The sequence below is a fragment of the Mastomys coucha genome, unplaced genomic scaffold (assembly GCF_008632895.1).
Source record: "Mastomys coucha isolate ucsf_1 unplaced genomic scaffold, UCSF_Mcou_1 pScaffold21, whole genome shotgun sequence".
NCBI classification, from domain to species: Eukaryota; Metazoa; Chordata; class Mammalia; order Rodentia; family Muridae; genus Mastomys; species Mastomys coucha.
The window spans coordinates 135,548,735-135,615,527 of record NW_022196904.1 but is presented as its reverse complement, the minus strand read 5'-3'; the positions used below and the strand labels follow the sequence as shown (position 1 = coordinate 135,615,527).

The 66,793-nt window shown below is 51.8% G+C and overlaps 5 protein-coding genes across 11 annotated transcripts in view; 3 read left to right on the top strand and 2 right to left on the bottom strand.

The window, feature by feature from the left end:
* Positions 1-8,091: 8,091 nt before the first annotated feature.
* Positions 8,092-17,328, bottom strand: Clcf1 (cardiotrophin like cytokine factor 1). 4 transcript variants are annotated; one of them, XM_031389162.1, is made up of 3 exons: positions 17,072-17,328; positions 11,275-11,441; positions 8,092-9,522 (listed from the first exon to the last, which is right to left on the bottom strand). In XM_031389162.1, exons 1-3 carry the CDS (start codon positions 17,085-17,087, stop codon positions 9,025-9,027), a joined length of 681 nt encoding a protein of 226 aa, XP_031245022.1. In that variant the 5' UTR covers positions 17,088-17,328; the 3' UTR covers positions 8,092-9,024. The 4 variants fall into 4 exon arrangements, with proteins under 4 accessions (XP_031245022.1, XP_031245025.1, XP_031245023.1 ...); XM_031389165.1 differs by having other exon boundaries at positions 16,935-17,220; XM_031389163.1 differs by lacking the exon at positions 17,072-17,328 and adding an exon at positions 15,745-17,047.
* A 12,411-nt stretch (positions 17,329-29,739) lies between these two features.
* Positions 29,740-36,415, top strand: Rad9a (RAD9 checkpoint clamp component A). Of its 2 annotated transcripts, XM_031389159.1 has the most exons (11): positions 29,740-29,932; positions 30,016-30,086; positions 30,516-30,644; positions 31,016-31,130; positions 31,226-31,325; positions 33,893-34,002; positions 34,092-34,201; positions 34,275-34,339; positions 34,426-34,563; positions 35,284-35,494; positions 35,581-36,415. In XM_031389159.1, the coding sequence occupies exons 1-11, from the start codon at positions 29,899-29,901 to the stop codon at positions 35,674-35,676; spliced, it is 1,179 nt and encodes a 392-aa protein (XP_031245019.1). In that variant the 5' UTR covers positions 29,740-29,898; the 3' UTR covers positions 35,677-36,415. The 2 variants fall into 2 exon arrangements, with proteins under 2 accessions (XP_031245019.1, XP_031245020.1); XM_031389160.1 differs by lacking the exons at positions 29,740-29,932; positions 30,016-30,086 and having other exon boundaries at positions 30,529-30,644; positions 30,924-31,130.
* Positions 36,191-39,662, bottom strand: Ppp1ca (protein phosphatase 1 catalytic subunit alpha). The gene is made up of 7 exons (XM_031389161.1): positions 39,500-39,662; positions 38,907-39,038; positions 38,531-38,761; positions 37,906-38,010; positions 36,924-37,147; positions 36,710-36,844; positions 36,191-36,636 (listed from the first exon to the last, which is right to left on the bottom strand). Exons 1-7 carry the CDS (start codon positions 39,552-39,554, stop codon positions 36,526-36,528), a joined length of 993 nt encoding a protein of 330 aa, XP_031245021.1. The 5' UTR covers positions 39,555-39,662; the 3' UTR covers positions 36,191-36,525.
* On the top strand, positions 38,990-48,186 carry Tbc1d10c (TBC1 domain family member 10C). 3 transcript variants are annotated; one of them, XM_031389157.1, is made up of 10 exons: positions 38,990-39,088; positions 41,122-41,299; positions 41,876-41,975; positions 42,658-42,765; positions 42,852-42,958; positions 43,120-43,234; positions 43,848-43,913; positions 44,028-44,217; positions 47,040-47,194; positions 47,466-48,186. In XM_031389157.1, the coding sequence occupies exons 2-10, from the start codon at positions 41,148-41,150 to the stop codon at positions 47,811-47,813; spliced, it is 1,341 nt and encodes a 446-aa protein (XP_031245017.1). In that variant the 5' UTR covers positions 38,990-39,088; positions 41,122-41,147; the 3' UTR covers positions 47,814-48,186. The 3 variants fall into 3 exon arrangements, with proteins under 3 accessions (XP_031245017.1, XP_031245015.1, XP_031245016.1); XM_031389155.1 differs by lacking the exon at positions 38,990-39,088 and adding an exon at positions 40,894-40,930; XM_031389156.1 differs by lacking the exon at positions 38,990-39,088 and adding an exon at positions 40,896-40,912.
* A 12,624-nt stretch (positions 48,187-60,810) lies between these two features.
* The window catches only part of Carns1 (carnosine synthase 1), a 6,367-nt gene continuing 384 nt past the window's right edge, over positions 60,811-66,793 (top strand). Inside the window, exons 1-6 of the mRNA XM_031389154.1 lie at positions 60,811-61,298; positions 61,549-61,723; positions 61,808-61,893; positions 62,720-62,951; positions 63,037-63,317; positions 65,734-66,793. The exon at positions 65,734-66,793 is cut by the window's right edge and continues 384 nt beyond it. Coding sequence (XP_031245014.1) covers positions 60,816-61,298; positions 61,549-61,723; positions 61,808-61,893; positions 62,720-62,951; positions 63,037-63,317; positions 65,734-66,793 — 2,317 coding nt within the window. The 5' untranslated portion in view covers positions 60,811-60,815. The remainder of the gene's footprint in view (positions 61,299-61,548; positions 61,724-61,807; positions 61,894-62,719; positions 62,952-63,036; positions 63,318-65,733) is intronic.

The following is a 66,793-nucleotide window of genomic DNA, read 5'->3' as shown; positions in this document are numbered from 1 at the left end:
ATAATTTCAATAAACCTAACCCTCATATTGGACTTACCATGTGCCAAATTCTAAGCATCTCCCACATGCTAACTCAAAATAGATATCAAAAGAGTTTTTTTGCAAGTGGGAAGTGTAGGCAAATTGTGATCGGTGCTCTTAGTAACAGACACTGTGTAACTAACTAGCCTTCCAGTGCTCTCAGTAACAGACGCTGTGTAACTAACTAGCCTTCCAGAGCTCTCAGTAACAGACACTGTGTAACTAACTAGCCTTCCAGTGCTCTCAGTAACAGACGCTGTGTAACTAACTAGCCTTCCAGTGCTCTCAGTAACAGACGCTGTGTAACTAACAGCCTTCCTTGAGCTCCAGAAGCTCCCAGGCTTGCAAGGTAGAGGGTCACACACAGTTGTTAGTCCTGGCCAGGAGAGCAGGAGTAAGAATGCCTTAGAGCTAGAGGAAGATGGTAGGCATTAGAAGACCTCCAGGAGGTAATTGCTGTAAACAGTGTCTCTCAATTCTCTACCCATGACCTTTGTTTTGGGGTTCCTGTCATCGCTGACTCACCCCTACTACCACCTCCCCCTCACCAACTTCCTGGCAGTGGGTGAAAGTGCTGGCCCGTGGGAGTCTGGGAACCAGCACTGGGACTGACCCAGCACTAATCACCCTCTGGAGAGCCCATCCGGTTCTTCCTTTCAGTGGTGCAAAGTCTAAGAATTGCTGATTGGAGGCCTTTGCCCTCCTTTTCGGAAGCTCTGAGATCTGGCTTAGGAAGCGCTGGGCTGACCTCCCGTGTGTGGAGGCAGAGAAGAGGATCACTCCGGAGAGGAACCCACTAGTGGTGGGCAGAAGCTTGTGTCTCCAGGGGCCTCCTCTTGCCTAGCCTTCCCCTACTAGCTTCTTGAAGAAGGAGGAGCTGTAGGCACACTGCAAAGACCTGGAAGGCCTTTCTCTGACCCATTTTTGGGGTGCTCAAGTCTGATCCCTCTATCTGCCTCCTGGACAGTGGATCCCACATCTGGGAGAAGAGATCCTACAGAGTTGGGAAGGGGGACAGGGAGGATTCTCTACTAGGAAGGGAAAGGCATAGGCATGATTAGTCAGGCCAAATGCTCTACAGTGGGATAGCTCCTAGGCTCATACGGGACTGACCACTCCTCCCTAAAAGGGCCTCAGATACTCTGGGGCTCTTCCCAAAGGTATGTGGCACCCACTTCCTGAGTCCACAAAGCCCTGAGGGAGCAGGGAAGCCTGGGTGGGGCAGACCCCTCCTCATTCCTGGTCCCTCCCACCCTTGAAAGCTGATAGCCGTGGGGCCTGCCACCGCCCAGGGAGCGTGAAATGGGGTGTGCCGCTGGGCGGCCACAGCAGCTCCCACCACTGCCTGGGCCTATTCCCTTGTCTCCTTTGGCAGCTCTTGACACCCTGACCTGCTCCGTGAATCTTGGCTGGGCCATCCCTACCTGCCCCGCCTCCAGCCCCCACCCCAGATCTGCCTGGCTCAGGTCCTACACTGTCCGTAAGATACCTCTCAGGGGCTTTATGTTCCCTCAGCCCCTAAGGGATCTGGAGTGTTCTGCTTCAGTGCAGGAACCCTAGCACTAGCCTTCTGGTGGGGGAGGGTTACCGGGGGGTGGAGCTCTCCGTAGGAAGCATGCAGTCTTCTCCAGGTGAGCATTGGGATCATCCTGGCCTGCTCAGTATCCGATGGTTCTCTAAAGTGTTTAGGGCACTGACTTGGTCACCTAGCTTCGGGTGTTTTCCTACTTTCTTCTCCAACCTCATGGTTTTCCTTCCTGCCTAGAACAGTTTGCTCAATGCAGAGTTCTCAGAGAGGAGACCAAACTGGTGCTCTAAGTTAGCAGCTCAATTCTGTCTTGTATGCAAAGTGTCTTTGGTCAGCACTGATTCCAGAAGCTGGTGATAGAAGTAGACAGAGTTAACTTACATCTTGGAGATACCCAAAGCCTTACCTGGTTCAAGGTCAAAGTCCTGTGGAGACCAGGAGAACAAAGAACCTGAACAGAAGCCCAGAACAGGGCCTCACTGTGCACGGCTCCAGTGGAAAGCAGATTAAGCTTGCCTTTCCTCAGTGGGGTCAGCACTATATACACATATGCATCCTGACAGTCCCTCTCCTTCAGTTTGAGATGGGTCATATGGACAGAGCCAGATAGAGCTGAGAAGACGGGGCACGTAGAAGAGAGGGAAGACAGCAGCTGCCTGGGGCTCAATGGGATGTAAGGTCTCTCCCATGTCTTCCCCTCTCCTCAGCAACTCCCTCTCAGGCCCTGCTACTCACTCAGAGCTGAAAATCATTCAGTATAGGGGATTCTGTGCACCCAGGTGAACACCCCATCCCACCTTCATCCTCTTTCCCAGGTGCCACATTCTCTTCGTCCCTCCCCACCTTCTCACACACAGCACCTTAGTCTAGTAGGTTATGAGTTTCCTGGATTTAAAGGGTGAGAAAATAGGAAGGTTTCTCTGGGTCCCTAGTGTCTATTCTGCCCTGCCCAGGAACTGTCCACACACAGCTCCGCTGGTCAGCTCCCCTATCACAGGGGCCAGCAGTTCAGAAGAAATTCTGGGGAATCTGCATTCCTCACTATGACCACCAGGTGGCAGACTTTGTCCAGCAGGAAAGAGGTCCTAGTTAGTCCATAGAGCCATATCCTGGAGGTCCAGGAAAGTTGGGGCAGTACCTCCAAGTTATCTTAGAACTGGCAGGCTAGGGACCCTGAAGGGTAAGATAGAAGGACTGGGGCTCAGACCCACAGCTCTCTCACAATTATTCCCTCTTTGTCGTTGGTACTAGTCTTCAGGAAAGGGGTCTTTTCCCTTCTAGGAAATTTGGATACCAGACTAAGTCAGGGAGCTCAAGAATAGAGAGAACAAAGCAGGGACAATTATGGCTCCCTAGAAGGGAGAACACAGAGTGAACTGCCATCAGATTATGCAGTCTCTCCTGAATTGCTAACCTTTGGGAAGCAAAGGACCAGCTCTTGGCCTTCCCATTTTGAGTGGCTGTGGCTGTGGTGATTTGTGAGTGTGCTGTGTAAGATGAGTGTTTGAATGGGTTCCCTTGCTTCCAGGGGTTCCCTGGGTCCCAGCTGTTTCGTCATTCTGTCATTCTCTGGTGAGGTATGGTGATATGCCTTTATCTACAGCCTCCTCAGTACTGGTTCTCAGCCTCCAGGACGCTGCCTTCTCTTCCTAGGTGCCAGTTTCCAATGTGAGGTTTCCAGTACACATGTGCTCTCTGGGGAGGACAAGGGGGAAGTCAGCCCCTCTCATCTCTACTCTCTGCTTTCTCCCTAAGGACACAGAACTCCTGGGGACCTAGGCAAGAGGCTGAGGCCCGGTGAAGAGAGGGCATTTTCCAATACTAAGGATCAGCAAGACAGGCATGGCAAAGTCCTAAGTCACTGGAATGGAATTGTTGAGCAGTTGGGAGCCATCGTGCCACGCGCTGCAAGCAGAACACTGAATTCATACACACAGAAAGTGAGGGTGGGGCCTTACAGGGCAACCACAAGGGAGAACAGGCTCAGGGAGTGAGCGCTTCGGGGCTGCTCTAGACTTTTTCTTTTTCTCTCTCTCTCTCTCTCTCTCTCTCTCTCTCTCTCTCTCTCTCTCTTTCTTTCTTTCTTGTTTTTTCTTTTCTTTTTTTCTTTCTTTTTTTTTTTTCTTTTTTTTTTGAGGCAGTCTCTTGACTATCTCAAGACTTTGAATTTACTATGTAAACCAAGACTGGCCTTGAACTCCTGATCTTCTTGCCTTCATCTCCCAAGTATTGGGATTCCAGATGTGCAGCCCCACTTGAGTTTTTGACATACCCATTAGTAATTCCTACCCACAGGACTGAGGGTTCTGCACTCTATCCTACAGAGCACCTTGTGGGAATGTCTGTTGCTGGGCTGGTTGCTCCCATCCCAGTAGAAGAGAAAGCTGTTTCAACTCTTTTTTGTTGGTTTGTTTTTTTGTTTTTTTGAGACAGGGTTTCTCTGTGTAGCCCTAGCTGTCCTGGAACACACTGTGTAGACCAGGCTAGCCTTGAACTCAGAAATCTACCCACCTCTGCCTCCCAAGTGCTGGTATTAAAGGCATATGTCACCACCACCGGGCCCCAAGTTACAATTTTTTTTTTTAGATTTATTTATTTTATGTGTATGAGTACACTGTAGCTGTACAGATGGTCGTGAGCTATCATGTGTGTGGCTGCTGGGAATTGAACTCAGGACCTCTGCCGGCTCCACTCGCTCCGGCCCCGCTCACTCCAGTGTAAATTCACTGTAGCTGTCTTCAGACAGCACCAGAAGGAGGAGTCAGATCTCACTATGGGTGGTTGTGAACCACCTTGTGGTTGCTGGGATCTGAACTCAGGACCTTTGGAAGAGCAATCAGTGCTCTTACCCGCTGAGCCATCTTGCCAGCCCCCAAGTTTCAATTCTTAAGTAAGGTCGTTGAGTCAGAAGCTCAGGTATTGAGAAAATAACATATAAATCAAGACTACCTGGATTTCTGCAGTGTCGTAGAGGCCAAACACTGTCCCCAAAGTTCTGTGTCCTTAAGGGGAAAGGAGTGAGAGTAGAGATGAGTGGGGTTGATTTCCCCCTTATCCTTCCCAGAGAGCACATGTGTATTGAAAACCTCACTGTCATCTTACATGCTTGGAAATGTACCTGTGTCTGAAAAGATGCGAGGGAGATGAAAACCCGCACCAAGGAGAGAAGGCAGCTTCCTGGAGGCTGAGAGCCAGTACTGAGGAGGCTCTGGGTAGAGGCAAGCTGATTCTGGGTTGCTAAGAAATGCCACAAATGGGACCCACAAGAAGGATGTGTCTGGCTGGGTAGTGGTGGCGCATGCCTTTAATCCCAGCACTTGGGAGGCAGAGGCAGGCAGATTTCTGAGTTCGAGGCCAGCCTGGTCTACAGAGTGAGTTTCAGGACAGCCAGGGCTACAGAGAGAAACCCTGTCTTGAAAAATCAAAAACACAAAACAAAACAAAATAAAAAAAAACAAAAGAAAGATGTGTCTGTGACCACCTGGTTCTTCCCTGTGTCTGCCCGGCAGCTTTTGCATTCTCTCTTCAGTACCTCCATTCTCCTTCCACCACCACACCTGGCAATAACATGTTTAGATTTCTTCTATTTAAAACAGACAAATGATAAGCCTTCCTTGATCCTGCCTTTGCCACAGGACACAGAACACATTCACTTCTGCTCTCCTCACACTGTATCTCTCTTGGACTCATAGTTCGGTGTCTGTCTCTCACCGGCTATTTCTTTTTTCTTTCTTTTTTTTTTTTAAAGATTTATTTATTTATTTAATGTATGTGAGTACACTGTAGCTGTCAGACACCCCAGAAGAGGGCATCAGATCTCATTACAGATGGTTGTGAGCCACCATGTGGTTGCTGGGATTTGAACTCAGGACCTTAGGAAGAGCAGTCAGTGCTCTTAGCCACTGAGCCATCTCTCCAGCCCCTCTCACCTGTTATTTCAAAGGCTCCTATATGGGGTCTGCATGTTAGTACATGCCTATAACGCCAGCACTTAGGACACTGAAGCAGGAGGATCACTATGAGTTTTAAGTGAGCCTGGTCTACATAGCTCCCTATATCCAAAAACAAACAAGTTGCCCATGGTTCCTAAGTGCCCAAGCTGCTGTGTTTCCTCTATTTTCTCCTCTCAGTTCTTCCAGGGATGGAGACTGCTGATCAGCTCTCAGCTTCTAAGCCCTTCAAAACTCCTGACTAGACAGTCTTTACGTCACTTTAAATCAAATTACCAAGGATTTTACTGTGTCTTGCATTATGCAAAACATTATCTGGGTGCGTGGCTGAGCAATCCTGGAGCCTGCCCCCCAAATACTGTCTGCCTGAAAAGGAGATTCACCTGTATCCTGACTCATCTCTGCCTATCCAAAATCTTCCTGTCCTCTGAGAACAGTACTGAATCTCACCCTGAGCCTTTATGCAAAAGATGCACTGAGCACTTGCTCCGCGCCAGGCACCACACACCCACATCAACAGGGAGACACACTGCTTCCTCCCTACACGCTCCCAGAAGGCCTTCACCCATTAGGTACTGCCATGTCTTACACTTTCATTTGATGGGTCCTTACCTTTCCTAATATTTATTGGCTTTCTTCTTCTACCATGTAAGTAACAGAGATCAAACTCATGTTTGGCTTCAAGCACCTTTACCCACTGAGCCGTCTCAGTGGCCCATTGCCTAGGTCTTTCTACGTTTAAGTAAATGTGCCACATCCTATCCTAACATTTATGAGTGGTCGTCCTACTCATCTCATCCTAGATTGCTTTGTTCCACACTTACAGAATACATCAGTGAAACACTTCAGGCTGGCTGGTGCCACACAGAGCAGAAAGAGCAGAGCATGGTGGTGTATGCCTTTTAAACCAGCACTGCAGAGGTGGTGGGGAGGAGGGGCGGGAGAACTGCAAGTTCAAAGGCAACTCAGGCTACAAAGTGAGAGAAAAAAGGCTGGGGTAGGGGAAGGAGAACAAAGAGGACCAGGAGAGGAAAGGGGAAAAAAGAGGAGAAAGGGAAGAGGGAGGGAGAGAAGGAAAGAAGGAGCAAAGGGAGAGATGGAGAAAATACTACAGAGGAAGACTGGTGTTGGCCTCTTTTTTTTTTTTTTCTTTTTTTTTTTTTGTCCATTTTTTTCAAGACAGGGTTTCTCTGTGTAGCCTTGGCTGTCCTGGAAGTCACTCTGTAGACCAGGCTGGGCTTGAACTCAGAAATCCACCTGCCTCTGCCTCCCAAGTGCTGGGATTAAAGGTGTGCACCACCACTGTCCGGCTGGTGTTGGCCTCTTAAGAAACTCACCAGCTAACACTGTGAGATTACCATGAAGACAGGACCCTTGCTCCCCCTCTGCCTTCCTCATACATCCTTGCTTAATGTTTTTCATATCACAAGCCAAGATATATTTTGCCTATGTGTAGAGAAAGCCTGATCTCCTTTCTAGTGTGTCTCATTAGGCAAAGGGGCAGAGTTTTGTTGAGTGTCTGCACAGTTGTCTCAGCCCACAGAATCAGGACATGTTCCACTTGGGACAGGTGACTCTAGGACATGATGCTGAGGTTGGTCAGCCCATGCATCGGCAGCCAGAAACTCGTCACCCTACACCTTCTCTAGGGCTCCTGTACTTGCCCTGTCCACTCAATCATGTAAATGGGCTTCTATACCTTATTATTTCAGGGAAGCTGAACTTTCTTCCACAAGAGAAGTCAACTTAGGTTTGAGTCTTCTTTTGGTTTCAATATACCCAGCAGTGTGTGAAAAGAAGGTAATTAAGTCTTTAAAGCAGCTGTCAACAGCTGGGCAGTGGTGGTGCATGCCTCTAATCCCAGCGCTTGGGAGGCAGAGGCAGGCAGATTTCTGAGGTCAAGGCCAGCCTGGTCTACAGAGTGAATTCCAGGACAGCCAGGGCTACACAGAAAAACCCTGTCTCCAAAAAACAAAACAAACAAACAAACAAAAAAAAACAAAAAACAGATAGGGAAACCAAAGACCAGAAAACTAGTCTAAGGCTATCCAAGTAACAGGCTATAAAATGAGATTGGAGCTTCCATTATCCCTCCCATCTATCCCATTCTCTTCCTCCAAATAGGCGTTTACACTGGAGGAAAAGGAACAGATCCACAGGAAAGGACTTTGACTTGGCTGCTGTCCATCAACCTTCCTAGAAGAGTAAGGTGAGGGCCCCTTATGGGGCTAATGAAGACATGGGGAAGCTTGGGACTGAATGTCAGGGGTTTGTGATTAGAAAGTCAGAAAGGAGCATAACAGCTCTTCCCACCAAGTGCAGGCTGAGGTAGAGTGGGGAAATTCAAAGCCAGACAGACCTGGGAGACCAGACAAGCAGTCCAGAGGGAAGGAAGACTGGCAGACAACATGAAACACACACAGCTATCTGGGAGGACCAAGGCACTGTAGGCGTGGCAAGGGAGTGGATAGGTTGCTCCAGGGCCAGAAGGAGCCTGTACCCCAAGGCCTGTGTACCTCTATGGTATAAAGAGGCAGGGCCAGGGTCACCAGCAATGTACTCCAGGAAGATTACCAAGCTAGGCAAGGAGTCCAAGTTCTGGGGAAAGCATTTTATTTGTTAATACAAGAATAGAAATTCTGCAATAAATATCATCTAATAAATAACATCTCCAAATAAATAAATATTAATACAACAAACTTAGAGTCATGAGTGGGTGGGGCTGGGGATAGAGCCTGGGGGAGCCATCCCCTCACCCCACAATGCTACTGCAATGTAAACTTTCAGGAAACCCTGTGGCTATGGCTATGGCTGCCCTCCCCAGCCCAGGCAACCACAGATACCCTGGGAAAGGGGGCAGAGAGGAGGCACCAAGATGCTGGCAAGAAAATTCAAGGCAAGGTGCTAATGTTCCACATGGCTTTTGTTTCCCGCCCTGTGCTACCAACTGTCTTGGTAACTGCTGGGTCTGGTCTGTCCCTGCCCCTTTCTTCTAGGATTACATCTTCTGGTTTCTAGGCCACCTCCAGTATAGACCCTATCCCCTCCACTTACTATAACACTTTTCTTTAGACTGGTTGCTTTGTTTCCTGAACTGGATATGTAGTTACTGGGGTAGGGGAGCAATACCCATCCAAGGAGAGGGAGGGAAGCCAAGGGGCCTTATCCCAGAAAGGCACATGCTACAGTGGCCCCCACCCATACCCTCCAGGTGTGCTTCTGCAAATGCCACGTGAGGAACTGAGTGGATACTGGCAAGTGGCAAGCAGAAAGCAGGAGGCAGGGAGAACCTTTATACCCACTGAGCCATTTGGCTCCGTCAGGCATTACCTCTTGATGCCCATTGTTTTCCCCAGACCTAGGACCCTAGGAGCTAGAGGGCTTATTGAGTTACACTCCCCAACCAAGGCTGAGCTTCCATGGTCTGGCTCCTGGCTCAACAAATGTTGGTATACAGGATTTTTCACCCCACAATGGAAGCACAGCTGACTGGGGCTGGAGGTGCCAGGGGTTAAGGGTCAGAGGTCAGAAACCATGGGCCTCCAAGTGCAGAGTGACTGAAGCTGCCGGAGGAGGTTGCATCTTCTTCTTAAGCCGGTTGAAGTCCTTGGCTGAACGCCATAGCCAGGTCTGCAGCTCCTTCAGCAGCCAGAAGTCATCCATCTTCTGGAGGAAGTCACTGTGGGCAGGACCAGGGGCCCAGGCTGGCTCAGTCCCTGGCAGAGGCTGGGGCAATGGGTAGCCAAGAGTTGCCATGACTCCTGCAATGCTGCCCAGCAGGCCCTGGAGGCTGGTACAGAAATGGGCCAGACTATGTCGTAGTTCAGCTGTGGCAGCTTGACGGTTGAGGCCCCGCAAGTAACACAGGAGGTGACTGTAGGCCTCATAGTTCTGGGTCAGCCGCAGCCTGTCATTGAGGCTTCGCCATACTTCCAAGTTGACCGTGGCCCTGGGCAGAGTTTCTGCCCCCAGCCGAGGAGGATTGAAGTCAGGCTCGTTGAAAGGGGGCCCCAGGTAGTTCAGCTGTGAAAAGGAGAGGGCAATGGGAAGGAGCAGAGCAGAGCTGCCAGCTTGCCACCAGAGAGATACCTCCTCCCAAAGCTTCTATTGCTCTTGACCCCTGACATGGGAGGCCTCTGGTCATAGACCTCCCGAGTTTTTCCAGCAAGTGTGCCATTTGCATGGAGGACAGGTGAAGCAGCGGGGTGATGAGTTCTCCTATGGGGAGGTGTAGAAAGAGAAAACCACGAAGGAGCCACTCAGGAGGGACGTGTTGATTGTCTGGGTGGAGAATGCCCACCATAGGGCAGGGCAGAGGAGAAGAGGAGCCGGAGGAGCCAGGAGACCAGGCTGGAGAGGTAGAAGGTGGCCTCTGAGAGTGCAGGCCAGGGAAGAGCTCAGGACGGCAGCAGAGCTCCGCAGGGCAGTTGCAGAACATGAGAGTGAGCCGCAGAAAATGCTGTCGGGTTTGGTGAGAAGGAGATGCCTGATGACCTGGGAGAGATGGTTGCCGTGGCCTGGAAGCCAGATTGCAGGGGGTTAACAAGTGAGTGGGTGGAGAGGAAGTGGAGGCAGAGGGTGTAGACGACTCCTTCAAGAAATTTGGCAGAGGAAGTTAGGAGAGAAAGGGTCGGGAATTAGAGAGGGTAGCAGACTTAAGCAGAGGTTTTCTGTGCAGGGAAACTAGCCAGAGGAGAGTCCGTATCAAAGGCAAAGGGATCTGGTGACACCAAAAACTCCTCTTCAACAGGCCAAAGGGTCAAGAGATAGCAACATACTTACCCCAAAGAAGAGGATTCAGTTGCTAGAAGCAGAGCTGTAAAGGAAGAAACTGAGGAAATCTAAAGAGAGGACAGGAGGAAGAGCATGGGAGGCAGAGTAGCAAAGGAAGAGGGCAAAGACCTTGCCAATGTCTCAGGGGAACAGCCTGAGGCCCAGGGAAGGGGATGTGGGAGATGTGCAACTGGAAGGGAGAGAGAAGAGGGGCGAGGCCTGGGATAGGCACGGGCCCAGGGGGAGGTTCACACGCTGACAAGCACAGAGACAAACTAATTTCCTCGGTATATCCTGGGGCTGGAGCCAGCTCCCCCGCAACCTCCTCCCTTTTTCTTCCCTGGCTCAGGAGTAGGGTCTGGGATGTGGAAGAGGAACACGGGAAGAGGGGCCTGTTCCCCATGGTCCTCACTGCCTCCACTCCTCTCTCCATCTCTCCTGGGCTCTGTGAACACCTCTAGACTACCCTCAAATTCTAATGGTACAACCACCCACCATACCCTGAACCCCTTGCCTTGACTGCCCTCGATTCTTTGTAGACCCCTCCTCTGACCCCCTAAGAGGTCTGTGAAGGATGGGAGAGGCAGACAGAGGGAGGCCCATGGGTCCAGAACAACAGGGCCCCAGGTCTGGGGGTAGAGGCGAGCTGGAACACAAGCATATAAGGTGGGGCCCCTCCATCCCCACCCAGCCCCACCCTTGCAAGAGACACCACAACACGGTGTAAACAGAGGAGACTTCCCCAGCCCCCAGGGGGAGGCAGGCAGCTGGGCTGCCAGCCAATGGGGCAATGAGCCAAGGCGGGTTCGAGGCCTGCCCACATGCCTACTCCTGAGGCCAGGATGGGGGGGCACCTGAGAGGGAAGGGCAAAAGATAGGCCAGAAGGAGAAACTGTGTGGACCCAAAGGTCCTCTCATCACCCCATTATTCACTAGGACCCCTGTCCCATGCTCTCTCTTCCCAAAAGCCTCTGCTTCCTCTTCGCCAAAGGGAATACTCACGTAGGTCCCAGCTAAGCTGCGGAGTTGATGCTCCAGGTAGCGGGTGAGGTCATAGGTTTTCTGGATGGAGGGGCCAGGGCCTGGATCTCCTGTGCGATTAAGAGCTGGCACTGCAGGGAGGTGCCACAGCACCGTGCATAGGCAAGCTAACATCCCCCACGAGTCCCCTGTGAATAGGATGGGCAAGAAGTATGAGGGTGGGCCCAGGCCCAAGTGGGGAAACAGCTGGCAGCCCCTCAGGTGTCTGTCCCCACCTTGGGCTAGGAAGGGGGGTGAGGGAGAGAGACCAGATGGGAGGTAGAGGGGAAGGAGGAGGGGAAAGACTTCTGGTCCAAGAGTGTATGTGGAGGTATGTATGCAAGGACGAAGTCCTGGCATTTGTGTCTATCAGTAGATACTTGACTGCTATTAGCTGGAAGTCTTTGGCATGTTTGTCCCTATATGTGCCAAATATGTGTGCATGTGTCTATTCAGAGGGGCAGGCCAGGCTTTAGGGATTTTGTGTCAATATGCCAGAGTTCCAGTTGTGTCCCAGTCTCTTCTCCAAGCCTTCCAGTCCCATGCAGCAGGGATTAAAGGGTGGGAATATGGCATATGTCAGCTCTGCCAAGTTGTGAGCAATGAACTCTGTGGAAGAGTGAGAAGAGAGGCAGTAACCATGGGAGGCAGGAGTAGTGTTCCACAGCTACGGTCAGGCCAAGGGTCCAAGATGGCTTGTGGAGTGAGAAGTGGAGGGTATATAGTAGGTTTCGTTCCTGGGGGCTGTGAGGGCAGGGTAGGGCTAGTTGAAGGAGATACAGCATTCCTCTTAGTAGCACTGCAGAAGTTTGATTCCCCTATAGTCTTAGGATTAAACACAGGGCCTGTGCGTGCAGGCGAGTGCTCTGCCACTTACTTTACCAGCTTTCTCTATTTTCAGTGCAGGGTCTCCCTAAGTTGCCCGAGCTACTTGTCAACTTACGATCTTTCTGTCTCAGCCTCCCGAGTAGCTGGGATCACAGGCTTGTCCCGTCAGGCCCTGCCTCCCCCATCTTTATCTAGGGTGTTATAGGGGGAGCACCAAGGGGGAAAGATGTGAGTTTAAAGAGGGAGGCTGATCCACAGAAGACAACGGAGGGTTTGATTATTCCAGAAGCCAGGAGTTGATGCTGAGGGAAAGGCCAGAATCAGGTGGGAAACATGCTTTTCTAAAAAGACTTTTAGGTGAGGTCCAAAATCAAAATCAGGGATAGGATAGGGTAGGAATATAACAGGCAGTGGGCTAGGTTAGGCTTGAAGACTAGGTTAGTCAACATTTCAGATGAATTTAAACTGGGATTTGGTTGAGTGAGTGTGGTTGAGATTTGAGTCCAGGAGGAGGATGTGGTTAGGTCTGGGCAGGCAGAACCAAGCTGGGACCAAGATCTGTGAATTTGTTGCTTTACCCATCAGATAGAATGGCGTCTGGCATGTCACAAAAAGCAGGGCTAGTTTGGGTTTTAAGCTTGGATAGGTATGAGATCAAGTGGTTTCTTTCCTCTAGTTTACATTTTATACTTCCAGATTTTTCTATAATGACATGTTTCTTAGGAACAAGTGTATAGGCTTAAAGATTTGGCTGTATTCAAACTCAGGATAGAGTTTGGAGTTAAGGAGGCATAGAGACTAGATTAGGTGAGAGTCTGTTGTCATGCTAAGTCTTTAGGGCTTTAGAGGTTAGTATTCAGGGCTGCTTGTCACATTACAGAAGGCAGCTGAAGGCCTTTGCTATGGCACACATACTCAGTATAAGTGCTTGACTAGTTAGCTTTTCAGGTGGAGCATGGCAGAGAGGGTATCTTGTGTGTGTGTGTGTGTGTGTGTGTGTGTGTGTGCGCAAGTTCACATATGTTTTCAAACAGCAGGGTCAGACATTTAGCAGCTTCCTGGACAAACAGGCTCCACTTTTCTCTCTCCCATCTGCAGCCCATGTTCCTTCCTTGGTTGTTTTCCTGGTTCTTACCTGCCTGTTTTTATTTTCTATTCCTTGATCATTGTATCTCCAAATATGTCCAAGTCCTACTCCTCTGTACCAAGCCCTGAACATCTGGCTAAGCCCCTTATAGGATCCTGGGAATATCGTAGGGTTAGTTGATGAATTGAGCAGTGGCTCTTCCAGCCTCAAGACAGCTTTTAGGATGGAGTATGGGTTTGCTGGAGTTAGTGGCATCGCCAAAGTCCTGCCAAGGCAGAAACTGGAGGTCTGACTGGCCTGAGGCATCTCTGTCATCCAGAATCCTGGACTATGGTCTGTCTGTCCCAAAGCAGGAGATATAGTCAGGAGCCTAGCATGAAACTTGCTTCTCCCTCCCTTTCTGGGCCCTGTGGGACATCTCTGGGGAGAATAGCTCCTTACACTGGGACAACAGGGGAGAAAAAGCCTTTGGATAAACAAAAGCTAAGTCATCTGGGCAGAAAAACGGCTCATGAAATTAACCAGACGAGGCCGGTGTTTCCAGGAATATTTCAGTTCTGAGGTAACTATGTCACTGCAAGCTGGGGGGTGGGGGACATTGGAGAAGAGAAGGGGAGCCTACTGGCCAGTCCTAGAAGAAGCAGAAAGAAGCATGGGAGTCAGTTGTAGGAATCAGAGTGGAGGCCAGTAGAGGTGAAAGGGGAGTTGAAGTATAGGACTCTGCTCTGTCCTATGACAGCTCTGGTCTTGGACAAGATGTGTCCATATCTCAGGCAGCCAAGCTGGAAGGTCTGGACAGAACACCTGACCTCAGTATGAGCACTGAGCCGGAGACTCCCAATGCCCAGGGATAGGTTTAATAGATCCCAGCTCTCTGTTTTTCTCTCTAGCTCATGATGTATGCAGGTGGACCCCACCATAAGGCTGCATCCCAGCCCCCTCCCCCAGCCCTGGTCCCCAGTCCCAGCCCTGCCTCTGGCTGCTGCCCACTGATTGTTTACATCCCCTTCTCCTTGTGTTTATAAATCCGGCTGAGCACGTGAGGAGCTAATGAGTGCAGCTCACGTTTCCTGCTGCAGCACCCCTACACTCCCTACCCTGGCCCCTGCCAGGGCCAGCCCCTAATTCTATCCAGATCCCTGGGCCCTGGGAAACCAGGCCCCCCTCATGAACACACACACACACACTGCCTTAGCCCTGGCAAGCCCAAAGGCCACCCCCACATGCTACACAGGCAGGCCTTCAGCAGCCTCCCCTCAGCTCCTGGCCCATCCCACAGGCTGACCACCCTCAGTGAGGGTGGGGGGCTCAGCAGTGCAGATGTCCAGGGTAGATGGGGGAGACTGCACCTGGGATGAGGGGCTAGCAGCTGCAAGTCCTAGATGTTGGGTCCAGAAGTTCTACAGTCTAGGCTAAATATGGGAGCCAGAAGGAAAGGTCATCCCTTCAGACCATATCAATCAGAACTAGCATCTGGATGACTTTGGGGTCCACTGAGGGGAACTGGAGGGAGCAGTCTAAAAAGTGCTGTGAGATCCAGGGGTCCTACCCAGAGAAAGGCCCACAGAAGCCTAGTCTCTCCATCCTCAAGAACAGCTGCCCCTTCTACTTTTTTCTTCCTTCACTTCTGCAGTCTCAGGTTCCCTTCCCCCATGGCTGATGAGGAATGGAAGTAGGCCTGGAAGTCAGGAGACCGAGCTCTACCACGAACCCATTGGTGGCAGTGGGCTCCCATAAGGAGACTGCACTGTGCTACGGTTCCTCCCAGACGAGTCCATCTCTGTGTCATTTCAAACAGTCCCGTTTTTCCCCTTCTCATCCTTTCTAGTCCAAAAGATAGACTAGTGTCAGGGGAAGAAGCAGAAGGCAAGGCAAGTGTTTCCTTGTGAAGTAAATCCAGGAGTTGCGCTTAGACTGAGGGGAAAGCTGCTCCGATGTGCCACAAGAGGGCCCTTGGTTTCTCAGGGAGATGAGAGTAGAGCCACAGCCTTATGGTTGAGCAGCCCACTGAGGTTGCCGAAAAAGAATGAAGGAAATAGCCCAGAGCAAGTGTGCAGGTGAACTGGAAAGGGTGTTGTGGTCAAGAGTGTACAGGAGGGTGTGGGAGGGACTGCAGAGAGTGCAGGAGCCAGAGTGTGAACAGCAGGTGGGATTATGGGGAGGAATGTGAAGTGTCAGGAATCAGTAGCTAGTGTGTAGAGCTGGCTTGCAGAAGTGTGAACTGGACACTTCGGTGTGCAGCCGGGGAGCCCATTACTTCAGTCAGCAGACGCTTCTGAGGTTGCCCAGGGACACCGACACTGGCTTTCTATTACCGGACACTAGAGCTAGGAGGCTAGGAGAGTGCACCTTGACTGTTAGAAAAGTAAGAACTTCTGTCCGGTGGAGAGTGGGGGAGAACTGGATGGCAGTGTGTACTGGACTGAGAGTGATGCCTGTCAGGGACAATGAAAGCCAGAGATTTTCCTGCTCTGATAGAGAGAGAGAGAAAGAGAGAGAGAGAGAGAGAGAGGGGAGGTATGCATGATGTTCCCCACCTCTAGTCTTTCTCTAAGATTCGGACTGCCGCTGCCATACATCCATCCTCCTGTCTGCCTTCCTTCTTTTGGCAGGTTCTTCCTGCTCCTAGGCTCTGGAGAACACGGGGGTTGGGGGGCTCCTAGAGGGAAGCCTTCTGCACCCCAGTATAATAGAAAGGTAGGTGAGAACATGGGTGTGGGGACTTTGAAGAAGCTACGCGGACTTTGCTTAAGGGGATCAGCTTCGAGAACTGAGGCGGTGGGAGTTGGTAGTCCGCTGGCCCTACCTTCTCGACCGTGACCTCTCCATCCCGGACCCCTCCCGGCGGCGGTGGCGCCTTCCCCTTGTGTGGCCCCGGCGCCCCCGGCCCCGCCCCCCCGTTCGCTCCCTTCCCCGCGGCGGCGGGGGCGGAGGCGGGGTCCGGGCGCCGGGCTTCGAAGCTCCGCTGAGCCGCTGCCCGCTCCGGCGCGTCCACTCCCTGCCTGGCCCGCCCTCCTGCCATAGGCCGCCTAGCCAGGCAGCCGCTCGAGGGGCTGCCGGCAGTCTCGGCGCTCCCGGGCCTCTGACGGACTTTTTCCTGCTGGGTCCGGCCAGGCTGCGTCTCCCCCACAACTCCCTCCCGCAGTAATCACTCCCAGGCCACCGCGGGCCTGGGGCCCCGGCCACCCCGCAGCGCCTACCTGTCTCTGGCTGCCAGGCGGTGGGCAGCAGGGAGGGCTCCGGCCACGCCGCGCGCAGCCTAGTAGCCGGAGTCCCGCAGCCCGGCCCGGCCCGGCCCAGCTAGGTTTGCTCTGCCCTCCGCCCTCCTCTCGCGCGCCCTCCTCCCCTCCCGGCGGGCCGAGGAAGGAGTTCAGCGCGGCCCGAGGTGTCGGCCTCCTCCTCGCCTCCCGCTGTTCGGCCGAGGGCTCCCCCTCTGCCTCTCTCCCTCCCTCTTCCTCTCCTGGCCCCCTCCTGCCTTGCGCCGCGGCTCCCCCTCCCCGCACCCTCGCTGCCCGCCTCGGACTCGTTCGCCCCGACTCTGGCGCGGGGCTCTGTGTCCGCGGGTTCCCTGGGACCCCGCCTCGCCGTGGCTCCAGGTGGCCGCCCGTCCAGGTCTGAGGGTTGTCCAGGCTCCCCGCCGCGTTCTCAGCCACCTCCTGGCTCCGCCAAGCGGACTCCAGGAATGCCGCGTCCCCACCCGGCCCCTCTCGAGGGCGCCTGGCCGTACCTCCCCAGCCCGAGCTCTGCTCCCCGGCCCGGCCCGGCCCTGGCTTGGGGCTCCGAGGGTGGGGAGGAGGACGGGAACCGGATCTCACTGGTGCTGGGCGGGGGCGGAGGCCTCGGCCTCGGACGCCGGGCTCCTACCTGCTCGGAGGTCCATGGGGCTGGGGGCCGGGCCGGCCGGGCGCGGCTCCTCTCCCAGAGGCTGGCGGAGTGGGAGGGCGAGCCGCGGCTCCGGCGAAGCTTTAATAATCCCATCCGCCAGGCCCACTCGCAGGTTTTTTTCTCTCGGTTTCGCATTTTTTTTTCGGTGTGGGACATTCTGCAAACTTTTTTTTTTCTGACGTGTAAAGCTGTAACCACAAATTGTAGCAGCCCTCCCCGGGTGGGGGGAAGAGGGGGGAGGAGGGAAGGGAGGGCTTCTGGGGCTCCTCTCCCTCCCACAACACTGAGGGGGGGTGGTGAGGTGAGGCAAGGCTGCGACGGTACCACCCTAGGCCTCCTGGGGGAGGGGGCAGGGAGGGCATCGTCCCTCTGCAAACTCTTGAGAGCTTGGAAAGGGAGCTGGCCTTGGTGTGGGCTTCTTCCTTGGTGTCGACTAGGGCATACTGGCCTCCTTCCCTCTGCTCCTTGCCGGGTTTAGGGTCCCTGTACCCACTCTACCTCTGCCTCTTCATTTCTAACCTTCCCTCCCCCTCCCACTTGAGTAAATGCAATGACACATTCTCTCAAATGCCAGCAAGCTGGCCTCCAAGCAAGTGATGGTGTTTTTCCTGCTGCCCTTTGTCTGGGCTGACCGCCCCCCTTGCCTATTGTCCCGCCACTTGTCCCACTTCCAAAAGCTAGAGCTAAGTGAGGCGCCAGGGGCTGGGGCAGGTGACTAACCAGCTCACAATGCCCCCTGAGGAGGGGAGAGGGCACCAGGGCCCCGCTTCTCAGTCAAGTTCACAAGGGTTTTCATTCTTCCCAGTGACCAGGGAGAGTGCACATGGGTGGGGGATTTGTAATTCATTAATCAGCACAAGGCACCGGACCAGTTTCAACACTAGAGGCTTCACGGGTGACTCAGCGGGAACTCGAAGATTCAAGGCCATGGATAGACCCAGCATCCCGTTTGTGAAATGCTTCCCCATCGAGACATTTGGCATCCTCTTCCCTTTGGGGTTTTGAGTTGTTGGTTTTTCCGGTGGTGAGGTAGGGGTGGTTTGGCAACGAGCACTCTCCCTCCTTCCCCTCAGGCCTGGGTTGGGACTTTCTGAGTGGGAGACCTAGGGGACCCATAAGCCTAGACCCTCCCAGGAGGGTCTCCTTTCCTCCTCCTTCCTCCCTCTCCAAAGGGCTGCCAGGGAGAGAGAGTGAGCAAGAGAGCAGAGTGCAGAGGAAACAGCTGTCATCTGGGGCTTGGAGACAGCCCCATTTTGTGATTTTTCTTGGGGGACAGTCATTTGGTCCCCACGTCTTGGGTGCTTGTACAATCCTACCACCAATTAAGTCATCCGATAAGTTGCTGTGTTGTTTATCTGTAGTCTCAACAGGGGCAGATCCGGGTGGCAGCCAGACCTGGAAGGTGATGCCCGTCTCTGGAATGGCATGAGATATTCACCCCCCACTTCTGCTGGTACCCCTGGGGAAGGAGGGCGCTCTGCCAGTCTAGCACGGCCCCTCCAGCCTGTGGGTCAGAGTAGGCATCAGTCATGGCCAGTGCTAGTTTCCCAGGGCAGCACTTCCCTTTTCTGCACTGGAGAACTGGGGTGGGGGGGTGGGGGGGTGGGGAAGAAGTTTGTTTTCAATTACCTCACTGGAGTGGGACAGACTTTGTTGTTGGGTTGTTTCTTTCTATTTTTTTCCCCTCTCCCTTCCTTTCTCCCTCACCCCCCACCCCCTTTTTCTGAACAAGAAGAAAAGCTGAGAATGGAGAGCTGGTCTGGGTGGGGGCAGGGGACTCTAGAGCATCAGTAGCTGCTCTGATGAAAAGTGCCTTGGAGGGGCCCTGTGAAAAGTGTTTAGACCTCCCTCCCCCACCTCCCCACCCCCACCAGCCAGGGCTCTGGAGTTTCAATGACATTCTTGGCCAGTGAGCCTAACCATCTCTTGGTGTGCTTGCCAAGGTCAAGAAGGCAGATGCCCAGGAGTAACTGACCCAGAGTGGACCAGGAGGTCCCCTAGCATCTACTACCCCTTCTGAAGGGGAGCAGCTTGAAAGCCTGGCTTGGGCTGTGCAGCTCCACAGCTCACCCCTGGTGGAAAGGCTTTGCAGACAATGTGGTTTGGATTTGGCTGAGCCCCTCAGCACCTTATAAAGCACCTTGCTGAGTCAGGGGGAACAGCCTCGATGAAGAGAGAAGTAAGGAGGGCTGAGGGGGAGAGAAAGGGAAGGAGAAAGGAGAGGGACCTGGGAAAAGAGGGAGGAGACACAGACAAATACCACAAGGAACCGTTGCAGCAGAAGGGAAAGAAGACAGCGATGAGGAGGAGAGCCATCTAAATAAGGCTGGGGAGGGGGCTGCAGGCTTACTCCACCCAGCCGTGTCCCCAAAGGCATTGGCTTGCAGAAACCGTGGACAGTTGTTCCCAGTAGACTCAGCCCAGGTCGGGAGGGAGCAGGACAACTTTACACATTGCTCCTGGGGCACCCTGTTGGCCTTTTGTTTCTTAAAGTAGTGACCCCACAGTCTAGGAAAGTCAAGTTCTCCCTTAGTCCCATGTCTGGACTTGCCTGTCTGCCCTCTCCCCTCACCCAGCGGGGGCCACCCCCCAACTCTTACAGTGCCAAAGGGAAAATCAGCTCAATCTCCAAGCTGCCGGTGCCCCTCTGCCATGCCTGGGCAAAGGCAGCAAGCTAGAAGCTGCCAGTTGGGGTGGGGTGGGGGCCAGAGTAAAGACTTCACCTCCTGCCAAATCCCCAATAGGGGTGGGCTGCTGGAATTTGGGGGAGAAGGAAGAAAGGAAAGTGAATCAGGAGAGCCCCCCAGGGTTTCTGTGGAGCAGGGTGGGGCAGGACAGGTGCTGTCTGCTGGCTTCCAGCTGAAGAGCTAGTGAAGCTCCCCTTCTCTCTTCCTTACCCTGCTGGCTCTCAGAACCTGGTCAGGGCCCTTCCAACTCCAACAATCTGGGAGTGGGAGTGGGGGTAGGGGAGAGGCTGCAGGAGAAACTAGATACCTCACCCCAGCTCCAGATAAGCATCCTCAGGAAGAGAGAATCATGCTCTTTGTCCTGTGAGATCCTGTTAGGCTGCTTTCTCAGCTTCTGTTGAGATACCCTGTCTCATAACAAACAGAAGAGGAAATCCCAATATTGCCTTCAAGAATTTGGGTTTGGGGACACTTATTAAATGCCATTACTAGCCACAGTGGGAGAGTCTGTTGGGCACCAGCCACATAGCTCCCAGCAACAGCAGGCAGGGTACAAAGTGAGGCTGGGACTCAGGGTACAGTAAAGTTTGACCTCGTCTACTCTCTACTCTCCTCTTCCAGTATTCAGTGAGTTAATGGTTGATTGGGATGCTAGTGTGCCACCTCCTTTGACCTCCCAGATAGCAGGCCACTGGTAGATGGCAAGTAGACCCAAGAAATGTGATGGGTGAGGGAGAGGCAGAGCTGGCAACCATACTGCCCTCCAGGGAGTAACTTCATATTAGCTCAGGGACTGACTATGATCCCACCCCTTTCTCCTTTCTCTCTCCCTCTCTTTCTTTTTTTGTTTTATACCTGTCATGGGAGGGAGCTCTCTAGGTACCACAAAATACTGTATTTGATACAGCTATTGGCATTGACGGGGGGGGGGGGGGGGGGGGGGGGGGGGGGAAGGAGTCCTGGCCTAATGAGGTCCCAGTTCTTGAACTAGGGAAACCTCTAATCTGGTCTCCTCCTGACAAGTGATCAGGAAAGGCTTGGACAAGCCCACAGAGGGTGTAGAGACATTTTTAAATTCATCTGTCACTAGACATTTTCCTGAGGGCCTCTTCCATGCTAGTTACTAAGGAAAACCACAGGAGCCTTCAGGGGCTGTGGGAGGAATGACAGAGACTGGCCCAGGTATACTTGGGGAAGGCAGGCCAGGGAGTCTCCCCCCACCCCCGTCCCCTTTGTTTATTGTGTTCTGTTTTTGTTTTTTGAGACAGAGTTTCTCTGTGTAGCCCTGGCTGTCCTAGAACTCACTCTGTAGACCAGATTGGCTTCAAACTCAGAGATTCAGATCCACCTTCCTCCGCTAAGTCTTCTCTTCTTGATGGTTATTTGACATAAAGATTATCATAGCCTTTTAAAACACCAAGCCCCCTTTTCCTCAGTAGCAGGAGTCATCTTCGGGGCCATCTTTGTCCCTTTCATCTTACCTTTGCAGGAACCCTATGTCCTTTTCCTTAAATGAGAAGGAAGCAGGTAAAGTCACTCCACCATACTCCACCAGATTGCATGGTAGAACAGGGATGAGGACACAACATTGTCTGACCTCAGGGACTATGGTACACCATGCAGGTACAAACTGGGGACTGCCTAGAGAGAATTCCACAGAGAAGAAGCTAAGAGCACATTTTATGTTGCAAAACTTTATTTAGAGTCCTGGGGCTATGAGGTCTGTGGCTATGGGCACAGGGTGGGTCCTTAAAGCTAACAAGGTGAGCCCAGTAGTGGTGGTGCACGCCTTTAATCCCAGCACTTTTGGGAGGCAAAGGCAGGTGGATTTCTGAGTTCGAGGCCAACCTGGTCTACAGAGTGAGTTCCAGGACAGCCAGGGCTACATAGAGAAACCCTGTCTGGAAAAAAAACAACAAACAAAAGATTCCAAGGTATTCCTTGATACATGTACAGATTATTCTAGTACTTGTAGTAGAATCCTGGCACCTCTGCCACATGTACCACTGTAAGCTGGGCCAGGTGCCTTAACATCACCCTCCTGTGTCCAAGAGAGGCCAGACCCTAAGAACACTGAAAACCTCAGCTAGGTTCTGGATTCTCTTAGTAGGGAGCTTGGAGCCACACAATGAGCATTAAAGTGGGAGTTAGAAGTCATCTACCAAAGCAGCAAGACAAGGGCTTCCTTCTATGTCGGTCCACAAAGAAATTCCCTAGATGGCTTCAAGGGCCCAATCCCAGATACCCTTTGGAAGTGTTCTGCAGGGTGTACCAAAAACTCCTGCAATGGTGCAAGGAGGGAAGGAAGGGGCTGAGCATAGGAGAGCTTGAACTTTCCCCTTTTCTCCAACACACTCCAGCCCAGAGAGCCCTGCCTCACCCTGAGCTGGCCCTGATGTCATCGGAAACCCCAGGGGCAGAGGGCTCCTCTCACCCCAGCAACTTCCCTGCCCTGCCCTGGCTCTCCTAACCACACCTGGGCCAGCTCAAGCCTCCCCAAAAGACACCCCACCCTACCTCCCCCTTGGAGCTGGAAGGAAGCTGAGATGCACCAGTACTGGCTATTTGGTTCTGTTGCTGTCTCCCTTCTGCCCTACCATGGCTTTATCTGTCATCCATAGGGTATCTAGGTGATAGGTGTGGGCAGAAGGGATACCCCCAGGTGCTTAACTTTTCCTTTGCCTGCCAGGAGTTGTCCTTGCCATTCTCCCAGGATGTTCCATTGCCCTGGCCAACCCATGCTTCAGGCTCTGTGACTCTGTCTCCCCTGGCAGAGGAGTGGGGTTACCTCTCCCTGGGCTGGGAGATCCTTATCCTGCCCTGCTGAGTCACTGCTGGCTCCTCCCGCCTTCTCCCCTCCCTGCTCCCCACTATCCTCTTTTCAGGCCTCTCCATGCTGTCTATGCCAAGGGTCAGAGATAGAGCCCCTTCCCTGAGACCATCAATGATGAACTGATAAAGAGTGAGTGTTAGTGGCAGAGGAGAGAATATGTTCCTCCTTCTACTAAGTGGCCTTGAGCAAGTCACTGTCCCCTCTACTACTTCATGTCCTCTTCTTCGGGATGGGTTTGGTGGTAATATGATAGTAGCACTTTGTGGTCCCTAAGCAAGTATCTGCATAAATACAATAGGAACTGGATCTGAGGTTGGAGCTCAGTGGCAGAGTGCTTCCCTGGTGTACATGAGGCCCTGAGTTTGGTCCCCAGTACTGCAGACAGACACATAGTATCAACAAAATGATGATGATGAGCAAGCACAGTTTCTCCTAGCACTGAGGAGGCAAAGGCACTTTGTGTGAGTGAGGGCTATCAGATCCTGTCCCAGAACAAAACAATGATAATGAAACAAGGGCTGAGGGGATGGGGAAGCTTGGAGGTGTCAAGGAAGACCTCCCTGATTGCTCAGAGAGAATTGCAGGGCCAGCAGAAGAGTATAGAGCTGGGAGGAGCTGGTACCCATGTCTGTGCCACCCTGTAACCTCCCAAAAGCTCCCCGAAGCAGCTACTGTGTATACCTTACTGTCCATGTAGATCTAGACACAGCCTTCCTTCCAGGGCCACATGGAAAGGTGACTTTAATACTGACTAGACATGTGGGCAGCTTGCTCTGAGGCTCCAGTACAGACCAGGGTTCCTGGAGCCCTGACTCACAAGGACTCTAGACAGATCTATCAGGGTTTTTTGTTATCAGAAATTCCAGACTGGGATTTTCAGCGGCTGAGCATGCACAAGCAGGGTTCTGAATTTGATCCTCTGCACTGGATAGAGTGGAGTCCCAGATCCACCAGCTACAAGTGACCCTCTCCACCTCACAAAATCCTCAGAGCTGTGGTGAGTCTCACATGAAACAGTGAAGTAAAGGCTTTGCAAGTTGCAGAGCTCCAAGGAGATTCAAGAGTCTGGAGCCTCCTTACCCATGCATGCAACTGCTGCTTACTGAGCACTTCTCTGCCCGGCAGTGCAAAAAATATTTAAATATTCCCCACTGCCACCTTACCACATGGGAATCCAAAGCACAAATTGTCCAACTTTCTTAAGATCATAGAGGCAGGCAACTTAGCTCTAAAGCAACCCTGCTTTTAATCAGTGGCCCCTTCCTCATTCTGTCCCTATATCCAGAAAGCTTCTTTCCACCTTCTGGTCTACAGCAGATCCTAGGAGTGACACCTTTTTTGCCCTGTTTCTCTTGTGGGATCTAAAATAAGACAAGACTCAAGACTGGTACCCACAGATGCACACTTGACCCAGGGTCAGGCCAGCCACCCTGGAGTTGCCCTGGGATCTGGGACTGGATGTGGTGTGTGTCTCCCTCTGCTGGTCCCATAGGGGGACAGCCTGGCCAAACTGCTTTCCCTAGAGCTGGTTGATGTCCATGTTGCCCCGGCAGCTGGTAAATGTTGGGGACATTCAGGAGACGGGGGACTCAGGCCATACCCTGGTCCACAGAAACTCCAAGGTCACCTTCTGGAATTCCTGTGGCCATGGTACTGTCTTTAACAGGACCCCCAAGGGGTGGTCTTTAGGGAGGTCAGGTTGCCTCCCTGATGACTGCCCAGGGGGCCCCCCAAACAGCCTCTTTCTCCTTCTAACTCATGAATGGAGCTGTCATCCATGGATTTATCTAAACCTTTTGTGAAGCTATTTATATTTCCAACCGGGACCACATCTTGGGGTAATGAGTTCCATCGGTGTCCTCCCCTGCTGGGTGAAGCATGCTGCCTTTGATTTGTCCTAAACTTACCTCACTTGCACTCCAAGGGGGCCCTGTAACTCCAGCATGCCAGGTTTTGGTGAACAAGCTGAGCTTCCCCCTTTCCATCCCTCTGTGGGTTTGAAAAATTCCATTCCATCTTCCCTCTACCTCCAGCCCTGCAGACTGAAAAGACCTGGTCCCTCATGTGTGCACCGGGTCTGTGTGTTTAGAGTGTGGCCACATCTTTATCTCATGGGAGCCTCCAGGAGACTTTGAGAGACATAAGCACTACCATTCTCCCTGCTCTGGAGGCTAAGGACCAATGAAAGTCCAGAATGGAAGGACCACATAGTGGCTCAAAGCAGCAGCAGCAGCTTTCTTAGCTGCTCTCAGGGGCTGATTCTTCCTTCTGTCCTAGACACAGTCATAGAAGGGTCTCCAGCCTGTGGGCTCCATGCCTTTCTCTATACCCTTCTACTGGGGAGACTTTCCTCCAGGATCCCCTCATCCTGGACTAATCTGATTGTCTGCTCTGTTGCCCTCTCTGATGCTTGGTTGCAGTATGGACTACACAGATTGAGTAGATAGGAGACCATCATTGCAATAGCAGATTGAAAGAGCTTTGTACACATGAACTAAATAAATGTGCATAGTAGCTCCTCAAAGGAGTGACCCTGAGTACCTCCAGTCTATACATTAGGAAATTCAGACTTTAACTTGTGATGGAGCCAGGACTCAGACCCAGGCAGACCCAGCACTTCATTCTGTGTGTCTCAGCAAACAGCCGTGGATTCAGGTTTTGCAAAAGTTCTGAATCTTTGCTCTTCACTTATTCAGCATAGATGCATCAAACTAATGGTACGTGCCAAACATTGTTCTGATTGATGGGACAGGTGCCAGGAAACAAGAAACCCTGGGCAGGCTTGGCAGTGGGGGCTGGCAGCACCTGGTGTGCCACACGTGCATTACAGGCAGGCCGAATGGTGTTCTCCTTTCCTAGTGCCCCAACAGCTCGGAGTTGCTATGTCTATTTGGTTATGCCAGAGTAAGCACACAAATGCCATATCTACAGCTTATATCAAGACAAACCCAAGTGAACCCCAACTCTCCAAACTCTTCTGCACTTCTGTTACTTACTCCAGTTCGGCAAAACTCCCAGAGTTACCCCACCTGTGTCATCTATAAGTAGGACTGCATAGGGCACACCACAAAGTGACAGAGTCCTCCTGATAAGCCTGTGTGACAGCATATTCCCAGAGCCACAGATTCCTGGCTTTCCCCAAGGTGCAGCTTCACAGTGAGTGTGGTGAGCCCTTGTTCTTTGTCAGCTGTCTCCCCTTATAGGTCCCTTCGTGACCCTCCCATTCCAGCCCCAGAGCCTTGGCTCTCACGTTGCCGCTCCCTCCCTCAGGTCTTCAGGCAAATGTGTAACCTGGACATGCTGTTCTAGAGGAGGCTCTCCTTTGCTGGCATTCCTCTCCTCTCCCAGCATCCTTCTGTCCTTCTCCCTGTAGCACCTACACGCTGTAGTCAGAGATCAGGGAGCTTTATCTTGTCTCTGCCCCATACTTGGAAAACTGCACCCAGTGTTCTGTATGTGTTAACATAGTGAGTGGCTGAGCACCAAGTCCCAGCTCTGGGCTTCCTGTGATGTGATTCAGCCCTAACCAGCTGGGGAGAAGTGGCTCTGGAAGGGAAGCGGTCCTGGACAGAGGATGCTTCTGAGAGTTTGCAGTGGCAGCCACTCTTCATCAACCATCCCAGATACACCTGCATTTACACAGATGGACCTTTGTAGGAAAATGCCTCCAACATGGGGTGAAGTGAACACCATAAGTTTGGGGGTTGAATCCTGAGAGGTCATCTCATCATCTCTTGCAACTACATTTGAGGGGGAAATGGAAATGCAGAGGGGCCTTGGCTTGCTCCAGGCCATCTATACGTAGAGCTGGACTCACACTTTGCTCTACTTTCAGGATGGACCCAAGCCCTTTTTGGGTGATCCATCTCCCACCCAACATAATGTCCCATGGGTCCCAGTTCCCTCTTACTGTGCTTCCCGGGTAAATGAGCATGGCTGGATGTGCAAGATAGAGTGGTGAATTGGAAAGCTCCTTACTAGACTTGCAACCCAGGAATGGGATGGGGAAACAGACCCTAGAATAGTTTGTCTCTGAGGATTACACCACAGGGAAACCCTTCAGGATCTTAAGCGTCAGGTTGGAGGGGGTCTGGGTGAGCATCCTGTTCCCTATCCTTCCCCAGTCCTACTGTACTGTGCTACAGAAGGTTTCTGTCATTGAGCAAGGAAACGGGGGTGATCACTCCAAAGTGTCACTTTTCTCCTTTTCCTAGTATATATGACCTTAGGTGGCCAGCATCTTACACCCAGTATGTCAGGGACAGAAACAGGTCAATCAGCAGCCTTCTCCTTTGCTTCCTTGCTTCCAGAGAGCCTTGCCTTCTGTCTCCTGTTGAGACTGGCTGCTCGGGCAGGGGCAGGGGAGGAAGTGGAGGGTTTGTTTTGTTTTGTTTTTTGTTTTCATTTTTGAGACAGGGTTTCTCTGTGTATCACTGGCTGTCCTGGAACTCACTCTGTAGACCAGGCTGGCCTCCAACTCAGAAATCCACTTTCCTCTGCCTCCCAAGTGCTGGGATGAAAGGCATGTAGCACCACTGCCAGGCATGGAAGATGTTTTAAGATCTCACCCAGTCCTTGGTAGGATGGGAGGGTATCCTGAAAGGGAGAAACAAGAAGCATTAGGGATTTGCTTGCTTGCTTGTTTGTTTGCTTGTTTTTGAGATGGTGTTTCTCTGTGTAGCTCTGTCTGCCCAGGAACTCACTCTGTAGATCCCTCTGCCTCTCCTGGGATTAAATGAGTGCCCCACCAGGCCTGGTTTAACCCAAGACAAGTGCTCTACTCAGAGATACATTGCAGCCCTTTATTTTTTCTTTCCTCTATTATTAGTGTGTTTGAGATTGGCAGCCCCTGCATGGAGTATCTGTGGAAGTCAGAAGGCAGCTTTCGGGAATCTTCCCCTGCCTGGCTGCTGACTGTAAAGCTCATGTCCTCAGGCTTGGACAGAAGAATCTTATGACCCATCCCCCACCAGCCTGGCTCACCTTGAACTTTCTGTCATCTCAGTAGGCCTTGAATTTTCAGTCTTTGTACCTCAGCCCCCCAAGAACCTGAGATCACAAACCTGTGCGACCGTGCCTATAGTTACACTTTGGAAGGCTAAGTATGGGGAGCAGAGTTCTCAGGAGAGGGGCGCTGTGGGCAAAGGTGGAGGGGGGTTGGAGCTGCCTCTCTTAACTGTGCCACATACTCAACTTTGTTCCTTCCTTTCTTTCTTTCTCTTTTTAAAGATGTATTTATTTAATTTATATGGTTGTTCTATCTGTACACCTGCATGCCAGAAGAGGGCATCAGATCACCATGTGGTTGCTGGGAATTGAACTCAGGTCCTCAGATGCTCTTAACCACTGAGCCATCTCTCTAGGCCCTCCTCTTTATACTTTTTGAGATGGGCTCTTTTTTTTTTTTTTTTTTTTTTTTTTTTTTTTTGAGACAGGGTTTCTCTGTGTAGCCCTGGCTGTCCTGGAACTCACTCTGTAGACTAGGCTGGCCTTGAACTCAGAAATCCACCTGTCTCTGCCTCCCAAGTGCTGGGATTAAAGACATGCATGCCACTGCCAGGCCACGGGGTCTTGCTATATAGCCCAGGCTGGCCTCTCAAGTTTTCAGAGTCCCTAGTGATAGGATTATAGGCATGAGCTACCATACCTGGATTAACACCTATTTATTGATCCTAGGCTGTGTGTGAAGTACACAAAACAGAAGCAGTTCCTGCCCACATGCAGCAGCCACAACAGCAGGGAGCACAAATATTAAACACATAGGAAAACTGAGAAGCATCATGGTTCAAAGCCTAGGGCTTAGCCAGAGTTTTCTGTGCTGAGGGAACCTTTGCTGTTGAGCCCAGGAAGAGAAGCCAGCATGGGAGAAGCAGGCCACAGCCTTGGAAGCAGACAAAGTGGCAGTCAAGGGCCTGACAGGGTTTTGGAGATAGGTGATCAGAGGTCATGTGGGACCTGGGTCCTGGAAGTTCCAGATCAAGAGACTGGACTTTGGCCAGGAGAGTTAAGCCGGTGGAGGCAGATCACTGAGGACTGTGTCTGGACAGTGAAGGAGGACATGGAGATGGAAGGAGGGCCACTTTGCCATCCCTTTGGGAAAGGAAGCAGCCAGAATCCACGGAAGAACTGAGCAAGTGAGGAGAGGACGATGGTAAACAGCTAACTCCTAGTCTAACAGAGAACGCAGCAGGTTGCCTTGGATATGGAAAGGGAAAGCAGCCTCCTCCCCGGAGGCTTTAGGAAAGAAGCAGAGAGGGAGAGGAGCCTAGAAAAACAAAGAGAGGGGCTAGGTAACAAACACAGCCTCCCCATTAAGCACAGGCCCGCAGGGGGATGGGCAAGGGTTGCTCTAGGCACTTGAACTGATACCCTGAGCAAGGTGAACGCATCCCAGCTGATTGCCTTCATCCTTTCACATGGTCTGGGTAATTGGTAAAACGCACACAAATCACTTATAGTGATTTCCAGGGCTTCCCAGTTCATTCCTTCAGCTCGGATCCGACCCCACCCTACCCCCGCAAGGTTCCGGACCTCCATCCACCCATACCTATCTACCCCACTGTGCTTCTGCTTCTGCCCCTCCTTCTAACAGGTCCATCTTTCTACCCTTTTCTGTCCCAGAACCTTCTCATCTTTCCGTGTATTTATGAAGGACAGTGAAGGATCCTGAAACCAGAATGAATAGCCCCTTCTCATCGCTCTTGAAGCAAGTTACGTTAATTTTTTTGCGGGGAGCTGGTGGTTGCTGCCACGACAGAATCCTCTCAGCCCAGATTGAGCGCGGACTATCTTGATTTGACCCTGTAACCCCACACACTAAAGTTAGCGACCCGGGAGGGTCTACATTTCCCACGTTCCAACTCTGGTCCAGAGCTCGATCTCTGGTGCAGGCACCTTGCTCCTCTATCTAATGTGCCCTTCATCATGTGTGCCCAGCGGAGCCCAGTGGAGCTGCAGAGCTCTACAGGGTGTGCAGGGCTTGGGTTCGGGTGGGAGAACCAGACCTAATGAAGGACGCAGGAGATCGCCCTCCGCAGTCACGTGATCCAGACCACACCCAAGGAAACGACTAGATCATGTGACACGGAGTCTAGCAACGTTTTTCTCACGTGACGGAGAAACCCCGAGTGGACCAATAAGGAAGCGGAGGCCCGGCTGGCGGCGGGGAGGAGACGGTGCGCGGGAAGAGAACTTTAGGCATTCCCAGTAGCTGCAGGGACTCACTGTATGTCCTGTCCCATCCCGGTCTGGTTGCAAAACAAGCTCGACTTTAGTGCTTAAGTACCATGAAGTGCCTGATCACCGGGGGCAACGTGAAGGGTAAGTTTGGACCTGCCTTGCAGCGGACTATGTGAGCAAGCTCCAGGAGTCCCCCTAACCACTTTGTGCTCTGTTCCCCACAGTGCTGGGCAAGGCTGTCCATTCGCTATCCCGAATCGGGGACGAGCTCTATCTGGAACCCTTGAAGGACGGGGTAAGAGACTGGGACGCAGGGATGGGGGCGGATTCAATGGTGAGTGGAGAGCCTAGGCTTGGCGTTCACTCGGCCTTACAAGGTGATGGTGGCCAGGTATTTCGGCGCAGTTTATAATAAACTTGGGTTTTTGGGACATAAGCTTGGGCCCGGTCTTCTGAGGCTTCATGTGTATAACAGGGCACTTGCTCTTCCTACAACGCCTAGTGGCAGGCAAAGGTGGGACTGAAGTAACTTTAGGGAAAAGCAAGCCTGGCAGACCCTCAGCGGCAGCAAACTGGGAGATCTACATGCCGATGGTCCTGCTACATAGAAGGGGAATTTCGGTAGTGAACGATGGAAGAGAAGTGCAGCAGGATGAAAGAGCAGGCCACTGAGGTGGGCCTGCCATTGCCCCTGACTATGTTTTGCCTGCTTTTTGTGTCTCAGCTCTCCCTACGGACTGTGAACTCTTCCCGTTCTGCCTATGCCTGCTTCCTTTTTGCCCCACTCTTCTTCCAGCAGTACCAGGAGGCTTCCCCTGGTCAGGACCTGCTGCGCTGTAAGATCCTGATGAAGGTAAGGGCCACCTGAAGCGTCTCCACAGCTGTGCCTCTGTGCCAGGCACTCTGTAAACGATGACTAGGGAGTTAGTCTCATATGGAGCCATTCTGTGCAAAATGCAGTGAGGTAAAGGGGTTTAGACTCTAGAGGGTTATCTAAGAGCTGTGGAGAGGGTCGTGACATTCAAGCTGGTCAAGAAAAGCTTACCAGCCCCTCGCAGCTAAGGGAGCTGCATGGACAAGGCGGCGTGGCAGTGTGCAGACTTCCTGCATGCAGCGGGAACCCCTTTCACAGCTTTGTGGGGCCAGTGATGGACCAGAGCCTACACGGGATGTAGAGCTGGTCCATGGAAGCAGAGTGCCAGGCTGATGTCCCACCCTGCCCAGTCCTTCCTGTCTGTCTTCCGCTCTCTGGCAACGGTGGAGAAGACTGTGGAGAAGTGCTGCATCTCCCTCAGCGGCAGCCACAGCCACCTGGTGGTCCAGCTCCACTGCAAGTATGGTGAGCAAGTGCCCGGCTGCCAGAAGTTCCTCTGTGGGTGTGGGGGGTGGCAGTGAAGGTTGTCAAGAGCACTGAGACCACTTCCCCTTATCCAGGGGTCAAGAAGACACACAACCTCTCCTTCCAGGACTGTGAATCCTTGCAGGCTGTCTTCGACCCAGCCTCATGCCCTCACTTGCTCCGTACACCAGCACGGTAAGCACACCTGCTTCAAACTTCGCCTGAGTCTCTCCTGCCTTTGGAGCTCTAGAAATGCTCCATTTCCAGCGAGCATGGCTAGCCTACGCCTGCCATCCTAGAGTTCTTAGCTTGAGGTGGTAGGGAGTTTCTAGGCTGGCCTAGGTAATATGAGACTCTTTATCAAAAAAAAAGGGGTGCATGTGCTGGGGAGATAACTCAGTAAAATATCTGATGTGCAAGCATGAAGGCCTGGTTTTGAGTCCCAGAGCTTAAATAAAAATGTATAGTATCTGTTGGGGGTGGTGGTGGTGGTGGTGGTGGTGGTGGTGCATGCCTTTAATCCCAGAATTGAGGAGGCAGAGGCAGGCAGATCTCTGTGAGTCCCGCCTGGTCTACAGAGCAAGTTCCAGAATAGGCAGGGCTACAGAAAGAAACCCTGTCTTTAAGGGGAAAAAAAAAAAGGAACAAACCCAAACACCAAAATGGTCAGCCCTGAGAAGCAGTAGCACTGAGCACTTCTGGCTTCTGCCCATGCACATTCACACAAACACAGAAGCACCTTTGTCTTTGGGGGGGACCTCGGGGTTTCTGTGTCAAGGCCACACAGCCCAGCGCATATTTGGGCCCTTACCTTGTTCTTCAAAAGCAGAGGCTGCTGCCTGTGCCCATTTCCACTGACTGTGGGATCCTGCCAACCGTATCCCAGAGGCCTACTGACTGCTTTCCTAGAGAGACCCTGTGACCTGCCTGCAGATCTCTTGTATGACCTGAGTAACCCTGAAGGCCTGTCCTTGACCTTGTGTTACAGAGTTGAAAGCCCTCTGACCTCTCATTCTTCTGGTAGTGTCCCCCTTATAGTGGCTTCTTCCTAATTGCTAGGGCTCTAGACTCAGCCCAAGGAACAACCTGGATGAGGACACTGGAGTCCAGGAGGGCTGCCCACTACCCACCAGTCAGCATCGAGGCACAGCATGGCCAGGGGAATGTGCTTCCAGCAGAGAACAAGGTCACTGAGTGTCTAGCATCCAAATAGCCCAAGGTCCCATTCATTTCTCAGAGACTGAAAGTTGCTTCAGGTCCCAATGTTAGCTTCTCCAGGCAGGGCCTGTTAATAGTGATAAGAGTTCCTGGGGGGGGCATTTCCTCCCCCCCTCCCTTGTAAATACTGGCAGTAGAACCCAGGACCTTTTATCTGTTAGGTACTCTGTACTAATGAGCTACATTCCCAGCCCTGTTTCTCTTTCTCACATAGAGTTTCAAATACAGGAGTCAGTGCGATGGCTCAGCAGTTAAGGCTGTTGCTTTAAACCTGCCCAGTTGAGTAATCAGGTTTTAAATCTCCAGAACCTACCCAGTGAAAGAGTGAACCCAGTGGTCTGTTTTCCAGTCTCCACATGTGCACCAAGGCATCGCCACCGCCGTTCTCTCCACAGCACACACACCCACACAAAATAATTTTTAAAAATTCAAATATAGATGCCAGCTGCCCCCCACCCTCCACCCCATGCTAGGGACAGACCGCAAAAACTAGTCTTGAGGCAGATCTAGGAGTTACTTTTCTGTTAATGTTCAGCAATATATATCCTTAGAGGGTGGGAGCCAAGACCCAGCTTGCTGTTCCACACCTTTTTTTTGTTTGTTTGTTTTAAATAGACAGCGTTTCTCTGTGTAGCCCTGGCTGTCCTGGAATTCACTCTGTAGACCAGGCTGGCCTCAAACTCAGAAATCCGCCTGCCTGTGCCCCCCAAGTGCTGGGATTAAAGGCGGTGTCCCACATATTTAATCCCAGATCTTGGGAAGAAGAAGTAGGCAGATCTCTGCGTTCAAGGCCAGCCCAAGCTGTATAGTAAGATCCTGTCTCAAAGGAAAAAAAAAACAGAAACAGAAACAAAACTACCCCCTGTTCCATTTCTGTGTGTGGGTGCAGGGTGTTGCTGTTTTACACAGGTGTTGTTGAGTCCCATGAGTTCAGTAGCTGGGTTGGGTATGGTAGTGCACACCTGTGATCCCACTTTAAGAAGTAGAGTCGGGCTGGAGAGATGGCTCAGGAGTTAAGAGCACTGACTGCTCTCCCAGAGGTCCTGAGTTCAATTCTCAGGTACCACATAGTGGCTCACAACCATCTGTAACAAGATTTGATGCCCTCTTCTGGTGTGTTTGAAGACAGTTACAATGTACTCATAAATCTTTTGGGGGGGAAAAAGGTAAGTTTGAGGTCTACATGTAAAGAACCTCCCTCACCCCATCTCCCAAAAAGTAGCTGGGACCAACAGCAATGTTCTCCTATACCCAGCTTTTCTTTCCCCCATTATAGTACTCAAGTGTTTCCTGGGTCCCTTAGCACAGAGCCCTTTGCCCCCACACTGTGCAGTGTGGCCTGCCCCCTCTGTCTAGGCTTTAGTGTGTCCTGTTCCCCTGTCTAGGCTTTGGTTTGCCCCTACACCGTCTAGTCTGGCCTGCTCCCCTGTCTAGGCTTTGGTTTTATTTAGACTGTGCTTTCATTGCCTTAAGAGCTTCTGACAAGGCAAGTAACATAAGAGTGGACAAAGCATTTCACGCGTATCTGTTTGTCCTTGTCACAGGGTTATGGCAGAAGCTGTTCTGTCCTTTCCCCCTGCATTGACTGAGGTGACACTGGGCATTGGCCATGGCCGACGGGTCATCCTGCGCAGCTACCAGGAAGAGGAGGCAGGTGAGGGAGTTAGACCTGTCCCCGGAGGGAACAAGAGCTAGGAGTGAAGCCAGGGCTCAAGGACTTTAATTCATGTGCCTGCCACACAGATAGCACCAGCAAAGCCATGGTGACTGAGACTAGCATTGGGGAGGAGGACTTCCAGCAGCTGCATGCCCCAGAAGGGATAGCTGTCACTTTCTGCCTCAAGGAATTTCGGGTGAGTTTACTGTGGCAGTCACCTGGTCTTTCAACCAAACACAGGCTCTCACTACCTGCTTCTTCCATCCTAGGGGCTCCTGAGCTTTGCAGAGTCAGCGAATTTGCCTCTTTCTATCCACTTTGATGTTCCAGGCAGGTAATTCCAGGCTTTTAGACTGGGGAGGTAGGGCTCTGGGATGCCCAGAGCAGGATAACTTAGCTTAACCCCTTTCTGTCACCCAGGCCAGTCATCTTTACCATTGAGGACTCTTTGCTGGATGCCAACTTTGTCTTGGCCACACTCTTAGAGCAAGACTCATGTTCTCAGAACCCGTGTCCCCCAAAACACCACCAGCCAGTGCCTCAGAAGCAGGCACACAGGTAAGTGTGCTCACCAGCTAGCTCTCCCTCCATCTGCATACTCAGGTTGAGCCTGCTACTTCTAGCTTCTGCACCTCCCCCATACATACTTCCTGTCAAGCCCAGCCTCAACAGGGCTTCCAGCCTTAATGGTCAGCTGTACCGAGACCCCTCCCATCCATAGAGGCATCCCCAAGGTCCTGCTGGCTTCCTTCGCTGGCTGAGGCCTCCGCTCCGAGCTTCTTTCCAGACTAGGAGAGAAGAACTGCTGGGAGGCAGGGAGCTGCCTGGTGCAGGGAAGCAGGTGGCTGGAAGGGCAGGTGGGTTGGGAGGCTGGGCTCAGTGTAGTAGAGGCAGAGGAAGTTTGGTCTGGCTCTCAGCCCAGCATATCCCTGGGCTCTTGTGCTCTCCAGCTCCTATCCCTTGGGAAGGTGAGGGATTGGGCCCCACGTGGCCCTGTTCACAGGACTTGTTGCTTTCCTCCCCCAGCTGAGCTAAATTGGCCCCAGGATCCTCCCTCAGGCCCCTACCTGAACTCTGATCAAAGGGGTTCCAGTTCCACCCCCTCCAGGAAGCTCCCACTTAACCCCTGCATCCTATCCTCCAAGCCAAACCAGGAAGTAATAAAATCAAAAGCTCACCAGCAGTCTTGAGGCCTCCAGCCCTCCTCAGAACCCTCCAAAGTGGGGCCTGCCTCTGTATCCCTTTTTCTCTCTGTACCTTGTTATTCTCTGCCTACAGCACACCCCACTTAGATGACTTTACCAGCGATGACATCGACTGTTACATGATTGCCATGGAAACCACCGGGGGCAATGAGGACTCCCGGGCACAGCCTTCCACATCCCTCCCACCTGTCTCCCAGGCCTCCCATGACCTTGCCCCCACCTCAGAGGAGGAAGGGGAGGAGGCTGAGCCTAGTACAGTGCCTGGGACTCCCCCACCCAAGAAGGTAATAGCTGGAGGTTGGGATGGGAACCGAGGTAAGGAAGGAGGCAGCTTTCAGGACTAACTGGGCTTTCTCTATTCTCTTTCCAGTTCCGGTCACTTTTCTTTGGCTCCATCCTGGCCCCTGTACACTCCCCCCAGGGTCCTAACCCTGTGCTGGCCGAAGACAGTGATGGTGAAGGATGAACCTGAGAAACTAAAGTCTGTGTCCAAAGGCTCATGGACCAGAAGCAGGCCCAGCCACTGGCAGAGTTGGGCCTCGGCCTCCGGACATGGAAAAAGGCCTTGGGTAGGCCCCACTTGGCTGGCTGCTGCAGAGCTACCTCGGCAACCCAACCATGTCTGCTCTGTGTTCTGTATTTACTCAGCCTCTATCAATCATGTCTCTTTCTGGTGCCCAGCTGTCACCTAGCAGATTCTTCACCTCACTTTGAGGCTCTGTAGTATGACTTCTGGCCAAAGCCAGAAACAGCTCACTCGGGCTCACCTGCCTCTAAAAAGGAAAGCTCAGTGTTGAACCCATGGTGAACTCCCACTGCGGACCTGTCAGACCCTTCTGCGGTCCAGAGGGACTGTTTGTCTTTCATCACACTTGACTGTCACTGATGTTGCCCATGTTCAGCCACTCAGTCTGCCCTCCCAGGTGGCTTTGTACCAAAGAACTGCTGGCCTACTGGGATGAGAGAGACAGAGGCCATGGTGAGAATCCAGCTTTGACCTTTATTCAAGAGACCAGATGGGTTGCCCCAGGATCTGGCTGCCAGCCATGCAAGGCTGGAGACCCACAATCTGGTCTGCCATTGCCCTGAGCTGCAGCCTTGACCCCAGGATTCCACTTGTAGCCACCACAGGTGCTGGTGGGAGGGAGCCCTGGGGGATTAGATGCTGCTATTGATTCTTTAAAAAATAAAGGAAAGACACTTAACGTTGTGTGTTCCCCTTGACGGGTGGGCCCGAGGGGCCAGCATGACCCATGGCAGCATGATTTCTGTACAAATAATCCGTCATCTGGGGCAGAAGGGCAGCACATGGAGGCTACTTCTTGGCTTTGGCAGAATTGCGGGGTGGTGTGATGGGACGGCCTCCAGGGTTCAGGCCACTAAACTGCCCATACTTGCCCTTATTCTTATCAGCGGGCTTGAGGATCTGAAAGAGAAAACACTCATCAGGGTCCTGGTGCTGAGCCAGGCACATCTGGCAGCCTCTTCCCCACACCCACCTGGAAGGAGCACATGAGGGTCTCATCCACACTCATCATGGCACCAGCATTGTCAAACTCTCCACAGTAGTTGGGAGCTGAGAAGAGTGTCACCAGCTGCCTCTTGGCAAAGAACTCATAGCCATCTTCTACAACCTGGGCAAGGACAGGAATGGTTTGGTTTATAAGTTGGGCAGCTGGCCACCACCCAGCCAGCCCTAGCCCACTAGCCCACCTGATGTGCTCTGCAGATGAGGTCCAGATCATGCTTGTGCAGGAACTTGGCTACCACCTCAGCCCCAAAGGTAAAGGAGACACCACGGTCATTCTCGCCCCAGCCTTGAACATCCTTGTCAGGGTCAGACCACAGGAGATCACACAGTAGGCCCTGGTCAGGCACATCTGTGGGCCGCATAATACGTCTAATCTGCTCCATGGATTGCAAGTCTGGAGACAGGCCTGGGGTGGAGTGGGATAGTGTTCCTTAAACCAAAAAGCAAGTACTGTCCCCACCACCACCGGGTTCATCTTTTGGTCTCCGAAAGTTCAGGGAGACAGAATCCATTATTCCCTCGCTGGCTCCATTTCTCTGTGTGGCCTTGGCTGTCCTTATACTTTGTATGGCACCCCCACCTGGTCATCCCTCAGCTTTTAGAAGTGCAGAGAGCAGACCTCTATGGGGGGAAGGAAATGAATGAGTTGTCTACAGGATGCCAAATGCCACAACAGGAAAGAGTGCAGCCAAACTGGTGTGTGAAGCTAGATGTCATGGAGCAGGCCTGTAATCCCATCACTTGGAAGTCAGAGATGGGCAGAACTCTTGTGAGTTGAAGGCCAGCCTGGTCTACAGAGTGAGTTCCATGACAGTCAGGACAGACTATTACACAGAGAAAGCCTGTCTCAAAAACAAAATAGGGGTGTGGGCCATCTCCTATAATAAATGACATCCAGGCGGGTGGTGGTGGCGCACGCCTTTAATCCCGGCACTTGGGAGGCAGAGACAGGTGGATTTCTGAGTTCTGAGGCCAGCCTGGTCTACAGAATGAGTTCCAGGACAGCCGGGGCTACACAGAGAAACCCTGTCTCAAAAAACCAAAATAAATAAATAAATAAAAATAAGTGACATTCAAGGAGAGCTATTCTAGGGAACTGAGAAGAGCTGGGTCCCTGAGAATGTAGCCCAAGAACCCAAGCACAGACCACGCAACCTCTCTTACCTCCGTGGCAGCAGAAGATCTTCTCATCTACAATGGCTGCGATGGGCAGGCAGTTGAAGCAGTCAGTGAAAGTCTTCCACAGTTTGATGTTGTATCTTCGCTTGCCTGTATAGAAGGAAGTGGCTCATAGGGAGGACCACCCACCACACAAAACCCAGTCTAGTTTTCTGTGCACCCATTCAGGGTACTTTGTGGGTTACTGACAAAGCTGGGAGAAAACACTGAAAGGCAAGGATAGTTTACATTCTTCCCTATGCTCTACCCTCACCTACCTTCCAGGATTCTAATACCTGTGTCCACAAGAACCTGAACTCATCTGGCCCAATCTCAATGTTCGTACCCACTCTGGTCCCATGAATGAACCCAAACTAGAAGTGGGTCTGGTTTATTCATACAGGCATCCTAAATGCTTCCTAATGGATGTAACAGAAGGGAATGTCATCAGGCAGGACTGTGCGGTAAGCTTTAGCAAACGGGCAGCCCTGCATGTACATCCATTCACCAGGACCTTCCTGAGTGCCACAGGGCTCGTCATCAGGGGTCTTTTGACACTAGACCACTGTAGGAGGCCCATGAAGAGCAGGGAATGTAGTTCTGGGCAACGAGCAACATTCAAATCACTCACATTCGTCATAGAAGCCATAGATGCGGTTGATGCTGGCACACTCATGGTTCCCACGAAGTAGAAAGAAATTCTCCGGGTATTTGATCTTATAGGCCAGCAATAGGCAGATGGTCTCCAAAGACTGCTTGCCCCGATCTACATAGTCCCCCAAGAAGAGGTAGTTGCTCTCTGGAGGAAAGCCACCATACTCAAACAGCCGTAGAAGGTCATAGTACTGGCCATGGATGTCACCTGGGAACCAGAGAAAACTAGGTTTCTAGATACAAGTTGTGATCCTGAACCCAGCAATGGGCTATAAAGGGTGTTGAAACACGGGTAATGGGGCAGGACTAAGGACTATTTTCAGGAAGCAAATGGGTTCTGAGCAAGGTCTTACCACAGATCTTGAGAGGCGCCTCAAGCTCCAGAAGAATAGGCTGGCTCAGGAAAATCTCCCGGGATTTGAGGCACAGACCACGGATCTCGTTCTCTGTCAGCTGCACATTCTTTCCAGGCCGTGAGCCCTGCACTGGGTACGGAATAGGGTCTTGGGACCCTGACCTCGAAGACCGGATGAGGGTAGGTGTCATGCCCCCCTAACGGGGGCAACCGTCGCAAGTGAGCCCCCCGAAACCTTTGCATCAGGCCTTCAAAGGCAAGATCCGACCCCTTAGCCACCCGGAGGGCCTCCAGAGAGACGCCCGTGCTCAGCAGCCCGTCAACCGAAGCTTCCTCGCTTCGAGACTCCTTCCCAGCTAGCTTCGCAGCAGTCTCACCCTGAGTCCCGGCCACTCATGCGTCCCCGGCCTTAGAGCGCGCTCCAAAGCCTAGGTGCAGGGAGTGGGGGGGCTGCCGTGGCCATGGGTCCTCACGGCCTGTCCCCGCCCAAGCGACGCTGGGCCCCGGGAGCGGCGGGCCCGCCCGCGCGCCACTTCCGGACGGCGAAGGGCCTAGGCTCGGCGCGCGCGCACCTCCCCTACCCTTGCCCACCTTCCAGCAGGCGCCCGATGATAGAGTCCAGGTTGAGCTTCTCGCTGTCGGACATGGCGGCGCAGCCGCTCCGGCCCACCAGCTCCGGGCCCTCTCCTGCCTCCCGCCCTGTTGCAGCCTCCTTCCGGCCTGGCTCTCCTTCCGCCCTCCCCAGCCCGCCCCCGGCCCGCCGCCCCGCCTCTTCGGTCGGCCGCCCCGCCCTGCCGCGTCCGTAGTTCCCCGCTCTCTAGCGCCTCCCCTGGACGGCAAGCACCGCGGCCGGGGCGGGGCCTGGCAGGGGCGGTGGGCGGGGCTTGGTAGGGCGGGGTTGGTCCGCTCCACCCTGGAGGATTCGCCCTGCTGCGTTCAGACAAGTTAGGGCCGGAAGTACTGTAGGAATTGTTTTTCTCTTTCCAAGTCTCTTCCTACCCCAGCCCTGCGTGGGATTGTGGTGTAAGCATGTTAATCGCTGACTTCTCAAACACTAAAGTAATTCCTCGAAGTGCAGAAGAAGAAACTAAGGCTCAATGATCCTGGGAGTGGGCTCCAGACCTCCAGAGCCTCACATTCACCTCAGTCTTTCTGGCCAGACCCATGAACACCTGCTACTGAACTCTAAGCAGTGTTTTGGTCCAGGTTGCCTTGGTGCCTGCTACGTCAATTTTTTTTTCCATAAGTGATGTAATACTATTGTACTTAGTTCATGTTCTAAGTCCTTTGTAGAGTACTTGGACTTGCCTAGCATGTGCAAGGCCTGAGGTTCCATCTCTGGCTCTGGAAGGAAAAATAAAGAAAGAAAGGGGAGGGGGTATTATTTTTAAACAGTAAAACATTAAAGTAGGCATGGTGTCATAAACCTGTAATTCCAGTGCCTGAAATTCCAGCACAGGAGGATCAGGCAGGGTCATCTCCTGCCTGGGTTACATGAGACCCTTGTTCCCAGACTGTACCCTTTCACTCTCAAAAAAGAAAACCTGGGGCAAGGGGTTGGAGGGGTGGGACAACATTACAGGATAATTATTACTGAAATCATAAGTTGCTGGGTGGTGGTGGCACACGCCTTTAATCCCAGCACTTGGGAGGCAGAGGCAGGCAGATTTCTGAGTTCGAGGCCAGCCTGGTCTACAGAGTGAGTTCCAGGACAGCCAGGGCTATACAGAGAAACCCTGACTCAAAAAACCAAAAATAAATAAATAAATAAATAAATTGGTTTTACTTGCAAGTAACCTCAAAACTGATGGTGGCCTGTCATCTTCAATTTGGGCAAGCCAGGGACTCAATACACCTAGCATCCTGTGGATGGGAGGAGTTCGTGTCTCGGGCACTAGGGCAAGCAGGAAGAACCTCATAGAGGAAGGGGGGAGTCCCCCCCACCAGGGAGGGGCCCCCAACAGGCTGCTGAAGCTGAGGCTGAGGAGGAAGTGAGAGGAGGAGGTGAGGTGCAGCAAGGAGGTGAGCCGGGCTGTGGGTAGGGGCCAGGCCTGGGCCTGGGTCTGAAGAGAGACCTGGTCTTTGTGGTACCTCAGGGTCTACCTGACTCCCCAACAAAAGAGGAGGCTTAGTCCCCTGTGACTGGGGACTGGTGGCTGGAATCCCCAGCCTCAGTCTGGCTTAATGACGTTGGCTGTCTGTATGTCTTGCAGCCTGTGACACTAGGGTCTAGGGCAGAATGGCCCAGGCCCTGGGAGAGGACTTGCTACTCCCATCAGAACTACAGGATGATTCTAGCTCTCTAGGGTCTGACTCGGAGCTGAGTGGGCCCGGTCCATATCGCCAGGCTGACCGTTATGGCTTCATTGGGGGCAACTCAGCTGAACTGAGGTAAGTGAAGCATGGGGAGGGGAGACAGTAGGGTACAGAGACTGAGGGCTAAGTTCTGGAAGTAGGCCTGGTCTCAAGGGTCTCACTGTAGACACTGTAGACACTGTAGCCCGGAACTCAGCCAGTGTCACTCCTTGGGTTCCATGTGGAATTCTAAGGTAAGAAGGGTGGTGGAGGGAATGTGCTTTCTGTCTCCTTTATCCTCTGAGGGTCTGCACCTTCCTCTAAAACTGAACATCTCTTCCCTTTTAATCTCTGGTCCAAAAACCCCAGATGGAAATTCGGATGTCTTCCATTCTCTTCTCCAGGTTTACCTTATATAGTTAGGCACAGACAGAAACTTGAAGCATCACACAGCAGATCAGAAGCAGATTCAAGTTCTTCTGCCTTCCAGTCCAGGGCACTATCCACCCAGCTCCCCCTATGAGTTATCTCTGTCTCTGTTTTAGGGGACAGCCAAATAGACTTTCCCTAAATACACACCTCCTCATCCTGTCAGTCTCTCCAGCTTCTATCCCTATTGAAGCCTAAATCCCTTCCTTTAACTTTGATACTGTGTCTGTCATGTGCCTCCAGGCTTGGTCAACCCCCTGCAGACCTCATCCGCCAGCGAGAGATGAAATGGGTGGAAATGACCTTACACTGGGAGAAAACCATGTCCCGACGATACAAGAAGGTAAGGAAAGAGAGGTCTACCTACACTGGTTCCCAAAGCTCTTAATCCCCCCTGCTTCTGCTATCCAAGTGGACTCTTTTTTGTTTTTTTGAGACAGGGTTTTTCTGTGTAGCCCTGGCTGTCCTGGAACTCACTCTGTAGACCAGGCTGGCCTCAAACTCAGAAATCCGCCTGCCTCTGCCTCCCAAGTGCTGGGACTAACGGCATGCGCCACCACTGCCCAGCCCCAAGTGGACTCTTGACCAATGAAAAGCTAGGCTTAGAGCTGAGCAGTGGCAGTGCACACCTTTAATCCTAGCACTTGGAAGCCAGGGACAGGAGGATTTCTGAGTTCAAGGCCAGCCTGGTCTACAGAGTGAGTTCCAGGATACACCAGGGCTATACAGAGAAACCCTGTCTTGGAAAAAAAAATGCAGAGGCAGGCAGATTTCTATGAATTGGAGGCTAGCCTGGTCTACAGAGTGAATTCCAGGACAGTCAGGGATATACAAAGAAACTCTGTTTCCAAAAACCAACCCATCCCCCCCCCCAAAAAAAAGGGAAAAAAGGAAGGAAGAAGGAAAGAAAGAAAGGAAGGAAGGAAGAAAGAAAGAAGCAGGCAAGCAAGCAGGCTGTGCTTGTGTGCTTGGGACCTGCAAGAAAGCAGCAGAAGCAAGCCTAACACACATTGACCTCACCACAGGTAAAGGTTCAGTGCCGAAAGGGCATCCCCTCAGCCCTGCGTGCCCGGTGTTGGCCCCTGCTGTGTGGGGCCCAGATGCGTCAGAAGAATAACCCTGGTACCTATCAGGTGAGAGAGTTGGCAGAATCTTTCCTACCCCTTCTCAGAGCTCCCTGCCACCCGAACCTTCACATCTACCTTCCCACCACCCACAGGAGCTGTCAGTGGCCCCGGGAGACCCGCAGTGGATGGAGACCATTGGCAGGGACTTGCACCGTCAGTTTCCTCTGCACGAGATGTTTGTGTCACCCCAGGGACATGGGTACGAGGCCAGGGATACCCAGTGACACCAGGTCCTCATGCTAGATTCTTTAGTACTACTTTTACATCCTTGGACAAGGGAGACTGTGGCCTGAGCAGAGGCCACAGAGGGCAGGGAAGGGATGCCTGGGAGGCTGGCCTTAATGAGCTCTTCTGGCACAGGCAGCAGGGGCTACTGCAGGTTCTCAAGGCCTACACTCTGTACCGGCCAGAACAGGGATATTGCCAGGCTCAGGGACCTGTAGCTGCTGTGCTGCTCATGCATCTGCCCCCAGAGGTGAGTGACCTTGACCCTGCTCTGAGACCCTCAATCCCTAGTGATCTGAGACCACCACCCCCAACCGCAACCCCAGGTACTAGACCTCAGGAATCTGTGTTCCTTTACTTCAGGCCCTGTTCTTGTGACCAAAGCTTCATGTCCACAAATCTCAGTAACCTTTAAATCTATTATCCTTGATCCTGACTTTTACCCAGGTGATCTAGGAGTCTGGAAAACTTTCACTTTAACATTTTGCATATTGATCCTGAATTCTGTACCATGCCCAGGCCTGCATTCCCTCACATTGGCTTTCCCTATCTTATAATTTGTGGCACTGAGGATCTAGAGCACTGTGGCCTTGGCCCTGGGTGGGGGTGGGGGTAAGCCCAAATGACCTTAGGCTTCTGGGATATAAACTCTGTGAGCCTCCCAACTTTTGCTCCAACCTTATGGCCCTCAAATACAGAACCCCAGGCACTATGATTTCCAACTCCTCACCCCCAGAATAGGGCAGGCTCTGAGCAGGGTGGAAATGACATGAGCGCATGCCCCTGTGCCTGTTTCCCATCCCCTCTTCCCTTCTGTGGACAATTCCTTCATGAGGACTCACAGGCCTGTGCCCTGCCCTCAGGAGGCCTTCTGGTGCTTGGTGCAGATCTGCGAGGTCTACCTCCCTGGCTACTATGGGCCCCACATGGTGAGAGGCTGGGAAGGGAGGTGGGAGATGGAAAGTGGGGGATCTGAAGCTTAGGGTTTGGGAGTGGAGGTCTGCAGCACAGGCTAGCCAAACTGACGAGGAGCCTGGCTGTAGGAGGCCGTACAGCTGGATGCTGAAGTGTTCATGGCCCTCCTGCGGCGGCTGCTCCCACGTGTGTACAAGCACCTGCAGCAGGTAGGCGTCGGCCCCCTGCTCTACCTGCCTGAGTGGTTCCTGTGCCTCTTCACTCGGTCGCTGCCCTTCCCCACGGTGCTGCGCATCTGGGATGCCTTCCTTAGTGAGGGTGAGTGGGGCTTGGGGCTAGCTCACGTTTCTGCCTGTTGTTCCCACTCTCAGCCCTTTTGGAACCTTCTGTCACCTGGACTTGAGTGTGTCTGTGGAGAAAACAGACCATCTCATGGCATAATCCCAGAGTGATGAATGAGGGCCTCTACTTTGTCACAAACACTACTGTGGGAGACTGAGAGCAAGGATAGGAAAGTCTCTGATGGGATTGGGGGTCTGTGTGCAGGAACTGGGTTGGGTCAAAGCACGTGTTGTGGAATGTGAGTGGCTCAGAGCATGCAAGCTTTAGGCATGGTCCACAGCCATAGGAGGTTCTCCTTCTCAGGGTCTTGTACCCATGACTCTTCCTAAGGAGCTCGGCGAAGCTGTGTCTGACAGCTAGCTTATGAAACTTTCATTGGTGGGGGTGGGGCTAGGAGGTGACAGTACCTAAATTAAGAAGATATTTATAGAATGTCATGAGTGCCATGAAGAAAATACATCAAGGGATGTGACAGAGTGTCAGGAGAGCAGCAGGAGGTGGTTGCCGTTTTTAAAAAGAGTTCTGGCTGTTCTATGGAGGTAAACTAGAAGGAAGCAGGTGGAGGTTAGAGGCCAGGAAGACCATCATAAGCAGGAAGACCAGGCCACAGCCAACTCAGGTGACTCTTGGGAGGAAGGACACGGAAAGGTAAAGGTAGAAAAGGGGGTGCCGTGGGGCTGAGAGTGGAAGGGGCATCAGAGTCAAGCCAAGTTGGACTCTGGATCTTTAGGGCTCTGCTTTATGCTGCCCATAAGTCTAGAGATTGTTCATACAGTCAGGTTCAAGTTTGGGCTGGTAATGTACTAGCTCAGTTGGTAGAATGCTTGCAATAAGTATGCAATAAGCCCTGGGTCCAATCTCTAGCATTACATAAAATTGGTCCTGGGGGCACGTGCCTGTAATCACAGCACTTGGGAGACAGTAGCAAGAGAATCAGAAATTTATGATCCTCCTTGGCCACACAGTGAATTTGAGGCCAACCAGGGGCTACATGAGACTCTGTCTCCAAAACTTAAAAAACAAACAAACAGGCCGGACAATGGTGGTGCACGCCTTTAATCCCAGCACTTGGGAGGCAGAGGCAGGCAGATTTCTGAGTTTGAGGCCAGCCTGGTCTACAGAGTGAGTTCCAGGACAGCCAGGACTATACAGAGAAACCCTGTCTCAAAAAACAAAAAACAAACAAACAAACAAAAAAACCCAAGAAAATCATGTCCCAAGTATCCAAAGCACATGTGTCGCCTCAGACCACAGAGGGAGGCTGATCGTGGGGGTCCATCTGATCCCTGTCCTCTGTACCTGGGGACAAGTACTGCACAGCCTCCTTTTAATAGCAATGATGACATTGTGGGTGGCAATTGTTGCTTTATGAGTTACAGTTGTCACTAGATCTCCCTGGCATGCTGGCTGCTCTTATCAGTTTGGAGGATGTCAGAAAGGGATTGTGAAGTCCTAGGACTGACAAGGGTTAGTGTATGCATGTGTCTGTGTGCCTGCGTGTATGTACATTAGTGCTGTGTTTTTGCAGTAGGAAGAAAAGTTATGCACAGAACCTTTCTAGAATCAGAAGGTAGCAGAGTCAAGACAGAAAGTACTTAATAGGCACCAACCCAAGTACTCCTCAAAGAAACAGGATGCTGAGGTCAGAGAAGGCTTGGCATAAGATTATTAGCAGCCCCTGGCTCCTGGCTGGCTGCCCTTCTTAGAAGTGTCTGGCATCCTGAGACAGGCTTGGCTCTTTTAGTGTCCTGTGCCCTCAAATTGTAGTATTCCTTCTAAGCATCATATTTCATACTTAAAATTTCAGTGCAACCAGGCAGTGGTGGTGCACACCCTTAATCCCAGCTCTTAGGAGGCAGAGGCAGGCGGATTTCTGAGTTCGAGGCCAGCCTGGTCTACAGAGTGAGTTCCAGGACAGCCAGGGCTACACAGAGAAACTCTTCTCGAAAAAACAAAAAACAAACAAAAAATTCTAAACAGGGGGATTGCTGTGAATTCAAGGCAAGACTGGGTCACATGTAGTTCCAGGCCATCATGGCCTGCAGGGTGAGCCACTGTCTTAATAAAACTAAAAGCCAGGTGTGTGAACTGGTGAGGCGGCTCAGTGGGAAAGGGCGCTTGCCCCCAAGCCTGGTGACTTGAGTTTGATTTCCAGGTAGAAGAAAAGAGTTGACTCCTACAAGAGGTTCTGTGACCTTCACACGTGATGTGGCAGGCACATAGTACACACACACTAAATGAATAGTCAGGTCTCGTGGCCCCCACCTGTAATTCCAGTGTTCAGGAGGCAGAAGCTGGAGAACTGCTGCAAGTTCAAGGCTAATCTGGGCTACATTATGAATTCCAAGGTGACCTGACTCAACAAAACAAAACACACTGGGCATGGTCCCTTTAATCTGAGCATTTCAGAAGCAGAGGCTTCCTATCCACTGTGAGCTGGAGGCCAGCCTTGGCTACATAGTAAGTTCCAACCAGCCAGAACTACACAGGAAGACTGTCTCAAAACAAAACAAAACACCAAGCCACTTGTGATGTCACATGCCTGCTACTCAGCTCTCTAGAGGAAGAGAAAGGAGGCTCAGCAGATGAAGGCCATTCTCAGCTACGTAGGCAGACGGAGTTCTGTTTGCATGAGACCCTGTCTCAAAAGTCAGCTCAGTCGTTGGCCATTTTTCCATGCCTGAGTTGGGCGAAGTGAGGTAGAAAGAGCACGTCTGAGGGCTGATTCGACAGAAGAACTGGTGGGGGGTGGAGCAGGCTGGTTTCCTGTGAGTGAGCTACTACTCCCTTCCCTGCAGGTGCTAAGGTACTGTTCCGTGTGGGGCTGACACTGATGCGCCTGGCACTGGGTACTGTAGAACAGCGCACAGCATGCCCGGGGCTCCTGGAGACACTGGGGGCCCTACGAGCCATTCCTCCTACCCAGCTACAGGAAGAGGTCTTCATGTCCCAGGTGGGTAACTCTGTTAGCGATCCTCAGTGGCCTTGCCCCATGCTGCATAGCTGGAAAAATAAGCCTGGGTGAGAGTAAGACGCAGTTCCTGTGCTCTGAGCTGAAGAAAATGTGAGAGCCCCAGGCCTCAACCGTCAGGTCACAGCAAAGCTGTGTCTCAGCCCTCAGCCACTTCCTGGGCTTGTGTACTGCCTGCCCCACGGGGACCTCAAGGCTTCCTGCTCCCTGACACCCCAGTCCAGGCAAAGTTAGCATCAACTGTTCCCCACAGGTGCACAATGTAGCCCTGTCTGAGCGAGACCTGCAACGGGAAATCAGGATCCAGCTAGCCCAGCTGCCCAAGTCATCACCCGGGCCAGCCCCTCTACCACAGGCCCGCCTTCCCGGGGCCCAAGCCATCTTTGAGTCCCAGCAGCTGGCTGGGGTTCGAGGAGGCACCAAACCTGAGATACCTCGAATTGTGGTGCAGCCCCCGGAGGAGCCCCAGCCACCACGGCGCAAGCCACAGACCCGTGGCAAGACTTTCCATGGGCTCCTGATAAGGGCCAGGGGACCCCCTATTGAGGGTCCCTCCAGGTCCCACCGAGGCTCTGCCTCTTTCCTGGACACCCGTTTCTAAGTATACCATGCACTTAGTGCCACCAGATCTCAGTCATCGGAACAGTGATGGCAGCCCCAGGACTGTGTAGTATACTTTACTGCTGGGCTATGCGACTCTGCTGTTTCCAGCAAGGACCTCGAGGGGTGGAGTATCTCCCCACTTTAAGGACTGTGTCAGGCACAAAGATAAAGAAAGGAAGGATACTGAGTGGAGCTTGTGGGGAGCTGTTTGGTGCCTGTCATTGCCAGCATCAAAAGCCAGCACTGAAGGATTGTGGGAATAAAGCTTCTGGCTGAGATATGGGACCCCATGGGCTTCTTGCAAGGAAATCCTCAAATAAAGCCTGACTGAGAAGATAATAAAGTTGGATCAAATATTCCTCCACTCTCCACCCTGGACTTACTGCCGTGTTGTCTCCTGCCTGCATCCACCCTTTCTGTCCTTGTCCACATGGGACACACCAAGGCTGCCCATTGGCTGTTGGGTAAGGTGTTTACCATGAAAGGGAGCCTGTAGTAAGCCAGCTTGCCCCAGCCTCTAGGGTACAGGTCAGACTTCTCTATCTGCCAGAGGAAGGCTCCCCAGTGACAGCTGGCCCCAGAGGGGCACTCCAACCTCCCATTGCCTCCCCTAGATGGCTCAGGGCTCCCTTCAGTGGGGGACTTTAAACCATGTTGGCCTCCCTAACCATGTTCCTGCTCCCATCTGTCAAAGAGAGCCAGAGAAGAACAATGGCCTAGTGTGTTCAGGACAAAGGAGAAAGGTCCTGCTGGCCCTTGTTCTTCCCTAAGCCCTGATGTACTCCCTTGGGACCGCCACCATAGAAACCCTCTCCCACACTCACTAATTGCCCCTGTGGGTGCCTAGGGTGCCTGGGACATGAGCCATTGTCAAGGCAACAGGGCTGGATCTGATGCTGGCTTGTCTCCACAGAGTTGAGTCCTAGTTGCCCTGGCTCTCTGCCTCCCTGGCTAGCTTCCCACCACCTGAAGGTGGCAAGGAGCATTTGGAGGCCCTCCTTTCCCTGGGAACCAGGCAGTGGTGGAAGCAACAGAAGTGGGACTGAGCAGAGCAAAGGTGAAGAGGGAGATGCTCCACTCGAGGTGAAAGAGGCAGTGTTGAGTCAGAGAGAAACCAGCAATTCCATTCCTATCCCGAACAAAGGAAAGGGCAAATGGAATGATGTTCTGAGACGATGGCTAAGACCTGCTATTCTTCATGGCTCACGAGTGTGTCTTTTTTTTTTTTTTTTAAATAAGGTTTTCCCTGTGTAAGATATGGATCAGAGACCGGTGTATCCTTATAGGTATGATTACACTACCCTGCTCAGGACAAGTTCCTGGTATCAATTCCTTGTGATATAATGTTGGAGAAAGAGCTGGTGTGCAACGGGGAAGACACATGACAGCATACACACTTAGCTATATAGATGTGGAGCCTTCGTAGGAGAGTCCTATCAGCTGTGCTGTGACTCTGGCATGGTCCCCTATCAGAATCTGGATCTGGAACATTCTAGTCACGGGACTATAGAAATGCATTCTGTGAGCGGAGCCTGAGGATACACACCTATAATCCAAGCACTCAGGAACTGGGGGTAAGAGGATCAGGAGTTTGTCAAAAGCTTGCCTTGGAGGAAAAAGTTATAGGAGACCAGACCCTTATCTGTACTTTCCCTGGGGAAATGGAGACTTGGAAGTAGAAAGAACTTGGCCAAATCCTTACTACCATGGCAGACCAAAGGTTTACTCTGACCTCCACTCTTGGCATCTCATGAACCACTAGCACCTACCCCTGACCCCCACAACCCTGGACATCCAGTTTGGCCTACCCTCCTGGAGGACTCCTATGTTAATTACTTAGGAAAGCCAGGCCTGGTGGTGCAGCTACACCGGAGACAGAGCCAGGAGAGTCACAAGTTCAAGATTGGTCTGGCCTACTAAATTCAAGGCCAGCCTGGGTAACTTAGGGATACTGTGCCTCAAAACAAGAAAGGAATGGGGCTGGGCATGTAACTTAGTGGAGGAGTGCTTGTCTGGCTTGTGTGAGGCCTTGATTCCATCCCCACTACATAAGGGAAAGGAAAAAAGACACGTGGGGCCTCTGGGGCATGACTCCATCATTGTCATCACTCACTGGGGTACCTGCAGCTTCATAATCTTTTCATATGGGGGCCATAAGGCTGTTCCTCAGACTCTCTGCCCAGTGTCTTCCCAGGTCCTGACAGCCTTACTGAGAAAAGTTGCCTGGGAGGCTAATCATGTAGCCCAAGGCCACAGTGGGAGGCAGAGGCCACTAGGATTGTCAGGACATAACCTCAGAGGCTCTAGTCAGTGCCCAAGCCATGGAAGGCAAAAGTGGGGACCTTGCTGAGCAGTGGGGTGGTACACACTTTCAATGTCAGCACTCAGGAGGCAGAAGCAGATAAATCTCTACAAGTTCCAGGAAAGCTAGGGCCACACAGAGAAACCCTGTCTCAAACAAACAAACAAACAAAACGTGGGGATCTCAGTCATGCAATAGGTAGGGGAGGCCACCCCTAAGCTGCTTTCCTTCTACAGATAAGCTCTTTTAGGAGACCATGGGGATGGGACACCCTTTGCCTGAGCCACGAGCTCAGACAGTCTCTGTAGCAGTAGCTCACTAGGAGTAGGTGCTTTCCAGCGAGAGCCTGGCTGGGGCAGAGTCTCTGTGGTTCCTCCTCTGGGATGTATTCTCTGGGCAGCGCTTGAGCAGGCCCTGTTGCCAGCCATCTCCATGGCAACTCTGAGACGTCAGAAAAGAGAAATAGGTTCCTCCTTGTGCAAGCACAGTTGTTTTGTTTTGTGATAGCTTCTGTCTATACATCCCAGGCTAGCCTGGAGTTCACTATGTAAATGAGGCTAGACTCAAACTGGTAGAGATCTACCTGCCTCTACCTTCCAAGTACTGGGATTACAAGTATGCCTGGTTTATGTGAATGGCTGGTTTTGTTTATTTATTTGGTTGGTTGGTTGGTTTTAGTTTTTCAAGACAGGGTTTCTCTGTGTAGTCTGGCTGTCCCGGAACTCACTCTGTAGACCAGGCTGGCCTCAAACTCAGAAATCCACCTGCCTCTGCCTCCCAAGTACTGGGATTAAAGGCATGTGCCACCACTGCCTGGTGCTTGCTTGTTTTTGTTTAGAGACAGGGTCTCACGATGATGTAGACCAGGCTAGCCTCAAACTCACAGAGTTCCAAATGTCTCTGCTTCTAATGGGATCAAAGGCATGTGCCTCCTTGTCCAGCTTTAATGTGAACATTTGTATTCACACATTCTAATGGGCCCTCCTCCACAAAGCGGTGCCAATCCTTCTAACACTTTTGTACTAGCTAGGAAAAGACAGCCTATTCCAGGCAATATGGACCCATGCACTCCTGTTGGGTTATATGGTGTGACACAGTGGCAAGTGACTCCTCAACTAGGTGCCTTTATGCCACGAGCAACTGAGCAACCATTTCCTATGAAAGAGCCTGGCAGCTCCTTCAAAGGCTGCCTAGAAAGGGGCTCAGAGTCAGGAAGCAAGCACATCTAAGGCATTCAACCAGTGGAAACAGAAGCTGTGATGGTGCCCAGAGGTGTCTGCCAACCTGCATTATCCCAAAAGCTATGAGCTGAGACAGGAGCAGGGCTCACACAGGTGAGTGGAAGTCCACATGAATGCATACCCTAGGACAGGGAAAGGGGGACTTTTTTTCTTTTCTTTTCAAGACAAGTTTCTCTGGGTCACCCTGGAACTTGCTTTGTAGATCAGGCTGGCCTTGAACCCAAGAGACCCACCTGCCTCTGCCTTCTGAGTGATAGGATTAAAGGCCCACCACACCCAGCTAGAAAGGGAGCTCTTGATTTCCATCTTGTACTCTCTTCCACTACAAAAGTTTCCCCGCAGCCTACTAGGTTCAGAGTCAAGATGTGCCCCTCCTGCCAAGTTCTTGAATTGGAAAGACTTTCGAGATCTTTCAGACCCTCAGTTTTCCCCTACAGATAATGGGCAGGTCACCACACCTATCCCAGATTCCCTCTTGGTTTCCCTGCCTAGCTCACTCTCACTCATTCTATCCTAACTCAGCCCAGCTCAGCCTTGGGTGACATTACCTTTTTCCTGACAAAGACACTGAGACAGCTCTGCCCACATTCCTGCCCTATATCTCAGTGCCCTGAGCACAAACTGAAGTTGCCCAACTTGGATTGGTTACCCCTTTCACAACTCTTGAGACAGAGATTTCTATGAAAAATAATATAGCTTATTGAACCATCAGGATGATAATGGCCAGAAGACTGGACCAGTTCTGCCACCACCCAGCAACAAGGCTGACTAGCACCTGGAAAAACAGCTCCAGAGTCTACAAAGCCGGACTCTCTTTATCATGAAAACTGGGGTGAAAGAAAGTATAAATGATTTGATTGACTATGGCTTAAAAGGACTGGGCTATACAGATGGGGCAACGTCTGGGGTAAGGGAGATCAAATGCAAAGAGACATAGGCTTATGTTTTTTATGTTGTTTGTGTGCATGTGTGATCTCTGTGTGTAGAGGTCAGAGGACAACCTGCAAGGTTTGGCTCTTTGGCTTCCAGGTTTGAACTCAGGTTCTCAGGCTTGATCTCAGCGTTGGTGGTAACTGTGTTTACCAACTGAACCATCTTATCACCCATTTTCATTTGTTTGTTTATAAGTATTTTGCTTGTTTGTATACATGTGTGCCATGTGTTTGCCTGATGTTCAAGGAGGTTAGAAGAGGGTGTCAAATATCCTGGAACTGGAATTGCAGACAGCTAAGGTGCTGAGAATTGAACCTAGGTCCCCTGGAAGAACAAATGGTTCTCTTTTTGTTTGTTTTTGTTTTTGTTTTCAAGACAGGGTTTTTCTGTATAGCCCTGGCTGTCCTGGAACTCACTCTGTAGACCAGGCTGGCCTTGAACTCAGAAATCCACCTGCCTCTGCCTCCCAAGTACTGGGATATTAAAGGTGTGCATACCACTGCCCAGCTCTATTTTTTGTTTGTTTTTGTTTTGTTTAAGATTTATTTATTTATTTTATGTATATGAGTACACTGTAGCTATACAGATGGCCATGAATGAGCCATCATGAGCCATCATGTGGCTGCTGGGAATTGAACTCAGGATGGCCCTCCTTGCTCTGGCACCCCCCCTGCCCCCCCCCCCCTGCTGGCTCTGGCTAATATACTGTAGCTGACTTCAGATGCACCATAAGAGGGCGTCAGATCGCATTACGAGTGGTTGTGAGCCACCATGTGGTTGCTGGTATCCAAACTCAGGACCAGTCAGTGCTCTTAGCCACTGAGCCATCTCACCAGCCCTCTGTTTTGTTTTTTAAAACAGGTTCTCAAATAGCTCAGGCTAACCTTTAATTTGCTATGGTGCCAAGGTTGGCCTTGAACTTCTAATTTCTGTTCCTGCCTCCATCTTTTTTTTTTTTTCTTCCCTGAGACAGGGTTTCTCTGTGTGGCCCTGGCTGTCCTAGAACTCTCTCTGTAGACCAGGCTGGCCTCGAACTCAGAAACCCACCTGTCTCTGCCTCCCAAGTGCTGGGATTAAAGGTGTGTGCCACCACTGCCCAGCCCTGCCTCCATCTTTCATGTGGTAGAATTACAGGTGTGTATACTATACTTGGCTCTTTTTTTTTTCTCTTTTTCTAAAAAAGATCTTAATAGGTAGCCTAAACTGGGCTGAAACCTACTGTGTAGAAAAACCTAGCCATGAATATGGTGACCTTAGTGCCTCAGCTTCCTGGGTGCTAGGGTTAAAGGTGAATACCACCATGACTAGCTGGTTTTGTTTTATTGAGACAAAGCCTTGTGTGCTTGTGTTTTGAAACAAAATCTCTCATGTTGCCCAGACTGGCTTCAAACTCCATATGTAGCCTAAAATGAACTCCTCCCAATCCTCCTTCTCCGCCTCTAGAGTGCTTGGATTACAGGTGTGGGTCACCATGCTTAACTGAAGCCAGTCAGTCTTCAACTCACCTGCTTCCATCCTCAGCCTGATTGCTGAGATTGCCTGAGTGTGCTTCATTGTTTCCACATCTTTGTTTTGTTGAGTGGTTTGCTTGTTTGCAGAGACAAGGTTTCTCTGTGCAACCCTGGCCATCCCAGAATTATTATGTAGACCAGGTTGGCCTCAAACTCAGAGATCTACCAGCCTCTACCTATCAAGTGCCACCAGTGCCTGGCTATATTGCTTTGTCTGAGGTATTGGAGTTGAACTCAGACCCTCACTTGTGCTAGGCAAGCTCTATAGCTGATTTACACTCCGAGCCTTCTGGCTTTATGTTTTGAGAAAAGGTCTTATGAAGCTACCCATGCTGGCTTTGAGCTTGTTTTATAGCCCAGTCAAGTATGAATTTGTCATCCTCCTGCTCCAAACTGTCAAGTGTCTAGGATGGCAGGCCTGTGATACCAGGTCTAGTCTAGCTTAGTATTTTTTTTTTTTTTTTTTTTTTTTTTTTTTTTTTTTTTTGAGACAGTGTCTCAATAAGTAGCCAAGGATGGGCTGGAATTTGCAGCAATTTTCCTTCTTCCCAGGGCTGGGATTTCCAGGCTGCACCATCAAGCCCAGCAATAGTGCTTCTTGTGTGGTTAGATTATAAAAATAATAGCATCCCCATGGTTAAACTCCTCAGGTGTTGACCAATCTTTCAACATATGTTTAGAAAGCTGCTAACTGGTTCCTATCTCTATTTATCTCTCCCCTCCACCACTTGTAAATAAGACATTTCAGAGTTTTTCTTTTTTTACTAGCTGGACAAACAAAAGTAGTTTGATCCCCAGCCAAGCTTATCTGGGAATGGGACAGCATGGTGCAGACCTGTAGACCCTGGGCAGAGTGCACATGTTGGAGGACAGAAAAGAGCCCAGCTACAGCTACCTGGCTTCCTACCACTTGTGTGACCTGAGATCACACCACCTCTCTGAGCCTTACTTCCCTATGCATAAAGGCAGTCAAAACAGCTTTCACAGTGTAAAGAATTGAGATCCTGCAGGGTGCAGGGCGGTAGTGGCGCAAGCCTTTAATCCCAGCACTTGGGAGGCAAAGGCAGGCAGATTTCTCAGTTCGAGGACAGCCTGGTCTACAGAGTGAGTTCCAGGACAGCCAGGGTTACACAGAGAAACCCTGTCTCAAAAAACCAAAAAAAAAAAAAACAAAAAACAAACAAACAAAAACAAGGACTCTTTGCTTTCTGCCTCACCTGCCTGCCCCCATCCCCACCCCAACCACTGTCCTGAGCTGTGGACACGCCCACTATCAACGGTAAGGAAATTTGGCTTGTTGTGTGACACAATAGAAATAGTCATGCTGTGTTTGGACTTGGTTGGGATAGGGAAAGCAGCAGCCACATAGCTGGATGCTCACATACACATGATTATGAAGAATTCCAGGCTGGGCAGTGGTGGTGCACGTCTTTAATCTCAGCACTGGATTTCGAGGCCAGCCTGGTCTACAGAGTGATTTCCAGGACAGCCAGGTATTCAGAGAAACCCTGTCTCGAAAAAACAAAACAAAACAAGAAACAAAAAAACAAAACAAGACAAAGCAAAAAAAGAATTCCAAAAGTTTACACAACTATACACCCAGGGTCTATGGAAACTGTCTGTATTCTGGCAAGGACTGGCTCGTTGATATAGCCATCCCTCTCACCTCTCTCTAGGATGTCCTCTCCTCGTAGCTAAGAGTATTGCAGCTGATCCTGTTTATTCATGAGAGTATCTATCAATTTTGGGCTAACATGCCTTGATTCTCTTGCACCTCTTTATGAGTTCTTACATTTAATTACTAATTGATAAGCAGCAGCTTCCTACACAGTAGGAGACTGCCACATTTTTTTCCTATCATGATTGGCTGGGCCTGCTGATGTTCCTAGTAAGATATTCCGAATTCCATTTTTTCAATAAAGCTTAGTTTAACAAACAAGAAAACAAAACAAAACAAACAAACAAATAAAATGCACAAGAATCCCCATTTGAAAATGAGAAACCCAGCCGGGCGGTGGTGGCGCATGCCTTTAATCCCAGCACTTAGGAGGCAGAGGCAGGTGGATTTCTGAGTTCGAGGCCAGCCTGGTCTACAGAGTGAGTTCCAGGACAGCCAGGGCTACACAGGGAAACCCTATCTCCAACAACTAAAAAAAAAAAAAAAAAAAAAAAAAAAAAAAAAAAAAAAAAAGAAAGAGAAAAAGAAAATGTGAAACCTAGTCTTCAGAAGCTGCATAAGCCATCTGTACACCACCTTGTCCCCACAGCAGGACCCCTCTGTAGCTTAGGACACACATGTAGCAAGGAAGTGGGGCTCCTGAGCTGGATGCCCCTCATTGTAGTAATCAGGGTCACTTGAGGCACTTGTGGACCTGGGGCAGGGGAGTCCACAGCAGCTCTGGAAAGTCCAACGGGGTAGGGGGACATGGGAGACTAGGGAGCCCTGGATAAGTCACCTTCCCTTCTAAGTGGTAGAGACGGAAGTGGTCCTTCTAAGACTTCTGTTCGTGTACTTCCCAGGATACTATGAAAACTGCTACCTCTGTTCCCAAGGAGTGTTGCTGGCTCCTTAGTACTCTCCTTGCCCAAGATCTTGAGAACAGTGGAGCTCCTGAGGAGCGTTTGGTACAAATGAAGCTAGGTGTGGCACTATGGCCGAGGGCACAAGGAGAGTGAGCTTCAGGACTTAAACCTTAGCTCTCCAGATCCTGCAGCCCAGAGGCAAGACTGGAACCTACTAGTGTGATACACACTGGCGGACTGCATGAGCCTCCAGGTATGATCTCGTGGTTCTCAGGGAGACTGTGGGTGTGATTGCACTTACACAAATCAGGTATGTGGGCTTCTGGAAGCCCTGCCATGGCAAGGAGTACATATTGCTGGCTTCACACCAGCATTTTAATCGGCTGTCCTCATGCTACCTAACTGGCAGAGATCCTGGCTCAGGAAGGACACTCGTAGCCAGGGGCTTCTGAGTAGGACTGACAGCTGCCTGGCTGGGAGCATTGGGAGCTTTGCTCCATCTAAGGGCAGGGTGGAGCCAATGCCCCAAGCAGGCGGCTCCAGTGACACGCTGGGTTCACTCTCTCCCCAGTATGCCTCTCCTCCTAGTCCTTAGCTTTTCCTCTATTTTTTTCCCCCTGCAGGTCTCACTGTAGATCTGTGTCTGGATAGTTCTAGGCTCTGGCTCAGGGTTACGTCTGTTCTGTGGATTGCCTCTGTGTCAGTCATCAGATCCTAACACCCTCCGGATCACAAGTCCCTTGTCCTAAGCCTGGGCTGCGGAGGAGGGAGCCGCTGGGGAAAGGGGGAGGCGGAGCTCTGGCATGAGTCTAAACTACCCCGCCCCGGGCATGGCCAGGCTCACTATATAAGGACAAGCCACCTGCCACAGTGCGTTGTGCTTCCTCCCCTGCAGGACTCCCTCGTTCTTTGCTCACCTGCACGCCTGCCTAGCCTGGTCCAGTTGCTGCCAACAGCAGGTACCCCGGTTCCTGCCCTACCCCATGGGAGCCTGAGAGCGGGGGATGAGTGGGGACGTGGGTTGGGGACCCTGAGAGCTTGTAGAGCTTAACACTAATCTGACACATTCATGTGAACCCTGGTCCTCTCACCACCACCACTGCAGGGGCTGAGCCAACACCCCAGTTCCTAGCATTGCTGGTGTAGCCAGGGGTTGGAGGACTCAGAGATGCATGGCTCTTGGAGTCCATGGAGCAGAAATTCCTCTTTTTCTTTGAGGGTGGGGGTGGGGCAGGGATAGGACAGAGGGTGTATGAGCTCCTTGAAGTCTTAAGGGCTGAAAGGTCAGATAGGAACCAGGTTGCTCTGATCTGTTTTATCTCTCTGTCCCCTAGTCTCTCTGCCTTTCTACCTCCAAGATGGTGAGTTTCTTGTGGTCCCTTCCCACAAAGGTCCAAGTCCCTGGATAGAGGGAGGGTAAGGACTGGCACCCAGAAACCTAGCCCTGAGGACTGTCAGCTTACACCCCATAACCAGCTCCACCACTTGACCCCTACCAGTGTACCAGACACTCACCAGTGCCACATTATCCCCAGGAGGTAGGTTTTGTCAGCCCCATAATAATTCCTCATTCCAATACCACCTATGGAGTGCCATCTAGCTGCCCAGCACTGGTCTGATTTGGGGGACACATAGATAAGCCATGAGGCTATGACATCAGAGCACTTTCCTAGGAAAGGACACAAAGAATTCAGCCTTGGTGTTCTGAGATGCAAGTGAAGGCCTGAGGTCCAGACCTTGGATGTCTGGGCCATAGCTTACAGTTTTTGAGCCAACAGATGATTTCCCTAGGCAAGATGGAACCTATGGGGTGGGAATAAGACAGACACCAGGTAGCCACCAAGCCAGAGAGAGCTAACAACCTGTTCAAAATGGATGGCTCAGCCTATCTCCTAAAAGATAGGCCCAGCTGCCAGGCTTGTATAGGCCAAGGCAACTGCAAGGAGTAATGTCCCCCATTTCTATCATCTTGAAACTCCCAGCCTCAGAGAGGGGCAGGGGTGTCCTTTTCCTGTAGACTTCCTGCAAAGAAAATAGTGCCAGAACTCCATACACTTGTAGACATGTTGAACCAGGTGTGGTGACACATGCTTTTAATCCCGGCATTTAGGAGTCTGAAGCAAAAGGATTGCCAGTTCAAGGCCACCCTGAGCCACATAGCAAACCAATCAACCAACCAACCAACCAACTGGACAAACTAATTAGTTTAGAGAATGCTTGCCTAACCTGTAGTGAGCCCTGGGTTCAGTCCCCAGCTCCCTATGAAATCAGATGCAGTGGTACACCCCTGTAATCTCATTGCTTAGGAGGCAAGAGTGCCTTGAGTTTGAGGTCAGCCTGATCTAATAAGCAAAAGCCTGACTCAAAAGAAGAAAAGGAAAGATGAGCAAGAAAAAGGAACAAAAGGAGGGACTGAGGTCGCAAGGCCTCAGTAAAGTGTCAGCTCAGTCTACACAATGCTAAGTCCCATCCCCAGCACCATGTAAGCCTGCTGTGCTGGAACATGGCCGATAATCACAGCACTCAGGAGGTAGAGATATGTGGATCAGAAGGTCATTCAAGGTCATTCTCCACTACACCAAAGTTTGAGGCCGGCCTTGACTACATAAAACCCCCGACTCAAAACAAAACACCAATAATAAAAACCATGCCAGTCCTCATTCATATCAGGGTGATGAGGACGAAATAAATTCTCCTAGTAAGTAAGAACAGACTCCATGATGGTAAATGAGTCACTGAGTCCAAGAGAGAACAGGGCTAGACAATGGCTGAAGTATTTCACTTAGGAAACATCTGTGGACCAGTTACTGTGTGTCAGTCATCACTGTGTGGAGCTGGGATCGCAGTGACAAAGCCCAGGCTCCTGTGATCCCAGCTAGGACAGACCCTAGGTGTGATCGGAGTCCGCAGTCCAATGAGTATGTTCCTTCCCATTCGCTGGCCCAAGACACCACATTTATCAGTATACTGTGCCTAGCCACAGTTCCCACGTGGCAAGCCCACCCCTCACCCCCAACCCCTTCCTCTTCTGGACCTTTGAACTTGACCCACGTGGGCAGACTGGGAGGCTGGCTTATACCATTGAGTGACTTAAGATACTCCTTTGCCAATTCTGCCCAAGACATACTGTTTCTGCCCCCTGCTCAGCTCTGCCTGGATCCGCTGAGTACGGAGTGGGACTATCCCCTGGACTCCAAGGACCTGGATGAAAAGGAAAAACCACAGAACGGAGGTGCTGGCCTGCCACCCACAGGCTGCTTCCCTGGGCCCTGGCGCCAGGATGTTAGCCTGGATTGCAAGGACTCCCCAGAAGAGACCGAGGCTCGGGCCTGGACTGTGTACTACTACGGTCTCCTCCAGAGCTGTCTGCAGCAAGCTGGCCTTCCTGAGACCCAGGATCGAAGCCAGGCACCTCGTACAGGTGCCTCAGGGCTCCGAAAAATGGGTCTCCCAGAGACAGGGAGGGACCTTCAGTTCAGTTGCTTCCCCTTGTCTGTCCAGGCTGGCTCCTCCCCCAGGCTCTGGTTCCATCTAAAGGCAAAACCAGAGGGCCTAGGGCAGGCAGGTCTTGTCTCCAAGGACATCAGGTCAGGGCTCCCCACCATGTCCCACCCTACCCATCTTGCTCCCTGGAAATCCACGATATTATTTGCATATTCTGTGGAGCTGAAACTTCTAGAGCGATGTCTTAGGAGATGCTATGGATGCAGCTGAGCAGTTGCGATCCCAAGATGCCTCCTTGTTTCATAGATCAGGTGGGTCATGAATAATTTTGTGTGGACCAAATGATCTTCAGCTAGAATACATGAGAATCACAGACTTGTTCCCATCACACAGACTGGAAAACTGAGGCTTAGAGAAACAGTGGCCTTTCTGAGGTCATGAGCAAAATCCAAACTCAGGTTAGATTCATCCTCCAGTGCCTTTTGGATCAGATGCAAATAAAACAGAGCCAGTCTCAAGGCGAGGATGTTGGGATGGGATCTCCCTTTCATATTCAGCTCCCTCTGTCTTCTTCTCATGTGACTCCTAAGAAGGACCTGGGAGGCCTGAGGGTGAGGGTGGGAATGTGGAGGTAGGGGAAAGAGGGCAGAAGGGCAGCAAGAGGAGGACCCTTGGTGAACGTGGCCATGTTCTCTTCCCCCAGGCTGCCCTGGGGCAGAGGTGACCTTGTGCATTCTGGGTTCCCCCAGCACCTTCCTATCTCTGTTGCTGGAGGGTGGGGTCCAGAGCCCTGGTGAGTGTGTGCCCTAGTTCCCCACCCTCTCCTACAGAAAGGGCAGCCCTGCCTTAGCCCAGCCACATCCCAAAATACCCACCAACCTTGGCAACTGCCTGCATTCCACAGGACCAGCTGCCATGCTCTGAGTAGGGGTGGGTTCTGGGAGTCACTGACCCCCATGACACAGAAGCCGGGCTGGGGGTGGAGGGTGTCGGCACTACTAAGCATTCCCTGGCCAGCCACCTTCCTCCCTTTGCCCACAGGAAACATGCTCCTTTGCCTGTCCCCCGCCTGGCTGATGAAGATGGCAACTCCAGGCCAAGAGGGTGAGGCAGCACTGTTGGTCTCCAAGGCTGTGAGCTTCTATCCAGGGGGCCTGACATTCCTGGATGATTTTGTTCCCCCTCGGCATGCCACCTACTTCCTGGCAGGCCTGGGGCCAGAATCTGGCCATGGCAAGGAGGCAGCAGAGCTGGCTCGGAATCTCACTTGCCCCACAGGAGCCTCATCGGAACTGACACGGCTTCTGGAGGACCGGCTGCTGATGAGGTGGTTGCTGTCCCAGCAGAGTGGTGTGGCCGTGCCAGCTACCCTGGCTTTCACTTATAGGCCTCCAGGGCTGCTTCGGGGAGGGGATGCCAGCCCTGGACTACGGCTGGTGGAGCTCAGTGGGAAGGAGGGCCAGGAAACACTGGTGAAAGAGGAAGTAGAGGCTTTTGTGCACTCCAAGGCACTGGGTGATGCTTCACAGGTAACAGTAGGCCCCTCTCTCCACTGAGGTCTGTGTGGGCCCCCACAGGAGGGAACCCATGTTTCGATTACCAAGTCCTGCTGGGAAATAACCCCACACTCTTAGCTCTGCCACTGTTCCATTTCTCCATAGTAGTGCCCTGTGCCTTCCTACCTCAATTTACCTACTGGCACTTGTGGCATGAGTATCCTACCTTTCAGGCACACAAGGTAGTGGTGCTAAGGAAAGCCCTTCCCCTTTTCTGCCGTAGGTGGCTGTGAGGCTCAGTGGCTGGCGCTGGCGGGGACAGCCAGCATTGCTTCTGCACCTGGGGGTGGAGCCATCCACAGTGGTGAACACGGTGCTGGGATTGCTGGAGAAGCTGGAGGAGGAGGAGAGTGTCCTTGTGGAGGCTGTGTGCCCACCTGTCCGGCTGCCCTTACCAGGTTCTCGCCTGAGCCAGCCAGAAACTGGGAGCAGAGACTGACCTCTAGACCACTTCTGGGCTTAGACTTCTCATGTTCCTCCAGGCAGTCCTGCCCCTGGCCCTGAGCTGGCTGTGCGTATCTGTGCAGTGGTGTGTCGGATTCAGGGTGATAGGCCCCTACTGAGTAAGGTGAGAATGGCTCAGGTCTAGGACACAGTCCTATCCAGACAGGATATGACTTGATGTGGGGGTTCTGTTTACTTCCAAGGGGACACTTTTTTCTTCCTCTTCAACCTTCCTTAGCCCTTCTGTATCAGGAGCCCAAGCTCTTGTGCTTAATCCTTGTTCATTGTCCTAGGGGCCTAATTCCTTTTCCAGACTGCTTCTCTCCTTACAGAAAAAAAAACTAACTCAGGGTCAGTCCCGTAGGAAGGTGCCAAGCTAAGGAACGCAGGAAGGCTTGGGGGCCCTCCTGGGTACTCAACAGGACTCTAGGGGAGATGATGAAGGTTTTCCAAGAGACATACTAAGGCTAGGAAAAACCAGGGTAGCTATAGCAGGTTAGAGCAAGCATGCTTGGAATCTTCAAGCTGGGCCTGGAAGCAGCAAAACCCCGAGGGGATCTGGGTACCAGATGGCCAGTGAAGCTGAGAGTGATTTGTAAAGTTTAGGTCTTGATGGAAGAAGGGGGTTCTTTTTTTTGTTTTGTTTTGTTTTTGTTTTTGTTTTTGTTTTCTGAGACAGGGTTTCTCTGTGTACCCCTGGCTGTCCTGGAACTCACTGTTGACCAGGCTGGCCTCGAACTCAGAAATCCGCCTGCCTCTGCCTCCCAAGTGCTGGGATAAAAGGTGTGTGCCACCACCGCCCGGCAAGAAGGGGGTTCTTGAAGTGCGGGGAAGGTGGGGTCTGGATCTTGGCGTAGGGAAGACGCACAGGTGTCAAAAGGGTACTTAGAAGGGTGAGCTCTGGCAAGGTTTCTCCCAGGCCAGCCCCTTCTGAACTCCACTGTGGTCAGGTGGTGTGTGGCGTGGGCCGTGGGGATCGACCCGTGCGGCACCACTATACCCTGCCGAGGACACTAGGAGTGGCGCTGGCCCAGTGTGGCCTGGAAGAGGAGGCGCAGGTGGCGCTTCTGGAGCAAGGCATCAAAGAAGCAGCTGAAGCCGCGTTGGCCGCAGTGCTGGCCCTGGAGGCTGGACTGAGTGTGGAGCAGCGCGGTGGACGCCAAGTGCACACCGACTTCCTCGGTGAGGACGGGAGGCGCGGCTCGGCCTGGGCAGCCTGGGGACCGGGTGGAGGGAAGCTCAGTCCGCGCCTTCTCGCCCGTTCCAGGCGTGGACTTCGTCCTCACAGTGGTCGGACGCACGCTGACACCCGTGGTGCTTAAGCTCAACAGTGGCCTGTGCCTAGAGGCATGCGGCGTGCTTGAGGGGCTGTGGGCCGCGCCACGCCTGCGACGCTCAGCTGAAGAGGCAGCGGCTGCACCGCTGGTGGAGACCATGCTGCGGCGCTCGGGGCGCCACCTCATGGATGGCAAGCAGCTTCTGGTGATCGGCGCCGGCGGCGTCAGCAAGAAGTTCGTGTGGGAGGCGGCGCGGGACTACGGACTGAAGGTGGTCGGGGCGCGGCCCAAGTCGTGTTCTGATTGGTGGGAGCGGGCTGTGAATAAGTGGGACCAGTTCTTCAGACCAGAGTGGCCGCCTCCCGGGGGCGGGTCTTCCTGGCGAGGGGCGGGCCCTGCTTCTCTGAGAGAGGCCCCCCTCGGAAAAAAACAAAGAAAAAGAAGAGGTGGAATAAATAGGCTGGAATCGGCAGGAGACTGGCGGTATTTCAGGCCATCAGAGGAGCTTACTTCTCTATTTATTTTATTTATTTTTGAGAGAGAGTCTCACTATATAGTCCTGGTTGACTGGAATTCGCAATGTAAATCAGGCTAGCCTCAAACTCCCAGAGATCTTCCTGCCTCTTCCATCCTAATCTAGAGTTAAAGTGTGCAGGTACCACCACGCTCAGATTTTTTTTTTCTTGCTGTTTTAGGGATTGAATTAGGGCCTTGCATATACTATGGAAACAAGCTCTATATTCCTGAGCTAGAGCCCTGGATTTCATTATATTTATTTATTTATTTATTCATTTATTTATTTATTTTTAATTGTATATGTATGGGTATTTTGCCTACAAGTATGTCTGTGCACCATGCACGTGCTTGGTGCCCACAGAGACCAGAAGAGGGCATCGGTCCCCTAGAACTGGAATTACAGTTGTCATTTTGGTGAGGGTCCTGGTCCTCTGGAAGAACAGCCAGGGCTCTTTACTGCTGAGCCATCTCTCCAGCCCCGATTTATTTTTCTTTTTTAATGTTAAGTGTTTGGGTCTGAAGTAAGACTATGTACAAGTGTATGTGGGTGTCAGTGGAGTCCAGAAGAGGGTGTCATTAGATCCAGAGTCACCTGTCATAGGTGCAAAGTACTCTGGCCCTCTGCAAAAGCAGCAAGTGCTCTTAATGCCTGAGCCATCTCTCCAGCCCTCAATGTTTTGGGATCTTGGAGATATGTTCTTATATAACTCATGATGGCTTCAAACTCCTTATATAGCTGAAGCTTGCTTTGAATTAATCCTCCACCCTCCACCTCCAGATTCTGGGACTTTAGGAGTGTTATTTTATATTTATATTTTTGTTTATTTTACTGGTTATTTATTTATGCCAGACATGGTCTTACTCTGTGGCTCAGGCTGGCCTGAAACTTTATAGGGAAATCAGGCTGGCCTTGAACTTTCTGAGCTCCTCCTTCCTCTGTCTCCCAAGTGCTGGGATTACTCTCTAGAGCTCCCAGACTTAGCATTCATAACACAACCCTCCCACCTCAGCCTCCCAGAGGACGGAATTACAAGTATGTACCACCAAACCTTGTAGCTACTAGGTCTTTTCTTTTTCTTTTTCTTTCTTTCTTTTTTTTTTTTTTTTTTTTTTTTTTTTTTTTTTTTTTTTTTTTTTTTTTGGTTTTTCAAGACAGGGTTTCTCTGGGTATCCCTGGCTATCCTGGAACTCACTCTGTAGACCAGGCTGGCCTCGAACTCAAAAGTCCACCTGCCTCTGCCTCCCAAGTGCTGGGATTAAAGGCATGTGACACCACCGCCTGGCCCAGCTACTAGGTCTTGAACATCTGGGTAGGGAAGAAGTTTAGCTCTGCCTTGGGGGAAAGATCTTTGAAGCTGAATTCCTGCAACTTGGCACATAGGCTCCTCCAGGAGTGACATGGACGTTTTATTGATGTCAAGTTAAGTTTATTGTTGGAAGAAGGTGGGCACTTATATTGTAGGATCTGGAGTTAGCTCGGCAACAGACATTATTATTCCTATTGAAACAGATAAGAAAGCTGAGTCTTTGTCAGGTTGGCTCTAGTCCACCACAGTGGCCTCTTTGCCCGTTTCCCACCATGCACAGTCCCTGGGGAATTCTCAACAGCCTTGGCATCCCAATTCCTACCTGGTAGTGTGCATGCCAGCTGAAGGACTGACAGACTCCTGGTAACGTTACCTTACGCACAGCCACTTCTCCTCCCTCATCAGTGGCTGCTTGTGCCCTGAGTAGCAGCTGCCTCGTGTCTCTGTTCACCAAGCAAAACACAAGCTTTAGGGACTCGGGGCTCCCCAGGAGTCCTGCACATCACATTACAGTGTAAGAACACGTGGAAGGAATGACAAGCAAGCCATCTGTCTCCAGCCCCTAACCCTGATGGCTGGTCTCCAAGCCCTGCAGGAAAGCTGCTTGTGAGCATGCTATAACGAGCCCTCTGGTGTACTCTTCTTGCACCCAGCTCCTCTCACTCAAACTGCTCTTTCCTCTTGAAGGTTTTTGCTTCTGACTTCTCTCCCACCCAGGCTGAAGTAGGTGTCTCACCTCTGTACATTTATTCAAGTCATCAATAAATATAGATTGAGCACCTGGTGTCTACCCCGTAGAAAACCATCCTGTATCTTCCATGACCCAACACCTGCTCATAGGGATGTCCCTCCGGTTTGTTTCAGCTGCACCTGGTGGAATCAGACCCCAACCACTTTGCATCCCAGCTGGTGCAGACCTTCATCCACTTTGATGTGACAGAGCACCGGAAGGATGAGGAGAATGCACGGCTGCTGGCTGAGCTGGTACGGACACGGAACCTGAAGCTAGATGGCTGTTTCTCCTTCTGGGATGACTGCTTGGTGCTTACCGCTCTCCTCTGCCGTGAGCTGGGTCTGCCCTGCAGCCCCCCAGCTGCCATGTGCTTGGCAAAGCAGAAGAGCCGCACCCAACTACATCTGTTGCAATGCCAGGGCCCACCCTGGCCTTCTACTTCTCTCCATGCCGTGGCCTGTTGCCCATTGGAGAGTGAGGCTGATGTGGAGAGAGCCATTTACCAGGTACCCCTGCCAGGTGTGATGAAACTGGAATTTGGGTCAGGAGCAGTAGGCGTGCAGCTGGTGAAGGATGGGCCACAGTGCCATGAGCACTTTTCCCGGATCCTCCATGACTTGCAGGGTGAGGCTGACCACCCAGGCATTGGGCTGGGCTGGGGCAATGCTATGCTGCTGATGGAGTTTGTTGAGGGCACAGAGCATGATGTGGACCTGGTGGTGTTCGGGGGACGGTTGCTGGCTGCTTTTGTCTCAGATAATGGCCCCACAAGACTGCCTGGCTTCACAGAGACTGCAGCCTGCATGCCCACTGGGCTAGCACCAGAGCAGGAGGCCCAGATGGTGCAGGCAGCTTTTCGCTGCTGTCTGGGCTGTGGGCTGCTGGATGGGGTTTTCAATGTGGAGCTCAAGATGACTGGGGCTGGGCCGAGGCTCATTGAGATCAACCCTCGAATGGGAGGGTTCTACCTTCGAGACTGGATCCTGGAGCTCTATGGTGTGGATTTGCTTCTGGCTTCTACAATGGTGGCCTGCGGCCTGCAGCCTGCCTTACCTGCTCACCCTCGTGCCCGTGGTTACTTAGTGGGCATCATGTGCCTGGTGTCTCAGCATCTACAGCTGCTGAGTTCCCCAGGCAGTCGAGAGACTCTGCAAGCCCTCCATGATCAGGGTCAATTACGACTCAACCTGC

Coding starts and splice junctions, on each gene's coding strand:
- Ppp1ca (XM_031389161.1), bottom strand. CDS start 39,554: ATGTCCGACAGCGAGAAGCTCAACCTGGACTCTATCATCGGGCGCCTG. Junction 38,762..38,906: donor GGCGCCTCTCAAGATCTGTG/GTAAGACCTTGC, acceptor TCTGGTTCCCAG/GTGACATCCATGGCCAGTAC. Junction 37,148..37,905: donor GATCTTCTGCTGCCACGGAG/GTAAGAGAGGTT, acceptor ACTCCACCCCAG/GCCTGTCTCCAGACTTGCAA.
- Tbc1d10c (XM_031389157.1), top strand. CDS start 41,148: ATGGCCCAGGCCCTGGGAGAGGACTTGCTACTCCCATCAGAACTACAG. Junction 42,766..42,851: donor ATAACCCTGGTACCTATCAG/GTGAGAGAGTTG, acceptor CACCACCCACAG/GAGCTGTCAGTGGCCCCGGG. Junction 43,235..43,847: donor TCATGCATCTGCCCCCAGAG/GTGAGTGACCTT, acceptor CCCTGCCCTCAG/GAGGCCTTCTGGTGCTTGGT.
- Rad9a (XM_031389159.1), top strand. CDS start 29,899: ATGAAGTGCCTGATCACCGGGGGCAACGTGAAGG. Junction 30,087..30,515: donor TGGAACCCTTGAAGGACGGG/GTAAGAGACTGG, acceptor TTTGTGTCTCAG/CTCTCCCTACGGACTGTGAA. Junction 34,564..35,283: donor CCTCAGAAGCAGGCACACAG/GTAAGTGTGCTC, acceptor CTCTGCCTACAG/CACACCCCACTTAGATGACT.
- Clcf1 (XM_031389162.1), bottom strand. Junction 9,523..11,274: donor GCAGCTTAGCTGGGACCTAC/GTGAGTATTCCC, acceptor TCCTTTTCACAG/CTGAACTACCTGGGGCCCCC.